Below are 72,089 nucleotides of genomic sequence, written 5' to 3'. Positions count from 1 at the left end.
TGAGGATGGTTATCATTTTATAGTATTCACTAAGATCTAAGCTTCAATGCATAAGAAGTATGAGCATTTTTGAGGTGAGGAAAAGAAATCAAATCATCCTCGATCACCCAATTCCCTATTCCTTCTTATCATCTCTAGCTATAATTTCTTTTGCTAATTAAATATTTGCACCATTAACCACAAATATGCTATCTGGTCAATAATATGTCACACTAAAGCTACCTATAGTTATTCCTTGGTAAGCCTGGAAAGCAAGATGTTCTACCTCCTCAAACCAGCTTTGTCATCAATCCTGACCTACCCATGAACAACCTCACCTGCTTGTGTGCACATGAACGGTGATCAAGAAAAAAAAATAGTGTTAAATATCCGCAAAGCATGGCAAATGAGTTTTTCTATTCACAATTATATGTCAGTGTCCAAATGATAAAATGAGACATATCTAAAAGGATTTATTTACCTATAAAACTATTATCTTGTAAGTATGCTTTATGTGATCAAAAACATTATTATCTTATTATCAATGAATGAACCTAAAGAAGATATTTGTCAAAGGGATTCATGATACACACATTTATAATTTTGACAGAGTCATGAGGTATGGCTCACATATGATGTTGTAAATGGCACTAGTTATCTCTATAACTGAACCTAATGTGCTTCTGTCCAAATCTACAAAGTAACTGTCACTACAATGCTACAGGATAATTTCAATAATGTTGCAAGCATGTTTATAGCCCATGCCAATAATGGCCACTATATGCTAACACGCTAAAACCCCAAAGAAAAACCATTAGAAGTGCATCATGGCCATTGCAGTGCCATTGATTGTGTTTGTATTTGTATAAGTGAAAATAACCAAAGTATTTGTATTCGATGATGGATGGTATTTGTATGAATGAAATAGACTTGTTTGTATGAGATATGTAAATATACATGCATACATACATACGTTTGTATATGTACCCAAACACATGCTCACACATACATGCATAGACTTGTTCCTTATAATACCTTCTGAGTGCTTTTTCATCATGATATGAAGTCTCTCCTCTTGTGTTCACTTTTTGTCACAAGCAGCAAGTATGCTTAAATGAAACAAAATAATTGATTGGAACAATGGTAACCAAGTTTAAAGAGGTTTCATTTGTTTGATCTATGTTGAACAACAAAACTATGATTTTTTTCCTAATGCTATATAAAGTTTTCCCTAGGCACTTTAGTTTTGGGGTGTCAGCTGCAAGTGTCAGCTCTCGGCATTTTGTTATTTTTTGGGAGTTTCCTTTTAAAAGAAACCTTCCTATAATTGAGGGCACTAGAATTATGAGACTAGGAAGGTTGACAATATAGGCAACTTTGCCCTCAAGATAATTAATGGGAAGTTCATGTTCTTTATGAGCTTGGAGAAAGCTTTGTAATATTGAATGTAGGAAAGGTGATTTTTTGGACTTTAAGGACAAAAAAGCTGTGCACAAACAACAAATTGATATCAACAAAGACATGTATGCTAGGATAGTGATAAGCGTCAGAAATAGTTGTGGGCCTTGTGGATTGGGCCTAAAGCTAAGACAAGGCTTATATATCCCTCATTCCATCAACACTAGTCATAGATTAATTTTAATGTTGATATTCAGGAATAGTGTACCACAATGTACATTATCTGACAATGGTATAGTGTTAGATGTTGAGAGGAGAAGCAACAGAAATGCTAAATTGGAATAGTAAATGAATGTCTGATAGGGTAGGAACCTCAAAGGTAGTAGAATAAGTATGGGAAACATGCTAAAGAAAATGGATATGAGAAAAAGGGCTCAAGTTAGTACTGACAATCAGGAGATACCACAATATAATTTTGGAACTGCTTTACAAGAGGAGGAGGAGATAGATGAAGACTTATCCAGTAGAACTAGATGAGTTGAAGTGGAAGGGCTTCTCGGGTATTATATAACTGATGCATGTAACTACAAAATGCTGAGCAGCAAGAAGAGACAAAACACATAATACAAAATTAGCAAAGATGCGAATGTCAGAATGTAGGCATGAATATGCTGTAGAACTCTGAGGATAAGGTGAAGGAACAAATATCTAGAGGCTAAGAATTAAACTCTAAGCACAGACATGCATATGAGATATTAATATGATATAATGAAGATATACCAAGGCAAATCATGAGACCACCCATCTCACCATGAATGGCCCCCGTCACGTGAAGACTGGTGAAGAAAGGGGAGAAGTGTCAGCATCCAAAGGAAAAACGGCTTTTAGTCATGCTAAAGGAGAATAAAGAGGAAACAAAGGGTTCTGTAGGAAGTCCAAAGAAAGGAAAGGAAAAAGAAATGCACACAAACAGTTTTGTGTATCATGGTCTTTTGCTGCAATGATCCACTACAACCATCGCTTCTTGATTATTCTTCTCTCCCTTTCTTCCCTCTTTTATTAGGTAGGGCACAAGATACTGCGGCACAGGAGAGGATGGAGGCCAGCAGAAATTTGCTTACCATATTGGGTGCAAATGTGGGTATGAAACACAATTAATTAAACCCAGTTAACTACTGGCAGTTTAAAGTATTATGGCATAATTGCAGGAGTTTTTTATCAATACTTAAGTATTCAAACCTCATTCAGTCATAAAGAATTCATGATGCTTATTTTCCATTTGGGACATGCATCTAGGGGTCGTAATCGTGATCCAGACTCGTTTACCCGACCCTATACTCAATCCACCTAACCCAACCCATTGGTTGAGGCCCTTGAGGGTATAGATTTTATAATTTCTAAAAAATATATGTCCAGTGATGGGTGAATATGAACCACTAGATATTTGATTCAATGGCTCATAATCAACAGAAAGATGAGAAGGGCAGTGTCTAACCCCTAGCAGCCTCTCCAGGCCCACTCCTCTCCCAAGTATTCTCTCTCCCCACCCCTCTGAACTCTTCTCTAACTTCTCTCCATCGGGAATCTCGTCGGCTCTTACTGGCCACTCAGTAGCTCTTTTTGAGTTCTCACAGGTATTGCTCTCCATCCTCCAACTTTGCCCCTGCTTTTCCTAGTTCCATATTCTAATTGACAGTTGCCATTGCCACCTACTCTCTTTGCCCTACCTCTTGTTCCACAGCCACCTTCTATCTCTGCCCTCTCTTCCGCCGCCACCATCCCCACTTCTACCTCTCCGCCAAGAAACCAACCACTGCCACCCTCTCTCTCAACCTCTCCACCGAGGTATCAACCACCAGCTCTGGATTGGCTGCGACTTGGGTTGGATCATGCATTCTAAACCCTAGGGGGTTAGGCCCGTAGGGCCTTATATATGAGCTCAACCCAACCCAAACCTGACCCGACCAACCAATTGAAAACCTCTACAACTATCAGGGTTATAACCTATATGTATCAGCATGCGATACATATTGGATGCAGCAATAGCTAGTGAAGAATAAGTGCTTCCTAGGTTACACTATTATCGCAAAGTGTTTCAAACTAATAAAGATGGTACGGTCAAACTCAAAAAGTTAGGGATCACAATAGGAAAACCAAATCTAAAACTAATTGCAATTATGAGGACTCTAGAAAATCTTGCAATACCACCAAACAGAGCTTTTACAAGAGATGGATGGCACGCAAAGGTTCAACATGCCAGCCCATATAGTTGGTTAAACACTTTGGTAATGAGTCTCATCCCAAAATCATGGTGATGAAGCCTACATACTTGTTAAGCCAATGGATCTCCAAGATATGCAGACACTAGGCCATTAGAATGACAACCTAGTGGCTCTAAATCATTAATCACAAAACACTCAATCCACAGTTGCACGAGGTCCTACTTGGCATGATTAAATGTGTCAAAAAACTTTCTCTAAGAATCAACAACTTTGGAACCTCACCAAATACTAAAGAATGCAACAATTTATCTTCTATTTCACTAGTCTATCAACTGATGTGAGATCACCAACCTTTGGGTCTTCAACTTCAGGACTTTTCCTACATAGAACAATCTCTGGTTTGTTAATCTTCAATAGGAGGATCTTTAGTTAAAGGATCACTCGCTACCAAATTGCTCCTTTCCTTTATTTTTGAACCAAAAAGTTTTTCAAACTTATATATCGACTCCATTTGCATCTCCATCATAGAATGCCTTGCATTTTTAAGCAATTCATGTGACACGTGCCGCAATCTGCATTCAATAACTTGACAACAAATCTTAAACTCCTAATGCCAAATCTTTATGGTTCCATATCAGATTAATGAAAATCTTGACAATCAAATCTCAAGGTGAAGTTCTAGATCCGGTTTCTTTCAATCAAATCTAAAAATAAAGTTACATCATGATCAAGTCAACAATGGAACTACTAGAAAACACCAAGATTCACCATGTTCTATATAAAAGGAGAAATTAATGGAAAACTATAGTTCATTCTTCAAAACTAGAAAATTTATTGCAGAGCATCACAACCTCATCAAAATGCTTGCGAACAATCAAGATCACCCCAACCATTTCCATTAAAAAATAGGATTTCATTCTTCTCTGTTCCATCCAGCTCCAATTCCTTCCATTCTCTAATTTGCTTGGTAGGAGACCTCACTTATAGCATCTAAACTCTCATAAGATCTTTCTATATCCACAAGCTACTAAATTTTCTAAGGAAAATTATTACAAAAAAGCAACACAAAAAAAAACAAAAGCTGCTAAAGATATTAAGAAGATATAATATCAAGGATGCACTCAATCCATAGCCCAAAATAAAGTTAAGTATGCTGACGACTCTCCGAAAAGCAGCCTAATATTCATCCTTTAATGATGACAAAGACATAAAAATAACAAAGGCAATCTTACTTTTTCAATGGGTTTTGAATTTATAAACATGTAAGAGCAAAATGCTGGTGAATATAAAACCTAAGAATTTCAGGATAAAACTATCTCCACTTTCCAACCAACCAAAATATATAATTAGTGCACTTCCATTAAGTGATTAGAAACCAAAGGGTAGTCCAAAATGCCAATTGCCAATTTACCTAAAACAATTGTTCAAAAGACTGGAATATTTTGACAACCAAATCAAGAACAATCAAAATTTATTTCCAAATGACAAGATTAACACCACCTACAGCATAATATATTAAGGGCATGGATTTTGCCACCTATGTTATATTTCATTTTTTAGGCGAACTGATTTGGACCATTAGTTAATCGGGGGCATTATGGGAAACTACTATAAAATTGATTGGCAACCAATTGTTTTTCCCCTTCCTCTCTCCACCTGTAGGTTGCGGGATGACTACCAAAGTCTGGCCATCCTCAACCTCTGCTGGCCGGGAGTCATACAAGCTCCCAATCTCTATATGATATCCATGAAGAAGTCGGAGTGCCTCAAAGGTGGCACCAAGTTCCAGGCAAGGACCTAAACTACTAAGAGCATCCACCACACGACCTTGTTAGCCTCATAATTCTTGCTCCGATGACCCTACCACCTCTTGGACTACAAGTCCATCGGTGCACTTAAGAGACTATGTTGTTGGGCACCATTGAGATAGGCAGCACAGTTCGGCTGATAGATGCTCTCATCAAAAGATTCCTACATAAAGACCGTGTAGTATGATGCATTGATCTTTGCAGAGGCGGTCCCAAGTGGCTCAAGATGGTGGGGTTGGACTGGTTGGACACAAAAACATTGTTATGCAAGTTGTCACCAAATGCTAGTACCTTAACGCATCTATCAGCCATATGGGCTCTTTCTCTTTACATCAAAAACCAAAGAGGAATGGATGTTGATTTTATCCAAGAGTGTGCATGGATTAGTTCTTTTTTACATTTCTGGCTCTTCTCATGGCCCGATGACGAATGACTATGGTGATGAATAGAGAGAAGAAGAAAATGAGAGGAGTTTGGAATAGGATACGGTCTTTTGGAAAATTAAAACAATCCTACACTTTTGACGTGCATTTCCAATTACCCAGTAACCTATATAAAGAGTTCATTTTTAAATATATGGCTGAAAACACTTACTATACGAATCTTGAAAGAGTACCATTGCAAAACCCTAAAGGCATACATATTTTCTCCTTACAAGAAATATAAAAAATAATGTACTAAGATTTCTAGTGGGGCATAAAACAAAAAATATATTGGAACCTATGAAATTAAAGTGCTATTGATATGTCTATTGGAGCAACAATAGGTTTTAAGGCAGGGAGTTTTTCATGGTAATACAGCCACAATAAGAGCTGGCAGGAAAACCTTACCTGATAAACAATGAAGCGATGATATGTTGGAGGAAAAGAGTTTTCCATGGTAATACACCAACAATAATAGAAGGCAGGCTTGGGTACAATAGTAAGGCTGCTCCATTGTGATCTCGATGTCATGGGTTCAAAACACAGAAACAACCTCTACATATAGAGAAAGGCCGCATACATTTGACCCTCCCTAGGCCCTACAATAGTGGGAGCCTCGTGCAATAGGACACCCTTTAATACCCCTTAAAATAGGAGTGGGCATAAAAACCTAACCATCATGTATATGCTAGATATTCTTTGATAGTTGATATTCAAGTTCACCCATAGGTGTAAAAATATGCTTAAGACATAAAGCAAGATAATAAGAGTTGACAACAATGAATAAAAGAATAAATTAAGTCTGACGGAGAATCAAATCAAGATAATACAAGAGTGCAACTTTAGTTAGAAAATTTGTAGAGCAAAAGAGTGAAAAATAAATTGAGATGCAAAGAGAATGATAGGTTGATCGATGAGAATGTCCCATGAGGAATTGATTCTTACAACGAGAAAACATACATGATAATGATAAGGCTAGTTATATTGTAGGCTTAGAATGGTAGGAAGTGAAAGGGCACATGGCTACTAAATGAGAATAAATTAAGTTCCCAGCTGACTAGTGGTATAATAAGAAAAGAGAGAATTTCTAATGATTTGGGCATATGCAGCAAAGGTTTCATGGATGCAGATGAGATACAGGAATCGAACTAATGACTATAGAACCAGCAATTTAGATTTCAATTTCCAAATTTCAAAGGTCCTTCTTCTATATCATCCCTCTAATATGTCATAAAACCCAAGCAGCAACCAAAATCTTAATCCCTCACTTACCTAACGACAGTTCCTATTATTTTCAATCACGCAAATAGCATGGAGTGGATCGTAGACTCTGGTGCTTTAAGGCACAAATTCGATTAAAAACCGGACCTTTTGTCCCTCTCCAAGATCAAAGATGAACAAAACCCAACTCCAAGCAACCAAATTGGCCCGCACCCAGATCATAAAAACTCAAGACACAGGTCTCGGAATTTACCACAAATCTTGATGGGCGCCTCGAGCTCCAGGAGGTTGGGCTGCTGCATAAAGATCTCCTTGGACACGAGGCACAGCTGGCGGATCTCCGCCTCCGAGAGCTGCACCTGCTTTCCCGGCCTTGTCCCTCTCACCTCCAGAAGCCGATGTATGATACCATCCAACACCGCCGGATCCATCCCCTCCTTTCCCCTCCCCGCAACTGATCAAAAAAACCCCTCCCAAATCGGAACCAAATAAGAACAAAAATCTTACCTTTCTCCTCGCTCCCACCGCCCAAAAGCTCTACGATTCCAAGGGGGAAGGGGACGAAAGAAGCCGGCCTCTTTGCGTCGCCGAGATAAAGACTTTTTCGCACATTCCACTCGATGTTTCTCTCTCTCTATCTACAGACTCTAGCTCGCTCGCTCGATCGATCGATTAGGGTTTCTTTCGCTCAGATTCCCCTTTTGGAGAGGAAAAGAAGATTCTCTCCCTTCCTCTCCGCTCTTTCTGCGCGCAGAGAGCGAGCAGCCGAGAGAAAGAATTTTTTTTTCCCGATGGGAATCGGCCGTGACAGAGAGAGGGGAAGAGAAGGGAAGAATACGAGCGAGGTTGCTAACCTAAGTGAGAATGGGAAACACGGATTGGAGGGCTGAGATTGGATCTCGTGACGGCGTAGTCACAGAGAATCATTTATCTGTGACCGTTTCATCGTTGATTGGATAGGAATGGTTGGGCATTTAGGTTGGTCCATCTGGAGGGGTCCACAGTGCAGCGATTGGGCGATACGGAGCGGGGAGCCGCGAGTGGGTGGTGGGGCCCGGACTGTTTGGGAGGGCGGACTGGTTCTGGCTTGTTGCACAGGAAATGTTGCGGGATTTGGTGTCAGTGTGGGTCAGCTCGTTGGTGGATAAAAAACAGTCCCCGGATAGAGATCCCTAGAAATGGAATATAATAAAAAATAACCACCCCCACACCCACCCCCAAGAAAAAAAAAAAAGTAAAAAAAAAAAAACAAAGTATCTTACACTCAAAGTACACCCACCGATGGGATAAGAATAAATTATTTTTCAAGTAAAACAGTTAGCTAGTAATATTTGTAATGAAAAATCTTCAATAAAAAAGAACGATCATCAAAAACTATTACTTAACCACCGTCATGGAGATGAGTGCAGTTGTTGCCCTATTATATTTATTTCTCTCCTTCCTCTTCCAATTCACAAGCACCACTACCATATCTAAGCCTGCTTGATCCCTATTACCAACCTCCTCCTCATTCTCTACCCATTGACCATTAGAACTCCAGTTTTTTCTCTCCTATTTTTCATTTCTTCCTCTCCTATACAATGTCGCCGCTATTCTAGATTTCTTCATTGTTAAGTGCACTGCCACTTCACTCCTTTCTCTCGATTTGTGATCGTGAACGTTGTGCCTCGCTTGTACCCCTCATTGCCACTACTCTCACTTCACATTCCACCAATTAGTCATCAGAGCACCAACTTTCTTCCTATTTGTTCCATCCTTATCATTCCTTGTTTCAAACACAGCCTTTCTCTTAACATCCCCATCTGTTCTTCTATTAATTTCTATAATTCCCTCTAATACCCTCATCTAATAGGTAAACTTCCATCTTAACCCTAAACAACCCTCTTCTATTTAATAATTTCTATTTATTTCTAATATAGTTAGTTTAATTTCATGTAGAGGAATGGTTGTCCATGAAAGAAGATTAGCATATGGGGTTTTACACTAATCACTTGTTTGAGATCAAACCTTAGCCTTCTTATTTAATTTCAATAGTTAACTTGGCATAGGGTTAGGTTAAGGAGATACGTAGGACTATCATTAATTTTGGCGATAAAAATATTAAAAAAATTAGAATTTAAAATTTTATAATTAATTAATTAAATTAATTATGCATGTGAAGCAATTGATTGTTAATGAGTTAGTTTTCTTATTTTATGAGGAAAATCAATTCGTGTAATTATGATGAATACTAATATTAAATTAATTGGATAATGTTGGATGTAGGATTGACCAGCATATCTCGTTTGGATTTTGGTTGTCAATAGAGGTAAGAATTTTCTTTACATGCTTCCTTGTATGATTCTATATTTTGGTATGCATGTGTTTGATATATAGGATGAACTTGATTACATTCTGCATACCATAGTGTAAGCACAATGAGTATATGAAGTTGATGTGACTTGCAAAATTTGATGATTGATGGTGGTAATATTTGATAATATTTTATATGATATAGTTTAAGCATGATAGAAGCATGAAATTGATATAAATGAGAATTGTATAGTTTGATGGCCGGTGATGGTGGATCGGATAATATTCGTTCGGATCTATTTTCATATTCGAATATATCTAGATATAAATAGATATTTAAATATCAGACAAATATCTATATTTTGTATCTATATCAATCAAAAAAATAGATATGGATATGGATAGTGAACTATCCGATCCGTATCTGAATATTCGATTCCATTTATAATCCTATTTAATTTTATATAGTATTTATAGACTTTTAAAAAAATAAATAACCATATTAATATGTTATGAACTTGATTTATTATACATTTAGTAATATCTTTAATTATGTGATCATAAAGTTTAATTATCTTATATATATCCATACTTTTGATATCCAATTTGTATCCATATCTGCTTGAAATAATATAGATATGATTTTTTACATCCGACTAACATTCGTATATACATATATATATTCGTCAAATAAAATAAATATAGATATAGATATGCTAGTATCCGATCTGATTTCAACCCTAGTTATATTTATTACTGCCCTGTCACAGAAAGAAAATGTGTCATTATCGTTGCCCCATCATAGGCTAGAAATATGGTATTATGGTTACCTGGTCATCAGTTGGAAATGTGATTGTGGATAGTTCAAAGCCAAAACTAATTTAAAATACTTGATATGCACTCTTGGTATGAATGGATGAGTGTGGACTATGGGCTAAGCTTGTCATTGGATGAAAATAGACTATTATCGTTGCCTCATTTAAAGCTAAAAATATGGCATTATCATTGCTCTGTTATAGGCTGAAAATATGGCACTATCATTGCCCCATCATGAGTTGGAAATGTGGCTATGATTAGTCCAAAGCTGAATTCAAACTAAATTATATTTGTTAACTAATATCTACTGAATGGATCTTAATAAGAATTATAAATATGAATGAACAATTTAATGAATATAAAGTAACTAATTTTCTTGATTGTTATTGATTATCGTTCTATGTTGTGGAAGATAAATGAATTCAAACACTGGTTATTTTGCATTTTTCATATGTTGATCTCTTTATCTAATTCTAATTGTTGCACTTATTATTAAATAATTTATTTTATTCGTTATTTAATATGTGTCTATGGGGGTGGGGGATTCTTACTAAGCTATTATCTCAGTACATGCTTTTATTTCTCTTTTCAGAGCCATTGGATGTTTAGATCTCAGCTAAATTTGGGGTATCAAGTGAAAGGTTGAATAATTAAATCACCTCTAATACTACTCGAGTATTTGGAACTCGCAATTGGATATTTCTATTATTTGTTAGTGATGAAAACAATTTATCTTATTTAAAAGTAACGAACATGCATTATATACTCTTTTAAACTTTGCCTTAGGGATTGTACATCCATATTGTATGGTTGACCGGAGTGATGGGTTCAGGGCATGACAACATATATGTTGGAATACTTAGTTGGTAGCAAAGGATATCTCAAAGCATATAAAAGTTAAATGTTATGAGCTACCTACCAAGCTTCAATTTTTTTTAAATTAATATTAGGTTTTCGTCTTCAAGGATGAATTTTCTGTAAGAACCACACAATGCAGTACTGATAAGTTTATATTTGAACATGCTACATTTTTCTAATGAATCAACAATATATATATATATATATATATACACACCGAATAATATACAACTCAACTTTGTAGCATGCATTCAGCTTGTTCCTCTTATTGTAAGAATTGAATTAAGTATAATGTTATTATCGGAGATGTAAAGAATTTGATACTTATTTATCTATAGAGCTGTGAACATCACAAATTAAAAATATTCACTTGCACTAAACATATTGTTATTACATGATATTAACATTCTACTGATATTTACATGTAATAGTGCCTATGTAACATTTATTGATGTTGATATTAGTTTAAACTTAACATATGTATTTGATATTATAATGTAAAGGGTTTCCTTTTTATATCTTGTTGCCTGACATTTTAAGCTTAGTAATCACATGCACCACACATGCCATTATTTAGTAATATTAATGCTCTATTTCGTGCTACATGTAAAAATATTTTTGTTAAGTTGCCGATGAGGGTTAATGAGTTGGTTTAACCTAAAATAGCAGCATTTACCCAGTTTGCCTGGTCAATTAATGGAATCATGGTATATTTCGTATTTGCACGGCTTCACGACAACCTAACCCGATCTATCCTTATCCTACCCCAACTAATTGCCTATCAAACTTACGAATCCTATTCCGAGTCGGACTGGTAGGGATAACAGCGCACTTATATATTCGGAATAAGATCCCTGCGGCGCTCTAAGCTAATTCCGATCTTTACAATTCCCGAATTCCGGTCCCGGCGCAAACGTCCCTGCTTTGTTCTCAGCGCCAAAACCCACCCCAGAGAGATGAGAGGTTTCGCCGGCGCCAGCGGCGGCCGCGGGAGGGGCGGAGGGGAGAAGTACCGGAATCCCTGCCTCACGATGCACCAGCCGTGGGCCTCGCTCTTGGTCCATGGAATCAAGCGCATCGAGGGGAGATCATGGCCGGCTCCTCTCACGGGTACGAAGCTTAATCTTTTTCCTCTTTGATCTCCGCTTCTATTTTCCAGTCTTGCCTGTGATCGTAGTTAGTGTACTTGATGCATTCTAAATCAACAAAAAAGATTTATTCTTGTTCGAATTCAAGAATCCCCATGGGCCCATTCAATACTCATCTCGTAAATTTTACTGTTTTCTTGATTCTCGCAGACCTATGCTTTAATTGATGTGAATTTGTGGTTTTCTCCTATTCTTGGACTTTTTTTTTTGGCTCTGTGTCGTCGTTGAATTGGCTGTTGATTGCGGGGAATAACTGATGCATTTATTCTTTTGAAGGTCGACTTTGGATTCATGCTGCGTCGAAAGTTCCGGATCCAGAAACTATCAAAGCAATGGAGGAGTTCTACAGGGAAATATATGCCATTAATGGGATCACTGATATCAAGTTTCCGGAGCACTATCCGGTCTCGCGACTTCTAGGTATGTAACGGATGCCTCGTTTCCTTATTGTTTTACCAATTTTTAGATATCCAAGAGTAAAAAAGAGAAATAAAAAGAGCAACTTTTGGAAATCCTTTGCTGCACTTCTGTACATACTTTATATACTGGACAAATTTATTCAGTTATTCTCTTCGATGAAATTTAAGAACTGAGATGGTCTGCAGTTTTCAGCTGTGATGTAAATTATCTGGATGAGGGATCACAGCATATGAGATATACACCATATTATAATTTTTAAAACCCCTTGAATATACTTGGGAGTAGGGCTCCAACATATCAATGGTTTTTGTTGATTACAATGTCAAAAAATCTGTCTTGCAATATGCTTAAAACATCTGAACTTAAGTATGTTGGAGTTTTAACTTAAATGTGTTGGTTTTTTCTTCTTATCCACTATTTGGTCACCGACAATCCCAACCCTATGATGAGTGCTCTTATCAGTGACCAAAATATATATTGAAAAAGGTTGAGTTAGTCCAAGATAGAAAATCTGCAGGGTATTAGGTCATAAATATCCTTGAAGGACTTACCTATGTGAGAAATGTCGTATAAGCCGTGACTAAGGGTTTGGACTAACCCTAATAAACTTCTCATGAAAAATCACCGCATAAAGGCTTAATTGATCCATACTGTGTGTGTGATAAGTAGAAGTCTGAGTCAAAGGACCTAGTTCAAGGTTTAATTTTCTATGGTTTCTTCAGATAAATACTATCAACACTAAGTGAGGTTCAAGTTCATGGGATTATACCTAAGAAGAATAAAACAAGTTAGCCTGTGATGTTTGGTTTGAGTTGAATCTTTCTATGGTTTCTTTAAGAGATGTTTGAAACATCATTATTACATTCCTCTCAGATCTTTCTCGCAGAGAAACCTTGGCTATAGGTTGGCAAGTCATCTCAAAAGTGTTGCATATATGTAGGTTCTTGCTTATTCGCTTATAATTCTAAGTTGTTTCAGCTATATAGCAGCTTATGTCCTTCGACTATATAACAGCTTCTATCCTATGGTTTAGAAGATACATCTATTAGAACTTTTTACTAGGTTTCGCTAATTACACCTAACTGAGAATTCCCATTTATTTGCAGCTTTTTTCATTTATAATTTATTCTGATAGCCATCTTCTAGATCAAACTAAAAATCTGACAATGTAAAAAGAAAAGGTGATCGCACAATTGGCTTCTTGTTGAAAATAAGAAAGAAATACTATTTAATGCTTTCAATGGTAAATTTGATCTTTCAATTCAATCCTTTTCTGTGGGCTGTCCCATCTCTTTCAACTACTCTTCTCCCCACATGTACTTAAAATAAGAATGCTTATCGGAAGACTTTATCAGGCTAATAAGACCTTTTGGTATCCAAATACACTCTTAGTCTATTCATATAATTTATATCGAAAAAGTATGTTTTTTTTGGGAACCATGTGATGTCGGAATTCCTACCGCATCATCTTCCAATTTTCTTGTTCCTTACAATTCAAGCTTCAAACTCATCTGTGTGTGTGTGTGTTGGGGGGGGGGGGGGGGGGTTCACTCATATATATATCATAAATATGTTAAGTGTATTAGTGATGCCTATACTTAAACTTTTTCCACCATTTGAGGATGTCAATTTAAAATGCATATTTATATTGCTTAGCTATATATAACAAGATGGCCCTTGTGAGTAGGAGGGTGCATACGAGTAAGATAACTTCAATGAAGTTTCTGTGGAAGGATCCAAATATGCTTGATTCTTTCATAGACCTAGCAGTTGATGATGGTACAGTGGATTTTAGGGTATTTTGGACTTCGGTGTTTTGATGATGGTATTAGTAGCAAAAGTAGTATAGCAATAGGAAGTGTGCTTTTGTTTTACTTTGTGCTTGTGGTTTGTCTTTATTGGTTAAATGATTTATTCTTGCCTTTTTTCTTTGCTTATTATACAATACAATTTGTTGATCAATTTATGTAGACTAGTTATAACACCACGTGCTTATGCATGTGATTCCGATAACTAATAATCGATAATATATGCTAACAGCAAAGTATATTAGTTGAAATAAATTGGTAGATATAGTTGCAATAAATTGGTAGATATAGTTGCAAAAAAGAAAAACTTTTAATGAGGATTTAAAACCATAATTTAAAAATATGGAAATATATAGAGATTATTGTAGAATAGTATTTGATCTATTACACCATTTTGAGTAAGATGACTTCTGGTCGTAAAAAGAAAATTTAAAACCATAATCTCCATTAGCCTCAAAAAAGATATTTCTAAGTATAAGGCAATCAATAAAATCCATAATTAGTAAGAATATCATGTGAATCCCTGTTGCCATATACTATTATCTCTTGTGGATGGCCAAGATGCAACAATTTAGAAAAAGAGATGTATGATGCATAGAAATTCATGTCAAACACCATATACACTAAATGGCCAATAGAGTGCTTTATGGATACTCAATCCATATAATTCTGTAGATGCTATAGTCTTTCAAGGTTAATATTATGTCATAATTCATATGCCATGTTAGACATCTTGCATGTGTAACTTTGTAGTTCTAACTTTCAGATTACTTATCAGTGTATCAGATATTCTATAATAAATATTAGGTCCATGTCCATGTCGGTATCTGGTTGTCCTAGGATAAGTCTCTCACTCTCTCTCTCTCTCTCTCTCTGTGTGTCTGTCTTCTCATTTCAATGCGTGCAAAAACTCTCACCAGAAAAGGACATCAATTTTGGGATGTCTAGCTTACCTCAAGAATCCAAACCTTTGCATGTCCCTGGTCTCATTCTCATGATGACTAATATCTCCAACTAATTCTACCTTTGACCAACAGCTGTTAGTTTAGCTGGTTGCTATTTTCCTCTCCAAGTGAGGGGCCTCGGGTGCAAACATTAGTAGTGGTGTAACCACCATATTCTCAAAAAACAACAAATGTACCTATTTTTTAATAAACTCACAAGGCCAATGATGCGAAGTGTGATTAGTGTAACCAAGCAAAACACTGTCCGAACTTGTGAAGATCTTTTCTTGAATCGGTGAGAAGTTGGGGGGGGGGGGGGGGGGTGTGTTGGAGGGAGTTTCGTGATGCACTCAAAATCTGGTTGAATATCACAACTTCATATGGATAAATTTAGAATGCATCCTGTTTGTCAAGAGTTCTAATTGGTATAACCAGTGACAAAAATTAAAGTTAACAACGCTATTACATCCCACTTGTAAGGGTTTCAACCAGTGACAAAAACCAAAGTAGGGTAATTTACTTGGGGCCCGGCTAGAGATGGTTAGAAGGGATCCATCTATTGAGAATAGAACATTATAAAGGTATTTTGACAGGAAATATATATGTCTTAGTTATCATAGGGGTATCTGGGAGAGGTGTATTTTGGGAATGCGATGGTTAAAAGGGATCCCATTGGTCGAGACTAAAATATTCTAAGCGTATTTTGGGAGGAAATATATATTTTAGTTATCATAGGGGAATTCTAGGAGGGGTATATATTGGGAATGGGAAAGCTTTCACATAAGACACTAGAACACATATATAGATTTTAGGATTTAGTGAGACTCTCCTTACCATTTTAAATAACTCAAGGACGTTGGGCATATTTCAAGTGTGAGATATGATGTTAGATGCACTTGGTTGCAAAGTGCTGCTCAAATTTTTTATGGATCATTCTCATTTTAGAAATGTTCTTTGCCAAAATTTCATCTTGCTATAAATATTTTTTTCTGAAAAAATGAGAGAAACACCAAACTTTAAAAGCGATCAGTATGTAAGATCAAGTGGGAAAAAAAGCAAGTAAATCTACTCATTGATTTCTCATAGGTGATGAGGTTTTTCATTCTAGCAGCATGAAAGATATTCTACACTAAGTTCCAGCAGTAACTGTATATATTTATTTCATTGACCTAATAAAGTTTATTTAATCTTCTTTTTTGGAAAAATATGGCAGGGATGCTAGGTGTGGAACAATAAACTTCCTTTGGAGAGTTTTTTTTTTTTTTTGTGGGGGGGGGGGGGGGGGGTGGGTGGGGGGGGCAAGATATGCATGCTCTCAAAGACAAAAACTATCTACTAAAACTCTGTATTTATTTTGATTAAAATTATATTTAATTTTCTTTCGGAAGAAATATATCTAACTATTAGAGCTGTATTGTTGTAGATTATCCTATCTATCTACCTCTAAAATAATTAAACAAAAATAAATCATAGACTTGCTTATCAATATAAACAAATAAGGGTTTGTTTTTGATAGATTATGAATCACTTATCTGGTAGATGGACTCCTCTTTGGTCTTTTCTTTCCCTACATAATACGTGTAGAAGAATGCCATAATAAGAGCACAACTAATAGAAAGATCACGTGAATGGAACAATTTATTATCTCTTTTTATATGAATGATTCAGAAGTATATGATGGCCATCTCAAAGATGATTAAACAAAGTAAATAGTGATTTACAAAATTTTAAAAGAATATAAATTTAATTATGATAATAATTAAGTGCACAAACGAAAATCAATTTGAAAGGCTAAGGAAAAGCTATAATAAGCATCTAAAAATATATATAGTGTTTTAAAATGTAGTGCATGAGGCTGCATTTGCAGCCACATATGCAGTGTAGTACCCTAGCTGCACCGCATTTTATGTGGTCACTATATGTGGTCATACTGTATATCAGCTGAAAAGCCCCTTAGCCATATGCAGCCATGTATGTGGCTCAATTAGTATAGTACGACTGCATATGTGGCCTGCTAAGCATTATGGGGTGAAGTACGTGGATCACTTTTATGTTCGTATGTGTAGATGGAGCATGTTCAAGTTGATGATTAGACTGGATGTAGGTTTTAATTATATTATCATAATTGTTATTAATATCAAGTCCACAAATCTTTTAACTTGAACATAACAAGGAAATTAGTGAATATGGAGGGGTGCTGTGATATCTGGCATGCTAGAAGCTGAAAACTTATTGTATACCATTCCCATATCTCAAATTGGTCATACACACATGCATATGTGGTATATATACACATACATACATGAAGATGTAGATACATATGTAGGTTCATACATAAATACACATTTACATGCCATGTACAAATTACAAAGCGCATATATGGATTTTCTTTTTCTAAAACCTCCAGATATGGTTATGGATGTTAATGCACTATCTGAATGGTGATCTAGATATTCATTGTCTTTAAACAGATTCTGCTATCTGGATAAGAACAGGAGTATCCACATAAAATATGGTTGTTTATCAATCTTTATAATGTATTTAATTTTTAATTTTTGCATATGTTTTTCTGCTTATTTTAAATGCTGGTTTGTTAATATACTTTCTTGATTTTTCCCTTCAAATTTATTATACATTAGACTCATATATGTCTATGCTTGAAGCAATATGATATTCGGATATTAGTTATTTGAAAACCGATCTGGATATTATCAAAATCCAAACTGTAACTGTATTTGTTAAAAGCAGTTGCGGGCTTATATTTTATTTTCTGATTGATATCCTCCTCCATTTTTAAAGCTGCCGAATAAAACCAACTAATTGATGTGGATATGGAAAAGTTGTCACATAAGCAATCCATTTTCATCCCAATAGTGTGCATGTTTTATGAAACAAAGCAATTGATTTGATATGCTCTATAACTTGGAAATGTATTGCTGTTTAAAAATCTCTGTGAAAATCTTGTGCAACTAATTGACTATGTTTCTCATTACAGGTTGTGTTGAAGTGGTAGGCTGTCTTAAAAAGGAAGAGCTGGTGTGTTGGGAGGCATTACCTGAATCGGTGGGATCTCAGTTTTATTATCTCTCTTTCTGAAATTGTCTTTGTATGGTCATATTTAATTTGAGAAGAAACTACTTTGTTTTGGTTTTGGTCTAACCAATGTGACTGTTGGTCACAGGTAAGGCTAGAAGGCCAGACAGACTTCTGCTGGCTCTGTCAGAACCCACAGGTACATTTGCGCATCATTCAGTAAACTTTTCTTCTATAGATCAGAGAGCTTTAATACTTGAAAGGGTTCTTTTGCCCTTCAAAAATAACAGCCAATCATGTTCATTTTTTAAATGATGAAAATTACCTTTACATTACACAACCTTTCAGACTTTAAGAGCTTGATACGATAAGATTTTTGTTCAACTAACTTTCTGTTACTCAATGCAGACATTGTTAGTTCCATTTGAAATGCGAGGTTATCAGGGTGTTTATAACCTGGAAAAAAAGGTACCCTACTAAGTCTGCTGTTTATTTTAAGGAAAAATTTTCCTTGCATATTTTTCTATGCCTTTATTCTAGCTGGGTGCTGTAACAGTTGCATCTACCTCTTGCCTTTTTGGAATAGATCTATGAGGCAGCAGTAAGAGGTCTTTGCCCTGTGCAATGCCCTCAACCAGTGAAGTTTCCACTGCCAGATCCCCAAGATCCTTTGTCACTGAGGCCAGGATCTCTTGCCTCATACTTCAGCAGCTCTAAAACATCCACAGTGGAGACACCATCTAGTGTTAGTGCTGCAATAGCTGGTGCAAGGGCTGCTGCTGCACAGTTTTCAAAGAAAGATCAGGGCAAAGCAACCAGTAGTAATCAAACCGGTGTAATTCAAAAAAGTGAGCATAGATCCACTGGAATCAGTCTCAGGCTAACTACGGAGGGCAGAAGGTTGTCTAGGTTCCCAAATGGAAGGTCACATCAGGGCTATCAGGCCCATAACCATGAGGAACAGGAGACCACTGCAGAAAACAGAGAACATAGAAGAGGTCTCACTAAGGAAGTTGGCAGAGATCTTATTTTACAGCCTCGAGCTTCTAGTAAGGTCAGTAATATATCTTAAACTGTTGTGATTATTCCACTGAATCACTGCATGATTAAAGGTTATGATGTCAGGCCACTTCCGAGCTTTCCACTGTTTTTTATTTCTGATTAATCTTTCAAAATGACCAACACGTTCTTTTTAATGATTAAAATGGAAGGGGTGGTCCCACCCAACTCATTGAGATAATGAATCAAAAGCTACAGACTATGTACAAAGACTTCAAAGTACACAATAAAGAAACGTCAGATAAGAACCTAGTACAAAGAGTCAAAAACATCCTTTACACAATGTCAGAATGAACCTTTGATGCATTCTGATGGATACTAAGACTCCAACCACTTCAATATTATTTTGATAGCTTGTAGAGAATTCAATGCCTAGAAATATATGCCATGGATATGAACATTGACAATCTGAAAGTGCACTTGTGTGGGCGTGTGTACATGTATATATGTACATACAATGGTTTGTTACCCACAAACGTATTCTGCATTCATACACTCATATTTCAGTATGATGGGTATATACACAGATATAATTTTAGGTATTTCACTATAAGGTGTATATCAAATAGAGTGCAAGTTTGAAACATACATACATTTCTTTTATATTTGTTACCCAAACATACATATATTTTACATATTTCAGAATAATGGGTACGTTAATGCAGACATATTATACGTATTTCAGTATAATGGGTATATAGAATAGAATTCAAGTTTGAGACACAAATATTTTACATATTTCAGTATTATGGGTATATTGAATAGAATGCAGACTTGAAACACACATACATATTCTTGTATATTTGTTAACTGAACATACATTATATTTTACATATTTCAGCATAATGGGTACGTGAACACAGACATATAATCAGTATAATGGGTATATTGAAGAGAATGCAAGTTTGAGTGGCACATATTTAACATATTTCAGTATAATAGGTTTATCGAATAGAATGCAAATTTGAAAGACACGCACGTACATACACATTTTACGTATTTCAATATAATGGATATATTGAATAGAATGCAAGTTTGAAATGTACTATTATAATGCAAACTTCTCGAGTCTCTGTCCATGGCCCTGGAGCCCTCTGTTATGTTGAAAGCAGGCTGCCATCTGTCCGCTATGAGATGCTCCATGATACCTCTATTTAATAAAGTTCATCCATGTTAGTTCATCTCTTGTTTGATTAAGACACTATTGTATGTTCGATGGTATGAAAATATGTGATTTATTTGCCTGCAATACTGTTGGTTTGTCAATTGGGAACTATATGTATTTGCTCCAAGAAAAACTTATGGGCATAAATATAAGTAGGTTTGAATATGAAACTACCTTTTATTTGTTTATTTATTTATTTTGAACAATGGTTGCATGGCCACTACTCATTTCATTAGAGGGAATGAAATGGGTAAAAAAGAGTCACAGGATGACAGAGCAGCCTACAGCTGAGAAAAGAGAGAGAAAAAGGGAAGAAACAAAAACAAGAGAATCTATAGGGTACTACCCACCATTACAAAAAAGTCTACTCGCTACAAACCTGACACCAAATAGCACCCAAAGCACACCCATAAATAGCCCATTACACAAACCTCCTGCAGGCCCTCAACCAAGATGGAGAAAATTTGCATCGTAGCTATAACCTCCCCAAACAAGGCCCCCCCACCCATGCTATGCTGTGGGCTGTTTACTTATAATTGGTACACCTGTTTGATGTCCACCCTACCTCTTCTCACTTCTCCCTGTCGGTAGTCTCCAAGAACATACCCGACAAATCCACTTTGTTGCATAATTCAACAATTAGAGAGAACGTGTCATTCTGGGTACTTGGTCTTCCAGTAGGCTATCAATCAACCCAACAAATCGGTCACCCTCAGTACCCTTACCTTGGAGGCATTCGGAGTCATTTGTCCTTGTTCCACCCAACCATTGTACCATAACCATAAAATGATGAACCACCTTGTTTTCTTGTAGTCTAATGATGTAAGATTTGAGAGGGCTGATGAGTATGGCACTCTCTCATCCTCCACAGGCAAGTCTGCCTAAGTCTTTCAGGTTCTCTTATTTTAGATAAAGCAGTGATTTAAAAGGGGCCTCCTTTTTAAATATGGAACTCTAGAGGCAGGAGATCTTTTCCATGCAATTCACTTGTACACTTTTTGACTTTAGAATGCTTTAGAAGAGCATGGCCTAGAGAATATGAGGTAATAAATCATTACAACGGTTCTTTGACCTTGTACATGTTCTTCTTCTTTGTTTACACAATCTACCTAAACAATCATTTGGATATATAAATCAGATGCCACTGCATTAAACTTTCATCTTTGCTCATCATCATCATCATCATTCAATTATGTGCAGCTACTTGAACATTTTTTGGCTTTCATTTCATTTTATTGACTTTCTGAGTTCTTAGCTTTTTGCAGCAGCATTAGAAGGATTAAAGTTCAATTAACTTATCTGGCTTGCTGTTAAAAGCTTTGGGAACTGACAGAGTAGAGCATCCTTTTTTTCGAACCAGTGGATCATGTGAAGTTGCTCGCGTGGGTATTGCTGCACTCTGAAAGGATTTTCAAATGGCTTTTGAGTTATTCCAATACTGCTGTATATTTTCTTGCCTTTATCGTTTATCAGTATTTGGTCTATGTTTTAAATTAGAGCATTTAATTCTGTTCATAGTGTAGGTTCCCTGGCATAATTGGGATAAAAAAAAATGGTGGGAGGTAGCAACATGCCACGGAATTATGATGTAATTTGATGTACATGCTGTCTTGAAATTATTAGGAATCCAAAATTTGTTTGATCCAGGTATGCTGATGCGGAGATTTTTCTTCTCTTATCGATTATTGGTCAAAATTAGGCAAGGTAGAGTTTTATGCAACTACTTTGGAAAAAATAAGCAAATACTAAGAAAAGCTCAATGGCCATGCGCAGCTGTCTTGGTTAGTGTTGAATTTGTTGCATGGGGAGTCATTGGCAGAGAGCAGTCGTCCAATTTGAGCTGGGGCGCAACATGGTGACTTCAAATTTGTCAAATCTATGGACGGATGATGCCACAAATTTCCTTTTAATGATGTATCCAATTTGAAGTCAGATTCCTTTATAGCATGAGTCAATGATTTTTTTGGGATCATGTCGAAGCTTGCCGCCGATAGTTTCTTCATTAAAAAAATGACCATGGTTTTGAATTTTGATAATATAATTAATATTGACCATGCCAGAAATCATGCCATATTTGTGTGCTTGTAAGCACATCTCAGAGCTTCACAAGAGCAATCACAGTCGAAAGAGCAAACTGATTCAACAATCGCTATTCTTTTTCACATGAAAGCATGAACAAGCTAATGGATGCAACCCCCTGCAATTGGAGACTAAGCAATATGGTGTGCTATGAGAAGCTTCAAATCCTTGATGATAATCTAGATGACAACGATAAGATTGAGACCTTGGCACCTAGGCTTTGAATTGGACACAAATTACTGTTGCTTAATTGAGGGTGCCTACACCAACTTCTTTGAGTAGCTCCGGGCACCTCAAACCCCTCTAAACTTGACCTAGATTGGATTGCCAGCTTCCCAATGTAGGTTAAGTTTAGAGGGGTTTGAAGCCAGGATCGTATCGCTTTCTTGTCCCTTTTTTTTACAAAGCCCCTGATTCATAGAAAAAATTTCAAAAAAAGGCTCTAAGCACCCATCCCATGTTAAATTCATTACAAAGATACTAGCCAAGGCACTTGCTCATTTCCTTCCCTCTTAATTATGTACTGGTGTCTATATGTCCATGAGATTATCTCCTACTTCCACCAAAAGAAGGAAGGTGTTTTATGCAAGTTGGATTTCGAGAAGGCTTTTCACAATGTCGACTGAGGCTTTCTTCTAACCCTTCTCCAAAAGTGGGGTTTTTATGGTGGATTAGATGGATATGGAGAACACTGACTTTGGGCAAAACTACACTGCTAATCAATGGAAAACTTGGTTGTCAGATTCAATGCACAAAAGGTCTCAGACAAGGAGATCCATCTCACCCTTCTTCTTTATCCTAGTGTCCAATATTCTCAACAAAAATCTGGGTCTAGCAGGTTTTTCTTTTTTTTTTTTGGTGAAAGTCTAGCAGGTTTAAAAGGACTCCTATATGGGTTGGAACTTGAATCCAAATTGGAAAGTATTAGAGAGTTACAATATGCTGACGATACCCTTATCTTCTCTCAAGCCTACCCAAGATAACTCCAGCACCTCATATCATAATCAGTTTTGAATTGGCCATGGAACTAAAACTTAACGTCTTAAAATGTTATTCAATTATTTATTTTGGCGTTTGCATGAGAAGGAGATTTTTATTGAGCTGTCAACTTATACCACTCCATTACTTCTTTTTTGAAAAGAATTGCAGGATGCGTAGTATTCGGTTATGATCTCGGATTACTGATGAGAAAAGAAAAAAATTCAAGCATCACTGATACCAGTTAAATAATTAAAATTTATAATTAGATAACTTTATTACTTTTAATAATGGAATTATTTTATTTTATTTTGAATTGTATATATTGTACAGTAATGCTGAGATTGTATTTAATCTATAGATTTTGTATATTCTCTCGAGTCTTGCCCTAGAAAATATGTAGTTGCATTAGTTGCCCAACTTGAGTGATAGGCTCGGGACGTAATATCAGACAAGTTATGATCTCTTTCAGTTCTGCTTAGAGACTCAGGAAGATGCCACTGCACCGTGCTAAGATAGCTTTAGACTACCGGAGAAGACTACTTCACCTCTGCTGCTTAAGAAGGCTTAGGATTCTCTTGTCCTTGCTGCTTGTTGGACCCTTTGGAAGGCAGCAACCGCATCTTTCTGGACAAGCAATTCTCTTGGCAGCTACTGCTTGGCTTATCAAATCCTGTGAACTTCTTGTTACCTCAAAGAATACTCCTTGGTTCCACATGTTGGCTATGAAATTGTCTATTATGTTTTCTTAGCTCTTCTTTCTCTCCCTCATCCATCCCTCATCCATGTAATTGCTTCTGCCTTTCCTATGGTGGCTTTCAATGGACCGGTTTTTGTACTTTTGCTTCATCCTCTTGATGAAGTCGGGCTCTGCTCCTTTTCTGAAACAAGAACTTCTAATTTTATATGCTCTTTTTAGTGAAAATACTAAATTTTTTAAATTTATTTTGGCTAATATTTGATTTGATAACATCATTTAAAAATTTATTTGCATATAAAAAGGAAAAACTACCCTCCACTTTTATTGTAAGAATAGAACTATTTCTACGTAAGTCTGCATAAACTACAAGGTTTACAATCTACGGTACCTTTACCAAGTGATGAAATCATATTTGGAAGTTGTATAAATGGGAAACTAATTTATAGGTATTGTTGTGAATTTGGCGATTCCTCAATGTTTACAAGGCCTTAGGTTCGAGTTTTCGCTAGTGCATCACTTATTAGTTTGGTTTGGGTAAGTTAATTTGGTGAGACTTTTCTCTCTCCCTCCCTCTCCCATGCTGCACTTTTCTCAAGGTAGCCCTGTGTCTTCGATGGGTCATTATATGACAATTACTCATCTTGATGGAGAAAGTTGGTTGCAAGATTAATGCTTCCCATATTTCTTGGAAGCTTTGATGTATACATAAGTCTACATCCCTGAGCAGAGGAATTTTCTAAGCCTAGAAATGTGGTAATTGAGGTGATTGCTTTAGGATGCTGATGTCAGTATCTAATGCATCTAACCCCCTTTGGATGTGGAAGTTGCACTGTTAATAGATGGGCCAGCACAAGTAGCATTTGGCTTGTATTTGGATGCTAGAAAACTACTCCAATCAAAGGTCTCTTTCTCTCTCTCTCTCTCACATCATCATCTCATCTTTGTTGTCATTATCATCGTTATTATTAAAATTTTTGGACATAAGAAAAGGCCTACATACACCACCTCTGGCCCTGCAAAAATGTAGCCACTAACAATGCAATGTATTGGTATCTCAAATATATTTGGCCTACTAGATTAAGATAAGCAGCCTATCTTAGCTATTTTTTCTAGAATATTTTCTTTTCGATTTTTTATCTCGAGCTCTATCAGAAAATTCCCTTTGCTGAGTGCATATTTGGTTCAGATTCCCCTTATAGTTGGGGTTGTTTATAAATAATCTACATGAATATCTTCATAATAATATCCAGGAATTGAACTGTGGATCTCCAGGGTAAGCCCTTAAGGGAGGGTGTCAACCAACTCAAGCAACAGTTGTTGGCATGTAATCTGTACCGTTTGCAAGGTAAAGATCAACAAAAGGAGGCAGTATTTGGGATGTCAATGGACTGGGTCTGAGCAAAGCTAACCCTATATTTTAAATGAGCTTGATTTGATGACCTGGCTAGAAACAATATAAAAGATCATTCTATAAAGTCGGCTGAATCTAACTTTTTCTTGTAAAATTTCCATATATTATTTACCATTAAATTCTGAATATTAATTTGAGTCATCTGGTGTAGTTGTCCATCTCATGGTGCTCAAAATTTTAGTTTGTATTCTACCAATAATATGTGCATCAATCCCTTCAAAGGGCTGGGATGTGCTCAACCACACATTCTCTTTCTAATGTGATTGAGTCAAACAAAATAATCCAGAATCTATCAGTAGAAACTCTTCACTTTACATTAAAAACAGCTAATTGATTGGATTAGGAAGAAGTAAGATCCCAAAATCTCTTACTATTACAATCTTGCCATCCAGAGAGTCAAAAAGAAAAGAAAGCTCCCCTAGATTGAACAATTTTAAGAAGGAAACAAGAAGGGGAGTTTTCTACCCCATTTTCCCTTCAAAAAAAAAAACAGAGAGAGAAAAAAAAGGAAGGAAAGAAAGAAGGAAGAAAACAAGAAAGGAATTAAAAACAAAGAGAACAAAGTCATGAGAATTGAAGTGGTTCATGCTTCACCAAGGGCCGGCGACCTCTGACTGCTTTAAGAGCTCCTCCAAGTACTCTGCCCCCAAGTCCTCCAACTCCACCACACTCTCTATCCTCACCTCCCTCCCCTTCCCCTTCCTCCCCGTCGACTTCCTCCTCATGGAGTGTCTCCTCTTCAGCGCCACCACCGGCGACACCCCGTCCTCCTCCCCGTACTTCATCCCCCGCAGCGACTCCCGGACTCGCTCCACCGGAAAATTCAATACCGCCATCGACCCCCTCATCGAGAACGCAGCCTGGTCGTAGGCCAAGGCCGCAGCTTCCGCGCTATCGAAGGTTCCCAGCCACACCCGGATGCCATGCCGAGTCGAGTCGCGAATCTCCGCAGCGAATTTCCCCCACGGCCTCCGCCTCACCCCTCTGTAGCTCTGCTCTTTGGCGCCATGCCCTGCCTTGCTCTTCGAGTCCACCTCCTCTTCCTTGGGCTGGATCGAGTTCGAGTCGCTGGCATCCGACGACGACGAGGCCTTGGCAGGGGCCTTCGCGAGCATGTCGAGCAGGAGCATCTCCTCGGAGTCATTCACATCGAAAGGGAGGGCCTCTTGCTCAGAGTAGAAGAGCCTGTGGCCCCACGGGAAGCACTCCGGCGAACCCGCGGAGGATTCCGGCGAGCGTTGAGAGCTTAGGGGGTAAAAGAAGGAGGAATCCATTGTGGGGAAGAGCCAAGGGCGGTTCTTCTTGTGCTTCTACCACTACTAGTTTAAAGCTAGTTTGGAACTCTCCGTTCCCTAGTGGAGATGTCCGATGCCCGGCCCATCTTATACTCGAACGAGGGAGGGTTTTGGAGGGGAATGGAGACAAAGGGGTGACGTAGCGTTCGGTTGGAGGGAGGGTGTTGGCGTGGGCCCCAGGCGGGCTGGGAAATGGGCCCCCATGGATGGCTAAAAAAGCACGTGCGTCAATCTAAGACGGCGGCCAGGTCAGAGGCATGCGGTGGGCGCTGATATCAAGAGCTTTTGGGGCTTTCGGCTCAACTGAAGAGCCACGTAGGGAGACAAACGGAGCTGTAAATTAAGTGATTTTTTTTATCGCAGACCATTCAGAAAATCATTTATAGATGAAAAAAAACAGAAATATCTAGTGCTTTTGGTGATATACTATTTTTTAACTTTTTTAACTGTATTTATATATGTATCATATTTTTATCAGAGTGGATGCTTTGGTACGCAACAAGGATCAAGAAAGGCATTCTCCACACTGTGGTGTGGTGTTTTGGAAGACCGGTGTAGGCTTAATGACAGTGCAAATTAAAGGAAGTAGCTTTTTTATGGGCTGGTATGTTTGGCCGAGTATGTTGAGTTTCATTTACATTATTAATTTTTTTAAAGTAAAACAGCTAAATTAAACCAATTGGAGATATATGCATATATGGAAATAGGAAAACAAAATGTTCAAAAATTTAGTTGGAAGATCTGCTATAGAGTCCCATAATATAGTGCTGAAAAAATTGATTTATGTTTTCAAAAGTTTAAGCTCGGATGGTTAGAAAATGAGTTTGACGGTATACATTGGGCTCGACAACTAAACTGTTTTATTTATGATGCATCTTTATACATCGGGTGTTTGGTTCTTGGTGGAACACTCAACAAGTTTGCCATTGGACATATAGCTGTTTTAGTTGTTTATTTTGCTAGACAAACATCAATTACTTATGTGCGTGCGAGTAATAGTTGTTTATTACTTAGGACCTTTCAAGTTTCAAACCTAGAACCTTTTTCATCGTTCGCCTTAAGCCTAGTTCACCAAAAATCACATGAGAAAAAATTGTTTTATACTCAAATTTTAGAGTAAATTACAAAAGTCTCTTTGAAATTTACATTTATTACACTTACATTCAATAGTTTGTAAAACCTATACTTTCATCTAGTTAATTAACTATGCTAGTAAAATCGTTTACCTCATGTACAAGGTTGAATTTTTAACTTGGGAGAATGATACATACATTTTTTTTATATCATTAGGTGGTTGTTATATTACTTAAGGTTATTTTGGTTATCTTTAAAATTTTTCTATGGCATTTGGGTCCCATTTAAAGTTTTTATTAAATTATAGGCTAAAGTGTCGGATAAAAATAAATCTCAGGAGGACAAACAAAGATTTTTGAAAATATTGGGTATAACTACAATTTATCTTTAGTCTCAGAAGGATTTTTGGAATTTACTCAAAATTTTATTTTTGAAAACTTTTCCATACTTGGTGGGAGTTCTAAAATTGATGGTGCGTGAAATCAAGCAATATGATTATGCGTCCTACGTCAAAAGTAGGGAAGCTACATTTGTTTACCTAAACACATAGCTTGGAGTGGGTGAAAAAAATGATCTGGATGCCAATTAACCATTAGTGATTTGAACCTAATTGGTCGGCTAGACCTCCAATGTTCGTATTACTGGTAGACATTCTTCCGGAGAAAAAAATTGACAAGATTCCAGCAATCCTGCTGGGGAAATCTGAACACGATTCTAGCATAGGAATATATATCAAGCTTATTTGGCAGCATATTGCATGTCCCTTTCATTAATTCCTGCAAGAAACCATAGCTTTTCTTTGTTGAGAAGGCTAAGTATGCAAGCAAATTCCAAATTCAGATGCCATAGCTTTAATAGAAGGGACAAAAAAACAAAAAATCACAAATCTCCCAAATCCAACCATCATTATTACAACAATGGTAGAATTAGGCCAGATACAGATCCCCTTGACATAGAAGAATGGAAAGGTGGAACAGGAAGTCTTCCACAAAATGGGTCCTGCTCGCTCTTGACCTTCTCTAGTGTTAGTGAAGCTGATTGGGGTATCTCCATTGTTTCCTTAGAATTCCTATATGACTGCCAATCAAATGTCTATTTTTTCCATCTTGTTCCTTCATGCTCATTGATCTAGTTGTCTCTATCGCAACACAATAAAATTATCATTCAGTTGAAAAAACCAACTTATTTTTTTCATCACCTTTCGGTTTGAAAGAAGAGCATCAAGCAAAATGCGAATAGCTTCCTAACTTCTACGAACCTTCGCTATAATGATATAAACAATATCTACAACTGTAGAATGATCTGGATAGACATCCAAATATGATCTCCACTATCACTGTATCTATAAAAATTATTCTAGGTAAAACTCATAATCGAAAAAAATAGGTTGGGATTTGACACTGATGCTAATGAGGAATAGAAGTTCTCTTTAATTAGTATGTTTATTAGAGAAGTTGGTTGATATGAGATAAAAGTTGGACCCGGAATCAGACCAATGTCATTTACTTTGGACACATTTTGATCACTCTATGGTAATAAAAGGATAGCATTAGAGAAGGTTCGCTCCCCTTGTATCATTTTTGTCACGTGATATTTGCAACTTTATAATGCTTGCACTATTAAGCTTGACGACTATAAAAAAGAATAGGAACAAGAAAAAGCTCCTTGTCACAATCCATAAACGTGGCTGCAAGTGGTCCAAGTATTTCTTACTACCTCTTGGGTAAAGGTTGACACACAACTTATATTGTGAGCAACAATCTGAATCACTGTACAAGAGAACTTAAGGGGCGTAAATTGGCTGAATTCAAGGCTTGACCATCCTAATGAACTGGAAACTAGGTAGCCAAAACTAATCTAAGCATGTCATTCGCACCTTTAATATAGTTGAGTCATGTAAGGATCACTTTTAATTTTATTTTGATCTTATCCTACTTCTCCATTTCATAACTATGAACCTAGATCCAAGCTAGCATTATCAAAATCAGAATCATTCTGCTAGGGTCCACCTATTTCACCATAAAAAAAAAAAGACCGAAATTGGACTTGGGCCGAACAAGATCGACCTAAAGGTTGGGCAATGCAGCTTAAAGCTATCGATTTTAGTAGGCACAAACCTTATAGCCAATGAAGGACTCGTATAGGAGGTGGTTTCCTTAATCCAAAATCATTAGCATGGCAATATTTTTGATAAGAAGGTTTTTTAGGAATGGTAATGGGTTGGGTATGGGTTGGATAGGCTATTACCCACACTCACCCTGTACTTGCCACACACGGGGTTGGTAGTCTCGAGGCAGGCCAGGGCAGGTAAAATTAAACAGAACGGGTTGAACAGAGCGGATTAGATAAAATTATAAAAAATTATATTTTTATATATAAATCATTTTTTTTTTTTTTTGTCTTTGGGAGGAGATTTATGAAGATAGATATATTCAGGTTAAATTCGGGTAGATTTTTACCATCATCCATATCTGCCCTAGATCTATTATGGATGGGAAAAACCTACTTCATTCGGGTTGGATACCCATGAGATGTGCCATCTCTTGGTTCTTTGATGTTAGGCAGCAAGCCTACCTGCCCTTTGATGTGCAGCAGATTCAGAGAACAAGGACAGGTTTTCATAACCTGGGCTTAGGCTCCTCCTCACATCATGGGACCCATAGGCCCTGTATGCCATCTAAATGCATAGGTAGGTAGGGTGAGGTGGTCCTTTGGACCATCTGGAAGCGTTGGACTTCTAACTTCTGAGGAAGGACTATAGGAAGCTTCCCAATGAATTAAGAGCCTCATGAATTATCCAAAGGAACTTACAAACATAAGCCCGTGCGGAGGGGGTCCCACCATCCAAGGACCGGTGGAGGCTACAAGTTGTGGGTAGTTTGAAGGTGATTTTTCCTTTCCTTCTTTAATCTGTACTTGCATGAGAACAATTAAAGTATATCAACAACAACAAAAAAAGAAATGAACAATAAAGGATTGGATTGGATGGTAGACATTGCTTGATCATTGGGGATTATGTTGACCGTGAGCATTGAGTTGAACAATCAATAGACCAAATTATATGATTAGTTGCATTATATATAAAGTTTGCTACGATGTAAAAAACTGTTTATAGAGCCTATGCTTGAATAAAAAAAGAAAATAAATATTCATATTGTTTATCACGTAGGTATGAAGTAATATCTCAACATTTTTTATAAGTTGCATGAGGATTCTCTTCCTCCCTCTCTCTCTCTCTCTCTCTCTCTCTCTCTCTCTCTCTCTCTCTCTTTCTCTGACCATGCTGGTGGGAGAAGAAATGAGCGTCGTTGTGATCATTCACTAATTCTAGAAAAATGGATTTCTCAAAAAAAATCTAATTAAAGATAATGGAAAGATGATCTCCAGCAAACACATAGTGGTTTCTTTGTTAATTAATAGAAATGGTTGTTTAGTGCGGTATTTACTGATGAATGCACAATTGAAGTTATCATGAAGATCTTGCAGAATGGATGTTCATATTGATTATTGAGTAACAATGCATTTAAGGTATCAGAAAAAAAAAGCTAAAAGTTTCCAATCCCCCCATAAAAAAAAGGAGCTTACATACAAAAGATAGGAGCATGAGGATGAATTTTCACCAGCCAAGTCAACGATTGAAGAGGTTATCATATTTGCTTAATTTGGTGGTCAATTGTTCCTTATTTGGGCACTCCAATTGGGGATATATATACACATTGATAGTGATGGAGAGGACCATATATTTTCCTTTTATAGCCATAGTTTAATGAAATCGTGCATGGAAACAATCAAGAGATTGAATTGGATGGGAGGCATTTATTTTCAATAAAAAATATATTGACGACGAGGTTTGAATTGGTAAGTCAATTCCCTAAATCATATAGTACTGCATATATTGTTCATTACTTTAGGCTCTAGGATTAAACAAAGCAAGTTATTTATACCATATCTTACAATGAAAGGGGATGTAAATATTCATAGTGTTTGTCTGTTTTTTATGAGTAATATTTATATTGTTTATCATGTAGGGATGTATAGTAACAATGGATTTGTTGCTACCCATAAGAATGATTTTTCTGGCTCGTGAATTTCCTGGCTTGAAGGGTTTTTTTTTTTTCTTGGAAAATTTGCCAATGGTCGAACGAATGAACTTATGTAATTGCACCTTGCCATTGGTTTGCCTGATAGTTTTGTGCGCGCGCGCGTGCATGTATGTATTGGTGGGTGGGAGAATGAATGGATAATGCCAGGAGCGGCTCAATATATTTGGAGGTCTAAGGTCATTTTGCTTTAGAGATCTTTTCTGCAGTGGGTCGGACTAAGGCAAACTCACAAGAAGATTTTTTTTCTTTCCATTTTGTTTTTAAGGCCTTTTCTGCGGTGGGCCTTCTTTGGGCTGGAGCCTTAGGCGATCGCCTAAGTCGCCTGAGGATTGGGCAGCCCTGGATAATGTCTAATAATAATAGATAGAACTGGATGCATCGTGGCTTCCAACATATATATATATATACACACACTAACTCAAAGTATCTCGAGGTTAATTTGTCAAAACAATTGCGATCAGTATTCTGGAAGGTGGTAGTGTAGGCCCTTATAAGCTACTCACCATCTTTCTTGGTGCAAAAGTCTTGTACAGTTGTTCTTGTTATCATCGTTCATGTCATCATTGTTGTTGTTTAGTGTCGTTGTTGTTATTACCATTATAATTTATTTGGTCTTTATAATGCTTGACCTCCTAGCAGCATTTAGGTGTTCACTGGGCTAGGTTGATCAAGAAGAGTTTGGTCAAGTCAGGCATTTACATATGGAGAGTGTTGGATGAAAAGGTTAAGCTAAGCTAAGCTATTGAGTTTCCATAAAACCATACACTCATCTTATTTACATAATTATATCAAAGCAGAGGAGTCTTTTTTTTAATTTTATTTTTGAACTAAAGAACCAAAAGCAATGAAATTGCTGAAATTGTTTCCATGCAAGCAATAGTATTTGGTCTATCTCTTTATTTTAGCTTCGAAAAACAAGAGAGGCACTTTCTAGGAATTACTTATCTAGACAACATGGAAGGAAACACTTTCTAATGTTTGAAGGCTGAAACTTTTAGGGTGAGTGCAACAATTATGCTATAACTCAATCTATAATACTTTCTCTTAAAAATTATTCTTTTTGCAACTGTTCTAATGAATAGACAATTGTTGTCTTTACAGGAAAGTCAAAACATTAGAAGTCTTCTTTGGGAGGAGAACTAATAGTTATTGGATTCTACTACTTGAAAATGGATTAAAAAAATGTTTGGTTTTTTATATAGATTTCCACGTGCAACTTTTGATGATTAGCGTACTATAATTGACACTATGATTAAATAGATAAAATACTTGACATGAGATTGACCTAGAATAGTATTTTCCACTAATTTGATGAAAATAACATTATATAAATTCTCTATTAAAAGACCCTAAGATCCTGTGTCTTTACTGCAATTTAGAGGCAACTAGCTAGGTGCATCAATCCTATAGCAATTACTATAATGGTATAATGATCGATTTTTTTTTAAAAAAACTATACATTCTAAATAATAGAGTTTTATATATTATACAACAGAAAATCCTAATGCTCAACGTGTTCGAATTGGATTTCGAAGCCTCTCATATTGCATTTTTAAATGAAAAAAGAGGAATGGGAGGCAAGTGCATGCTGGATCTGAAGCCCTTCACTTAAAACCAATACATCTATCATTATATTATTTTTATTATGTAACAGCAAATAAAAGTTTTGTGAGATTGCATTTCGGCTTGGCCAAGCTCCTCTCATGCACACTGCGCATGCAAAGATTAATCCAATGATGCATAAATGGAGGATCATTAGCTTTAGTACATGAAAAATAACTATACGAAGATATTAATGAATGAAAAAAGAGATAAAGCTAATTGAAGATCTTACAAAGAAGACGACAAGTTAGACACTTCCATGGCAAACCGGGCACGCAAGGAAGCTCGTGGGGACACCAAGCACGTGTCGCAAAAAGGAAAGAGACGAGAAGGTGATGGGATAGCGACACGTGCGCTCCTATACGTTACTTCCCCCGGGACGATGCATGAATCCATGCTGTGGATTATAACTACTTTGTACGTTACCCCAATGATGTGGAAGCTTGGTCATAACTCATGTCTCACAGGAGAATAGGAAATGGTGGCCAAGGATTTGAAGGTGGGCAAGAAAATGGCAGACAATGCTCTCAAAAGAATCTTGTAGTGCTGGTGGTCACGCTTGGACCAGGCTGTGAGCTAACCAAGCTAAGATTGGATCATAGATCATGGTAAACAAGAAAATGAAACCCACAAGTTAAATAGAGTTGAGAATCAATTGAAGTCCGATCCTGATCAACAATATATTAGCTCTAATTAATTGTAACTTTCTCAAGAAAGAGGTCAGTTATCCATAAGCAAAACTAACTCGAAAACAATTAGGTTAGGTTGGGTTGGACCGGGTTTTGGTAGGGTTGCATTTGGAATAGGATTTTGAGCATAAGTCTACATTTTTCTTTGAGATAGGTTTATGAATTGAGCAATGTTATAAGATTTGAACTTCGATTTGGATTGGGTTGAGTTAGCCAAGCTTCTAACTTAAAAATACAGTTCACCCTAGACTGATCCAATTTGGTTTAGATGTTGGGCCAACCAAACTCAAACTATTGGTGAGAAACAAAATGAAGTCATTGCTCAATTTGTTTGTGATATCACAAGATTCAATTTACTTTTCTAGCTATTATGTTCTCTTTTGAGCAAAAGTAGCAGGATCTCAAATTTTTCGACCATGAAAGCAATTAAGTTAGGTTAGATTGGATTGGGCTTGATAGGATTGCATTTGAATAGGATTCTGATCACGAATCTACACCATGCTTTGACCTAGGTTTATGAATTGGAAGCTTATTGTGGAAATACATGTGATGTTATAAGATTTGGACTTATGTTTGCATTGGATTAGCTTGCCCAAGCTAGAAGCAAAGTTCACCGTAGACCGGTCCAATTTAGTTTACATATTGGACCAACCAAACTCAAACTATTGGTAAGCAACCATATGAAGTCATTGATTAATTTGTTTTTCACATCACAAGATTCATTTTATTTTTCTAGGTAATATGTTCTCTTTTATTTATTTATTTATTTCTTTATTTTTGTTGGACGGGGTGTACTGATGGCTGTAAATGACATATATTAATCTAATGAATTCATCTACCTATGGTCCAATTCTGAAGCACTGCAGGTGCAAAACATGGCCAAGACAATTGTAGAATTGTAGTTGTTCGCCTTCTGTAGATAGAAGAGGTCCGAAAGGAGCTATACCTTCTCGCTAGTCTTCGAATATCGTTGAGCAGTGATTGTCCGCCCATCTCGCTGTGCTAGCCTCGAACTCTCTCGTTCACCGTGGTTGAGTCTCCTTCGAGGTGAATATATACCACACCCAGAGTATAAAGAGAGCAATTGCTTCAAAACAACCAACTAAATCCAGATAAAAGAGACCAATCATAGGAACACGAGGGCCCCCACTTTGATGTCACCTTCACCTATTAGACCATGTTCTTTGTCAAAATGGTCCCTCCCGGGATGTTGATAACAATGCTTGGTACATAATTGATCATGTTTCATGGAATAGGATTCGAAGAATGGAAAATCAATTGAAATTCGATAACTTGACAAACAAGGCGCAAAGAGAAACTTGGATCTTGAAAGAAGGGAAAAAACCTAATAATGTCAAGGTTTGGGATTTGAAGTCTAATTTAAGCTTAATATAACATGTGCTTTTTCCTCCAAGGAAACTTCTGGGTTCTTTCCCTTGGGATGAGAAGTAGAAGAAGGTGGTATGGGCTAGCGAACAAAAAGCTGATACCAACATTAAATGGGAGAAAAAGGAGGCTTACTATAACATGTGTTCTTCCTCCAAGGAAACTTCTGGGTTCTTCCCTTGGGATAAGAAGTAAAAGGTGTTATGGGCTAGCGAACAAAAAGCTAGGTGTTATGGACTTCCCTTGGAAGTCCCTTTTTACCAGCCTAAATGATCGGGTGGGCTAGCCATTGAAGTGGTGTGAGAAGGGTGATGGTGGTTGGCGAACGTCTTAGAAGATAATAAGAAGAGTCAAAATTAGTTGAGAATTGCACATAGAAAGAGTCTAAATTTTAATGCAATATTCTAGGATTTAAGTTACAAAAGAAAGAGTATTGCAATAAGTGATTGCTAAACCAATGATTAGATTTTCTACCAAGGGATGAGAGACCATGAGGCAATTGAATATATGCATCAATTCTTAAATTACCAAGCCCTTGGTACAGTTCACAGTGTTGGAGTAGAACCTCCAATTAGGAATGGAGAGAGGACACAATACGGCTGATTGCATGAGAATTTAATATGGACTGCGGACACCAAATTATTTTTCTTCAGCATCATCTGAGTGATTCACTCTAAATGTAGTCGATTAACAAGGATGAGAAAACTTTGCTATTTGGGTAGAGAAACCAAGTCTTCTGATTAAAATACAGGAAGACCTGTTATAAAATCAAGTTTTCACATGATATAACAGCCAGCAACTTCTTAGTCAACCGTAATCACATAACTTGTGTCTCTGATGAACTCCCAAAGTCATCCACAGAAATCAGCAAACGATAACAAAGCTTCATTTAGTTTGTTACAATGGGAAATTTTAAGAAGCAACATGGAGACTAATACATAATTAACCCCTGTAAAGCAACACTGCAAACAAGAGTAAAAAAATTACATAGCCTTAAAATCTGTATTATAGAAAGATTATATCTAGTTTGATTTCAGAAGGATAAGAAATATGAGTACACCACCACAGGCTCTCTTGGAAACACCAGCACCAGTCAGAACCTGCAGGTAAGTGACTGTTCAACCACATGGGGGTGTCTTGAGTTGGAGAAGCACAGAGCTCCAGACATAAGAAACTCTTATTTGTATCCACTCCAGTGCCTTGGATGACAGAGGAGGTAACTCATCCATGAACATCACCTGCACATTGCTAAATCCATGAGATGCACCTCCCTTAGGGATTCCTATTCATGAACCAATCTCTTGAACCTTTCTTCTGAGTAATAAATTAAATTAACAAGAAACTTACAAATGGACATATATATCATTCTCATAATACACCTTTTCCCAGTCTCTATAGTCCATCGATTCTTCAATATGTCCACTTCGGCATTGAAGCCGAGTTGGATGGAGTTCAGGTTTCAGACGCATGTTGGGTATTGGCTGGCATCACATCTGCTCAAGAAAGCCGGGTGTTGGCGCCTATTGGGCACCATCTCCACCTGTCAATAAAATCCTTCTTACTAATAATTTATATAATTGATATTCGTGGTTTTCTCTTAGTCACTCTTCAAATAAATCATACCAAAGAGATCCATCCCAATCGTCCCTTAAAATGGTGTCATGCTCTTTAGTTGTAAACCTAGAACCAACCGTCACCTATTAGTAATCTCTCTAAATACAAATATAGCAAAGACTGACATCATTTAAAGGAAGTTCAACCACCAAGACTAATGGGTAATAGCATGACATACCCCCTGCTTTGTGAGACTAATTTCAATTTAGTGGCCGCCGGCCTATGGGTAGCAATAATATGTACATCATTCTCAATGAAATTGGGTAAAAGTTTTGTTTGCATATAAATGTTATTATTCAAGACGATAATGCCAAGTGTTCTTAACAAGCTTCCTTTCTCGTTTTTTAGTCAGAAAATTCAGCGAGCAATTTGGATGCTCAGCTTATACCAGGTGCAGAGTCTGCACCATAAAATATAGCCGTGAAGTGTCAACTACAAACTGTTGGACCCCCCACACTAGCTGACAACCGCCCATGCCTAACAACCACACCAATTCATGGTCGAGAGGACATACAGTAAAGACATCTAAAATACAGATCCTAATAACATTTAAGGATTATAAAGAAGAAGACAATAGTATGGTTTAGTTATCATTTTCTGGCAGAACTTAGCCACTAGCTCTAAGGCTCTAACAAAAATACAAGGGACTTCCAAAATTGAATTTTTTTCATCCTATGTATATGGCATGGGTGAATTCTCTAAACTGTTCCACTACAAGAACACTTATCAGTTATCATGTAAAGTTTCTGGTTGGAACATGAAAAAGGAAAGAATGGCTAAATGAACTGTCAGGTTTTCAATAATTAACGAATTTGTATTTGCAGAAACAGAAACACAAATATCACACAGGCATTGAAACCACCAATTCTTCAAAACATACAAAACATACCTTACAATAAGGTTGCACAAGTTTGAAATGTATAATATCACTTTTGTGGAGGCAGCGGGAGAGTGTTTGCAGGAAAAACAGCGGATGGTGATCCCTGGGCCTTTTTTTTCAGCTGCTCAAGAAGCCGGTGAGCCTCTCTCAGTTCATCTCTAGCACCCGGCCCATGGTTTTCCCATGCATCTGCAACTTGTTGTTGGAACTCCATTGCAAGAGAAAAGCTGCACTTTGAAGTAGATGATGTTATCAACCATATTATTTATCCCAAATGTAAAAGAGAAATGACCTGCATAACGAGTGTAACATTTTAGACATACAGTTACTGTCAAGTGCTTCTTTAGACAAAGAAAACAAAATTCTTTTGTACCATAAAGCTATGAATTCACAAAACGCTTTTGAGACAATTCTCAGCAGTTTGCAAAATGGAAGAATCAATTTAATTCGAAATTAATAGGATAGCCTTTCATGGGAAACTAGAGATTAATAAACAAAAGATTTTGTATCTCTTTAAATTTAAGATGTTGTCTTGATTTACAAGAGGGAAAGAAAATCTATGTGGATCCCATACAGTGCTTGAAAGTATCGGTGGCCTTTCATGAAGCTAGAGAACAAAAAAAAGTTTGACAGTTAATCTCCTCTAGAATAGCAGCTTTCTATGAGATCAAAAATACTTTGCAATCTAGAGACATGAGATATCAAAGAGATGTCTGTTGATATTGTAGCTAAAAGATTTCTAAGTAACATATACTGACTTCAAGGTAAGAAATAATTTTATTGCTTTCCATATGCGTATGAATCTTCAAAGGAATGGCTGTCAACTCCAGTCATGCATTAACCTATTGTTTGTAATATGCCAAAAACATTTGACAAAAAAAATACAGCTCATCAAGTTCCATGAGTATCATAACTTCTAGTCAGGAAAACCCTCGAATTTGTTTGCAATATGGAAACTTCAGGGAGAAGGAAAACAAAAAAATGGAGGTCAAAATAAGGGTTCATTTGAAATACTCCATATCATGATCTATTTTTTCTTTTTTTCAAATTACACGCTATAATTTTATACAAGTAGGTGTTTGGTTGCATAGTGAAAATTCAGATAATCCATGAAACACGGGATTTACAATTTCCACCTGAGTAGAAGATTCCAGGTTCATGACTTCTGCCTACCTTTCACCTTATAGATCTCCATTTTTGAACTTTCTCTTTGTCATAAGCAAACATTTACTATAATATCTTCAATCTCAAAATTCAAAGTTTCGAACCAAAGATATAATAATGATTTGGAAAAAATAAAAACTTGTAATTGTAGCCTAAACAATGGGCAGCATAAACCTAGTTGAAGAATCTTTCTTTTTCTTTTAATGAAAAGTATCAGATCACCCCGTTTCAATTCACGAACTGTAAAAAATGGCAAATAAGCCACATGCTAATAGATTTTATATGCAAACAGAAGTAGGAAAATTTCTGTTGTTATAAAGGTAGGCAATACAAAGAAAAGGAATATGGAAGTACAAATATGTCAATAGGCATAATTCACCACACTTCAGCCATTTTCATTTCTTCATGTTTCTCAACAGTCAAAATTAGTTTTACTTTATGAAGATTATGAATAAATAGCACCAAAATTGTGGTCCAGTTTCGGCGCAGACGGAAATCAGTAGTGACATAACCAAGTATATATTAATACAAGCTAGTGTACTGCCAATATAATTGATTCCCATTACACTACATCACCAAAACTTAGAGTTTGCAAAGCAACTTCGATTAGCAATTTGCAAAAGCCGCTAGAAATTTATACATCATACTAACATAATTGCCTACCTCGTAAATAAAGAGGGAGTTTTTGAAACTAAATAAAACAAGCTAGCATATACTTACGATTCTTTTATTGAAACTAAATAAAACATGATGAGTTCATGTTTGACAGTTTTGACCCCACCCTCTGAACCACTAATGGTATTTGATATGTTCCTTTTTATTGTACCAAGGATAGATTACGCAAAATGCATTCATGACTCCAGCTAGTCTTGTTGGATCCAAAACCACCTTTTAGTCATATGAAAATTTTTTAAGCGTTACAAGTTTAGTTAAATAATAAATAATTATCAAGCTATTATTGAAGATTTATAAAACTGGAGAAGGCTCAAACTTAAACTACCATTCCATTAACATAGTCAAGAAATAACAACAAAGAAACAATACCCCACTTCAAGAAATGAATGCACGAACAGCATGCAACATGTCTACACATGTGCGAGCACATACTGTGTGTGCATGCAAACACACACATGCACACACAGCATGTGCTTGCATGTGTGGAGAGAGAGATTGCTTAGTCACAAGGATCTGAGAAAGAGAATATGATAAGGAGGTCTGCACAAACCACATTGAGCTTAACCAAGGAGCAGCATCTGGGTATTGAACAACTAGTCTAAATATAAATCTCTTCATCCTCAGCCTTTGTGAACAATTCCATTATGCACCATTGTCAATATAAAATTAACAAGAAAATCATTATGCATTGAACAGAAAAATTTAATATAATCAATGATGCTCCTACATAGCCAGCAAGCCAAGTCCAACTCCAGAACCTGCTTTTCAAATTTTCAAAAGCAAAAATTTCAAAAAGAGGTTATATCCTCCATGAGTGCTCATGCTTTTGGATCCTTTATCATTCCTAGGTAACTCTCTCTTCTCTATCCCCTTCCTCTCTCAGAGGGCATTCATCATCTTTACCCATATCATGTCAACCAGCAGTCATTTACTTGATCCTCTACTACCTAATGCTCAAGCTATTTATAAAAACTGTCTTGAAGTTTCCCACAAATCCACCTGAAATCATAGCTTGCCTTCTTCCCTCTATTCTATCCAAAAACAGAGAGACCTTGGAGGGTCACACTTGACCGTTTGAGCTTGAACCGTGTAACCTATATGCCTGTAAGGTACCCTACTCAGCCTTTTAGTTCTCCAAGCCTCTCATTTGCCAAAAGTTTCCTTTGCCAATTATTTGGCCCTATAAGGTTAAGGGATGCCATCTGGATGAGAATTAGTCATATACTGCCTTAATGGATGATACCTTGATTCATAAAGATAGCCCTACATAAATGGAATGAAGTTGATTAGCCAAGGTTAACCACATCAAAAGTCACCACCGCGATAAGAACTATCGATTCACTTACATGTATTTACTGTTTTCTCTTTTTTTTTTTCCCAACTAATACAAAATTTTCAACTATGTTATTGCCTTACAAAATATTCCATTAAGTACATAGAGATCATCAAGATTCCAAAAGCATATATACACATCATCCACCCACCTTTTTTACTATATAATCAATCCCTTCAATTTTATTCTACTGCATTGTATCAACCACTTGATGTTGACTCATGTGCAAAAAAGAAAGTTTATATAAGACATTTTTTTGAGGTATTAGGGTATCTTCATAACCCCCTAGTAGCCAGACTGATTAATGTAGTAAGCACATGAGTTGGCAATAGCCAATCACACATAAGTATTACAGAGGAAGTCATCCAAACTTTCAAATTAATCAACATGGATATAATCGCCATCCTTGAAAGTTTATCCACAAAAAGGAAGAATGATGCCTGCTCTCGTTTGTTGGGAAAATGTTGGACATGATCATTTTGAAGATTTAGCCATGTTATGCGAGATACTTATACAGCAACCTGTTTGTTTAATAGCTTTTACGCTGATAAAGTTTGGCCAACAGATAAATGGAGCTTAGATGTTAAACTTACAGAAGTTGATAAACCACATCCAAGAAACAAGTAGTGGATCTCAGAAACAAACTAGATGGATTAGAATGAGAAATTTATTAGTGAACCACTAGGTTGAAGATATGTTCAGTCTATAAAATAATTCTTGAGGCAAATGTAATCACAAAGAATGTTGAACATTGCAGTTGCACATGAATCTACGTTCATGTCAATCTTAAAGAATACTTCAGATGATACAGCCATAAGAGACCTAGCCTCCGGCTAATGGCTTGAGTTTTGGTATAGCAATTTTATTTGCCCATTATTAAGTAAGCCAAGCCAACAATAACAAAGGTCATGAATGAAGAACTCAATATACAACAAAAGAGGCCTGGTTTGCATAAAAATAGTAGGCAGTTTGATAGTTTTGCAACAGCAACATCTTGGAAGATCAGTGTCCAATAAGGGGCATCAGTTCTGTTGAGAACACAAGTACTTTTTGCATATTTTCATATGAAATTGTATGAAAATCCAAATTTTGCAGCTTTATGAAGTCTTCTGCTATGGAAAGTCTGGGCTTAAGTAAATAATTGGAACAGAACTGAGTTCAGAACTAGAGGATACTTTCTTCTTGCAAGCTTCATATAGACAAAAGGTTCTAAGAGTTTTAACTTTTCTTCTCATTTGAAGTCTTGAGTTGATGAGACGCCAAGCAACTCTTCGGTGGAGCAAATCCATTGTACTATTGTGAATAAGAATGAGCTTAGCTGGTTTCCAAGAACCAGCTATTATTTTCAATTTGGACTTTAGCTGGTTTCCTACAGGCTTAAATCTGTAATTGAGAAAAGAGGTTTTGGAGATTTGCAAATTGATCACCTTATTATCAATTTGTGAATCCCAATAAAGATTTTCAGCACCAAAGCAATTCCCTTCCTATGGAAAAACGAAAAATTACTGAAGAAACGGCCTTCGTTTTCTTGACATATGATTATGCCATGGACCATCCAATGATGACAACATAGGTGAGTTCAATCCAAGCATCACTACTAGGCTCAACGAGACAAATCACAAAATATTAAGCATTGAGAATAAAAATCTAATACTAGAAAAGGAAAGATAAAAAAATACCAAAAAAAGATGTAAGTTAAGGGGCAAAAACAAGAGCAGCAGTATTTTGTCCATTGAAACCTTAGGCAGCTCAAGTGTTATATGAGCCCTGTATTGGGTTATGGATATGACAAAATGCTTCCAATGGTTGTTCATGTGCACGGACATTAGCCACAGAAACCTTTAGTAGCTCAAATCATGTATTGGCTACAGTAAGGGTAAAAGAAATACTGAGTTCACATGACCTCTTTATGGGTGGAAACTGGTTCCAAATTCCAGATGTTCAAAGAATGATTCCTGTGATGATGAGGTCAGAGCATAGGTATCAAACATCACATATGAAACCTTCACCAACATGGTCTCCATATAGTAATTCTAAGCATGAGGTAGAGTATATGGACAGTTGATGTTGGTAGATGGTGATTCAATCACCAAAGCAAAATGGCTGGGTTGATATATGGACCAACGAGTGATAGCTCCAAGAATGTGTGCTTTGAAGTTTCCGATTTTTACAACAAACTGAAATTCATAACATATCCAGATTCAATTATGGCCTATGGAGATTAGTACAATTGGTGCAATTGATAGAAGAGGAAAAACGTCAAATTTTTGAAGGCCAAAACAAAGGGATCAGCATCTCTATAGTGGTACAATATGGCAATTGGTTGCATAGAAAAAGATCAAAATTGGGCATCTGCAACAAGATGAAAATCAATATGAACAAACAGTTTCTTCCAGCTAACTAAACTTCAAAATGGAAAAAGAAAAGTTGATTGGAGGACCACAAAGAACTCTACAAGTTGACTTTTCGTAATTTTGTACATTAGACTGCAGCTTCCAAAGTGATGGTTTTGCAATGCTAGTCTATGGGCAAAAACATCCAAAAGGTATCACAATGTCGAAGCATTATTTAAAGAAATATATCAATTCACTCTCAGAATTGAGAATTATTTGCATAATTAAGCTTCTAGGAAAGAACATTTCAAGGTGCATACCAAACTGCTCAACCTTCGCCAACTATTCCATGTAGCTCTTTTTATGATGATATCTCATGCATGAGTAGAAAGGACAGCAATCATAAGAATTCTAACTTGCTACTCATGATCTAATGAAAGAGAATAACATCATCTTTGTACTTCAAAATGGACATGAAAAGACTTACATGTTTCATGTGCAGAGGTGTGTGGTGGTTTGTCCTAGTAGAAATAGCAACTCTCTGAAAAAGGAGCAAGAACAAGAATCTGAAAAGAAAACATATCGCTGACCGGAGTGGGAGAAGAAAATTCATGTTTCTTTAGAAAGAGGGTGTATTATGGTGGGAGATCACCACAGATATTATTGATGGGAGCAAACCCTTGACCCTGACCACAAAGCATCATATAATCTATATCAGCTTAGCCCCATCATAAACACTAAAAAAAGGTTGAAAACTACCATTACAACTGAATATCTTGCATTACAACTGAACATTTTTTTTCTTCTACCACATCATTAACCTAAAGCTGCATGGTGTTTTGAGGCCTATAAGCACCAGTAATAAGTTCTTATCTAGTTTGTCATGGCCGCAGTAAAGAACATATATAGGAGGTCAGATACAAATATTTGTCAAACGAGTACACAAACAAATTTTATGGTTGAAGTTAACCATCAAGGATTCCATATGTACCTTTAAGACAATTGACTTTGATGTATCTAGATACCCCAAAGTCAATCATAGACCTTAGTATCAAAACTATAATAAGTTATGGCTACTACGAAATTACCATAAAATCTAAAAAACAAAAGTGTTTAAGTCGAACAATGAGATGAACATGTACCTTCCCATGGCTCCATATGCATTTGCAAGGCATTGACATGTATCTATTGAATCCTCATGGTATGGCCCAAATGAGAAATCAATGATGTCCTTTGCAAGTGCTAGCATCTTCACAGCCGACTGCGGCTGGTCCATCTCCAGGTATGCCTGTCCCAAATGCTTATAGACAAAACCCAACCCAAAATGCTTTGGACCAAAGCAGTTCTTCAGCTTCTCTATTGCACTTTCCAAATATGGAACAGCCTGGGGCACTCTTTTTGTCACAAGAAGCAACCACCCCATCCTTGCCATGATGCTCCCCTCAAGGTGCTGCTCCTGTGGAAGCTTCTCAAGCATTGCAAGGGTCCGTTTCATTAAAGATAGAGCGGTCTCAAATTCATTCATTGTCTCATACAACATAGCTATATCTGCATATGCCTCAGCAACCTTTGCAGGAGAGGCTGAATCTTTCGTGTCGAGAATACCACAAGCAATCTCCAAACACCTCCTCGAGTCCCCAAACTTCTCTTGGCAACACAAGGCTTTTGCCATAGAGACAAAAACGAATGCCCGAGTCTCACTCTCCTTTTCAGACCGCTGAATCGCTCTTTTAAGAGTGTTCATTGCCTCATCCACCCTACCCAATGCAATTTGAATATTAGCCACGTTGATTTCCACCTCAAGCAATTCAGTATCCAATCCTGAACTCTCCAAGACTCTCCTTGAGAGCTCGTTCTGCTTCAACGCTTCCTCATTCTTCCCCAAACTAGTATATATAATCCCAAGAAGCTGCCGAACCTGGACCACCTCTGCAGAATCCACCCCAAATTGGGCCTCATAAATCTCCAACGCCTTCCAACACAACGGCAAGGCCTCCTTAAAATCCAACACTACCGTGCAAGCCTCCGCCAAATGCTTATAGGCAGTGCCCAATTCCAGACTACTATGCTCCAAGATCGATTTTTTAAGCTCTAGAGACTTTCGGAGGTTGAGCAAAGCCTCCCTTCTTCGGCCCATTGCCGTCTTCGTACTCGCAAGCTGGAGCTGGACGGCGATGCTCACCAACCAAACTTCAGAATCACTGCAACTTCCAAATTGCAGCCTTTCAAGAATCTCATCAGCCGCGTTCAATGACTCCAAGCTATCGTCGAACCGCTCGAGCTTGCAAGCGATCGAGCCCATCAAACGAAGGGCTTTCACGATCGAGAGCGACCATCCCCCATCCCTCTTCTCGAAAATCTTCAGAGCTCTAAGGGCAAAGTCGAGAGCTTTATCGGCTTCCTCGAAGCCTGGGGATTCTAGGCGCTCGCCCACCATCAGGCAGGCCGCACCGAGCCTCTCGTCGCTCTCGTCAAGAGAGGATTCCATGTTTTTGAAGGCAGCGAGGAGTTCCTCTGAGGTGGTGGCGGATTCGAGGGCTTCTCGGAGCCTGGATGCTCCGAGCTCTGAATGGCGATTGGGGAGAGGAGTGGAGATTAGGGAAAGGGTTTGGTTGGCGCGATGCGGGGGAAATTTCGAGAACGGATGGGGGTTGGGGAGGAGAGGGTAGGAATTCGAGGTGGGGTTGAGATGGGGAGGAGAGAGAAGGGATTGGCGTCGGGGAGAGAGGTGAGAGAAGAGATTTGCGAGGAGATTTCGAGAAGAGAGGTTGGATTCGGTGATGGCGGATAGGAGAGAGGAAGAAGCCCTCCTCATGGCTCGGAGGAGGGAGGAGGGAGGAGGGAGGAGGGCTATTCTGCGACGAGACTCCGAAGCGCAAAACCCTTTACAAACCCAAGAGGGACGGGGTCGTAGGGTCGATGGTTTGCAAGTCTAACAGGACCGGGTCCGGACCGGAACAGGCGTCCAAAAAATTACTTATTTTTTTAATCTGCATTATTTTCAAATTACTTATTTTTAAAATATAAAAAAATATAAATTTTTATTCTTATTTTATTTTCATTTTTTAAAAAAATATAAATATATTTAATATAGTTAGTTATTTTAAAAATATAAAAATATTGATAGCGGCCAAAATAGCAATAGTAGCGGCAAAAATAGTGGAAGCTATGGAGGTGACTGTGGTGGCTGTGATGTATGGGGTATTGATGATATGGTGGTGGCGGTAATGATGGCAGTGTAGGCGGGTTGTAGAGTTGACAGTAGCAATAGTTGTACCGGTGCTGGCAATGATGATTACAATATAGGTGATGGAGACAATTAGTGACAATGGTCATGAAAATGCAAACTATAGTAGTAATGATAGAGAGCTAGTAGTGGTAGCAATAGTAGTTGTGGAGACAGTGATAGTAATTACAGCAATGGCAACAATGATAGTGGTAGTGTCGATAATGGCGGTGAAAAACATAAGTTTCTTATTTTTTAAAATAGTTGAATGGGAGGTAGTTAAATGGTACTAATGTTCGTAAATGTTTTTGAGTTCATCGCTTATGCCCCAAATAATCTTTCGTGTTTTCGCGTATTGCACCTTGGAACTTATGAATATCACAAATAAAATTATCCCTTATCACTTTGTATAAATCAATCTAAAATCATCTAAATATATTATAAAGACAACCTTAAGTTAAGCTGTGTTAAGAGAACTTGGTGAAGCTATTACTATAGATATTAGGGAGTGACTATCGTATATTTTACGACAAAAGAACCTTAAAAAAAGGGAGATAATTAATTCCAGGTCCTTCCATGGACTGTGCTAAAATTTTTAATCTCTAATGACCAAAGCTATAACACCCAATCTAATAATTGCAATTTTTATAACTCCAAGTCCCTATCTACTTTCTCTAAGTCTAAAATTACTAATATACTCCTTTCCACTTTATTTCCTCTCCCTCTTCGTATCTTCTTCAACCTTTCCATCCCAACCCATTTACCACACCTACCGCTAAATAAATATATAAAAACAATGCATCATTCGTGGTATATTATGTCACGCCCCGGATCCGGATCCGTGACACGGCCGTGCTATTGCCGACTACCGCCCACAATAGCACGCAGCCTCATACCTGGGAAATAGGGTAGTCAAACCAACCAAATCTTTTATTATTATTCATCTAGTACAACATGCTGGTCAGTACCCAAATACAGAGCTTCTACGTAGTTTATATACACAAAAGTATATACTTGCTTTACCCCAAAAGAAAGAAGCGCTAATACCAAATTAACGTGTCTCTGGCAGCTATCAGTGGTGAGGATCTGAAAGAAAAAAAGTAAATAAACGGATATGAGCTACACGGCTCAGTAAGTAATCCTGCATAATCCTACCGGATCAACCAGTAGGCTAAACATGTAAATCAGGGTTTGAGAAGCTGACATGCATGTTTATCTAATAATCATCATGGCATAATATGTATGCAATTTAAACAAAGCAGTAGTGCAAATCACAAAATTTTCATAATATATGCATATGAAACCGTGCCCCCGGCATGCCGTGGTCCTTTTTCTCTCGGATGCTACTGCGAAGTCAGACTCGACCACTGGCGGGGCCAGCTCAGTTACTATTCAGCCACTGGCGGGGCAGCTCAGTTACTATTCAGCCACTGGCGGGGCAAGCTCAGTTACTATTCAGCCACTGGCGGCTCAGTCATTCTCAGTAGCATCTTTGAGCACATTATAGTGCCTCTGGGCTAGCTAAGACTTTATAAACTTACATGCATGATTAAAATATCAGTATCATCATGTCGCATACATAGCCATAACTTCTGGAATCATGCAAGTTACTTATGCATTGTAACATATCATGCATGAAACATATATACTTAAAATAAATGCTTGGGAAACATTAATAACATGACATGATCCATAACAGGATTTGGACAGGTTACTTACATTCTTCACTAATCATGCATACAATTCAAATTGTATGAAAAACACTGGTTCATCTTATAAAATGTAATACAAGATCTACGATAGGATTAAGACAGATTACTTACTTCAATTCGCTTTCCAAATTGCTCAAGTCCAGGTGACAAATCCTTAATCACCTAAAACAACATCATAGGGTTTACATTATTCCCCATTTATTTATTATAAAATCTCTTAGTTCATCATACTATGAACTTACTTGCTTGGGTCCTATCCAAGGATTTAGCCCAAGTCCAATTTGAAGCCTTTGGGGTTCGATTTAAAACCAGATTGGGTCTGCTGGAACTAACTCAATTTAATTGGGTTCGGACCCAAATCAATTTGGGCTTAATTCGGTTCGGATTTGACCCAATTTGCAGTTTGGGCTCGTCCAGACTTAGCCCAAATTTAATTAGGCTCGGGTTCAGGTTCAATTGGCTAAATCAATTTCTTATTATTGGGCTTAACGGGTTTCGGACCCGAACCCGATTCCGGCCCGTTAACCCACTCTTTTCTTTTCTCTTCTCTTTTTCTTTCTTTTCTTTTTTTTTTTCCTTTTTCTTTTCTTCTCTTCTCTTCTCCTTTTCCTTTTCTTCTCCTTCCCGAAGCTTCCTCCCCTCCTCCTCTCTTTCCTTCCTTCTCTCCCGATCTCCCCCTTCCTCTCTTCTCCGACGATGGCAGGACGGCGAGCGGAGGGGAGGATGGCGAGCGGAGGGAGACGGCCCACGACCGGCGGCGTCCGCGGCCAAGCCCCGCGGCATCCCCGGCCGAGCCCGCGGCCGAGCTCTCGGCTTCCCCGGCCGAGCCCGCGGCCGAGCTCTCGGCTTCCCCGGCCGAGCCCGCACCGGCGACGCTCACGGCCGTACACGGCAAGTCCCCTCCTCCTCTCCTTTCTCTCTCTCTCCTTGGTTCCGATCGGAAGCCCTAGCCATTTCGGCCGGTCCTCCGGTCTTCTTCTTCTCCTCCGGCCGGATCTACGGCCTCTTCCTCCTCTCTCTTTCTTTCTTTCTTTCTTTTCTTTGGTCCTTCCCCTCCGGCACCACCCCATATTCTCTCTCTCTCTTACTCCCAAACCCTCTCTCTTCCTCTCTCCATTTTCCCCTGTGAAGGAAGAAGGGGGTTTGGGAGGGCCGAGCCACAGTCGGCGGTGCCACGGCCGAGCTCGCGGCGTCCACAGCCGCGCCTGCGGCTGAGCCCACGGCCGCGCCTGCGGCGGCCTTCTCTTCTCCCACGGGGAAGAGATGCCGGGAGAAGCCGGCGGCACTGCGGGATGCCCGCGGCCGCTCCCTTGGTCTGCCAGCAGTCCCCTTCCTCCCTTCTTTCTTTGTTTCTTTGTTGTCTTGCACAAAACAGGGGGAGAGAAGGCAGGAGGCTTACCTGGCTTTTTGCTGGTTACCGTTGGGCAGTTCTTCCCCCTGGTAGTCCCTCCTTCCTCTTGGAGCTTCAGGGCTCCTTCGCCTTCGGCTCCAGGGCTTCGGCTCTCTCTCTCGTTCAGTGTTCTTGGGGGTCTGTGATTTGGGGTTGCCGGCAGAGGCTTAAATATTTGTTTAGAGGATGAGACCCCCCTCTGAGAGGTCCCATCCGCTCCATTCCTCCCCTCTCCGGGACTGGCCGCCGCCCCCCTGTCTCCGGTGCGCCGGCATCGGCTGCCAGCAGGGGTGAGGGTCACCCTTCCCTGTCGGTCTTATCCCTTCGTTTTTATTATTTTTTATTTCAATCCTTATACAGCACTGCCCACAGTGGAATTTGGGCCCAACCCTTAACTGGGCCCATTTCTTATTGGGCCTAGTAGGTTCTGGGCCCGGACATTACATCCTACCCCCCTTAAAATAAATTTCGTCCTCGAAATCAAACATACCTTAGGTTCTGGTTTTCAAAAGTAGTCAACCATTGAGTCATCCTCGAGATCTCAGTTAGTCTCTCTTAAAATGCTTGCTGATAAGATTTTGGCAAATTCATGGCACCTCAAAACTTGATCCCTTCTATTTATGATATAGGAGTTCTTTTGATCTCTTCCAAAAGAAGACTAATCTTCCCACCTTAGATGCTATAATCCTTGGCCCGAGAAATTAATTGCTTTCGATTAAGTCCACACAACGGTCGTAATCGGGTTAATAGAAATAGGTGAGAGCATTAGCATCAAATACTTTTCATAATCTATAATCCTCTTTCTTCTCTTAACCCTGCCTACAATTTTATGATCAACTTTTATCCTAGCAAAACTTCAAACCCCTTTTAGATAGGTAGATCGAAGATGTCATGGCTAGGAGTAGGGAACATTTCAGGTCTAAGCCCAACCAAGGCACCATCCATCCGTTAATACTAAATTTAAGATGCCAAGATTCTCCCGGGAGTTGCCAATAATAGAAAAACTCACTGGTGAAATTATATAGCTGTCTCCAGACTATTCAGAGAATCAACAACACTTTTCTCCATTAGAATTCTAATTCAAATTTTTCAATAATTCTATTCATCAATACAGTTTCATTATTAGATCTTATCAAAAGAATAAGGTCTAACATTTTCAGATTTGATTCTTTTGGTAGGTGATCTAAATCAAACTTTTCTCTTATACACAAAAATCTACATCTCAATTCTGAATAAGAACTTCGAGTTTTTTTGTCAAAGTATCAACTGCTCTCGATTACCCGATCTATCACAAGATTAGATCATAAACAACTTCAATCCACCCTTGATAGATATTCATCAAAGTCAATTGACAACTTTAATTTCTTTCAATCGAATAAAGGATGGATATTAATTAAAAAAAAAAATTCAAGCTTCAAATTTAGGAGGGAGAAGGTTCATACCAACATATTCTAGATCCAAGATCAAAATCAATGATCTATTAATTCATGTCAAAAGATGCTAGGAAGTTTCTTAGCATGACATAAAACTGGAGAATCTAGGATAGCACCGTGCTATCCAAAATCAGAACATTCTCTTTTTATTTATCAAGAAAAATCCTACTACTCAAGAAAACATATTAAAACTTTCCGAATTAAAAGAATAATACTTCTGGCCAACTTAGATAAATAATTCAGATCACTATGTTTTCGCTGCGTACTCTAATTCAAAACATCACAATCCTTTGAATTCACTAATAACTTTTGATCAACATACTATTTGCCTACCAACAGAACTATTTAATCCTTCATGTGTATTTGCACTGCAAATCTTTCCTCCATCTTGATCGAGTTTTACTTAGATAGAACTTCTTTTTACTTTTCCATGAGCGAGCAAAGAAAGGGTATCCCAACATAAGATCCCCTTAAACAAGTGACAAACGCTTTAAATGAATTTTACATTTCCAGCAACTTCAGCCATATAAATGAGCCTTCTTTTCTAATAAGAGATGAACTCTCAAGTCATCTTAGAACATTTTAAGCTCAGAATTATGTAAACTTCTAGAAATTGTTTCTCAATATCCTAATCTTATATTAGGTATCTTTAAATTGTATGAACAATAATCTGTCCTACTTTAGCATTGCTAGAAGGTGATTCTGGATCTCACATCTCCGTTAAAAGAAAAGGATGTATACTTTTGTTGTAAGATCTCTATTTAAAAATCTTCTTCTTTTGTACTCTTTCCACTAGACGATGATATGTGGAATTATCATCCATAACTGTCACCTTCCTCATGAAACAATTTAAACTTGCTTCTTAGTGATAAACGAAAGCATTTAATAATTGCCCCTCTATTAGAGATAAAATAATTTATTTCAAATCTTACAAGCATGATCACTAAATACAAACTCCTGCAACATCATGTGCTATTGGGCATGTTCCCGTATCAACTCTATTGCTGATTCCACTCGCATTTCCTAATGACCCCATGTCATCATCATTCTCTCTTTTTTTTTTCTGTCAAAACATCAACTAATATTCGTTTAATTGATTTATCACAGGATCACAAACTACTGCACTTTATCCATAGTAGAACATTTGAGCCTAAAATATTCTTCAAGATTGAAAATTATCTCAGAATTTACTAAATGACTTCCAATCAAAATACCAATCTTGCATTGTAATTTGAAAAGATCTAATATTTCACATTCCAAGTAAACAAAGGAGAAACTCTTAAATCTCATCCTCAAATATATTTTCTTCTTATATAACAGTTTCATGCATAATTGTCATACAGATTTCGAAAATTCATCTTCGAAGAATAAAAATATCTTTCCTTGTCCAAGCCTTAAACAACTTATGAATGAACACTATCTTGGTATCAAAATAATCAACTTCAAACTAGAAATAATATCCACAGTACTCAGTATCAAGTTAAACTTCCAAAATCACATATATACTGATACGCAATGTACTTTAATACTCCACTTAATATTCGTCAAAATATACTTTAATCATAATCCAAATACAAATTACTCCATCGAGAAATCTCCAAACTAGCTTATTCTTATTTTGGCATGGCTTGCTAGCATTCTGATTCAAAACACCAAAATCCTTAGTAGTCTTAAATCTTAAACTCTGATATCATACCTGTCACAATCATGCCCCGAGAATGATTTTGTATTAGCCTTAACTTCTTTCTTTTTTGTTGCTCATTGTCGTCTATCAAAATATTTATGTCAAGAAATTTTCGTGATTGACTGATGATACGACTAATAAAATCTTTTCTTTCTTTCCAATTATGCGGAATCTCACCGAATGAGACTTAACTACCCATTCCCTTATTAAAACTTAAAATTTTTACTCATGGTTAACCTATTGCTCTGATACCACTAGAATGTCACGCCCCGGATCCGGATCCGTGACACGGCCGTGCTATTGCCGACTACCGCCCACAATAGCACGCAGCCTCATACCTGGGAAATAGGGTAGTCAAACCAACCAAATCTTTTATTATTATTCATCTAGTACAACATGCTGGTCAGTACCCAAATACAGAGCTTCTACGTAGTTTATATACACAAAAGTATATACTTGCTTTACCCCAAAAGAAAGAAGCGCTAATACCAAATTAACGTGTCTCTGGCAGCTATCAGTGGTGAGGATCTGAAAGAAAAAAAGTAAATAAACGGATATGAGCTACACGGCTCAGTAAGTAATCCTGCATAATCCTACCGGATCAACCAGTAGGCTAAACATGTAAATCAGGGTTTGAGAAGCTGACATGCATGTTTATCTAATAATCATCATGGCATAATATGTATGCAATTTAAACAAAGCAGTAGTGCAAATCACAAAATTTTCATAATATATGCATATGAAACCGTGCCCCCGGCATGCCGTGGTCCTTTTTCTCTCGGATGCTACTGCGAAGTCAGACTCGACCACTGGCGGGGCCAGCTCAGTTACTATTCAGCCACTGGCGGGGCAGCTCAGTTACTATTCAGCCACTGGCGGGGCAAGCTCAGTTACTATTCAGCCACTGGCGGCTCAGTCATTCTCAGTAGCATCTTTGAGCACATTATAGTGCCTCTGGGCTAGCTAAGACTTTATAAACTTACATGCATGATTAAAATATCAGTATCATCATGTCGCATATATAGCCATAACTTCTGGAATCATGCAAGTTACTTATGCATTGTAACATATCATGCATGAAACATATATACTTAAAATAAATGCTTGGGAAACATTAATAACATGACATGATCCATAACAGGATTTGGACAGGTTACTTACATTCTTCACTAATCATGCATACAATTCAAATTGTATGAAAAACACTGGTTCATCTTATAAAATGTAATACAAGATCTACGATAGGATTAAAACAGATTACTTACTTCAATTCGCTTTCCAAATTGCTCAAGTCCAGGTGACAAATCCTTAATCACCTAAAACAACATCATAGGGTTTACATTATTCCCCATTTATTTATTATAAAATCTCTTAGTTCATCATACTATGAACTTACTTGCTTGGGTCCTATCCAAGGATTTAGCCCAAGTCCAATTTGAAGCCTTTGGGGTTCGATTTAAAACCAGATTGGGTCTGCTGGAACTAACTCAATTTAATTGGGTTCGGACCCAAATCAATTTGGGCTTAATTCGGTTCGGATTTGACCCAATTTGCAGTTTGGGCTCGTCCAGACTTAGCCCAAATTTAATTAGGCTCGGGTTCAGGTTCAATTGGCTAAATCAATTTCTTATTATTGGGCTTAACGGGTTTCGGACCCGAACCCGATTCCGGCCCGTTAACCCACTCTTTTCTTTTCTCTTCTCTTTTTCTTTCTTTTCTTTTTTTTTTTCCTTTTTCTTTTCTTCTCTTCTCTTCTCCTTTTTCTTTTCTTCTCCTTCCCGAAGCTTCCTCCCCTCCTCCTCTCTTTCCTTCCTTCTCTCCCGATCTCCCCCTTCCTCTCTTCTCCGACGATGGCCGGACGGCGAGCGGAGGGGAGGATGGCGAGCGGAGGGAGACGGCCCACGACCGGCGGCGTCCGCGGCCAAGCCCCGCGGCATCCCCGGCCGAGCCCGCGGCCGAGCTCTCGGCTTCCCCGGCCGAGCCCGCGGCCGAGCTCTCGGCTTCCCCGGCCGAGCCCGCACCGGCGACGCTCACGGCCGTACACGGCAAGTCCCCTCCTCCTCTCCTTTCTCTCTCTCTCCTTGGTTCCGATCGGAAGCCCTAGCCATTTCGGCCGGTCCTCCGGTCTTCTTCTTCTCCTCCGGCCGGATCTACGGCCTCTTCCTCCTCTCTCTTTCTTTCTTTCTTTCTTTTCTTTGGTCCTTCCCCTCCGGCACCACCCCATATTCTCTCTCTCTCTTACTCCCAAACCCTCTCTCTTCCTCTCTCCATTTTCCCCTGTGAAGGAAGAAGGGGGGTTTGGGAGGGCCGAGCCACAGTCGGCGGTGCCACGGCCGAGCTCGCGGCGTCCACAGCCGCGCCTGCGGCTGAGCCCACGGCCGCGCCTGCGGCGGCCTTCTCTTCTCCCACGGGGAAGAGATGCCGGGAGAAGCCGGCGGCACTGCGGGATGCCCGCGGCCGCTCCCTTGGTCTGCCAGCAGTCCCCTTCCTCCCTTCTTTCTTTGTTTCTTTGTTGTCTTGCACAAAACAGGGGGAGAGAAGGCAGGAGGCTTACCTGGCTTTTTGCTGGTTACCGTTGGGCAGTTCTTCCCCCTGGTAGTCCCTCCTTCCTCTTGGAGCTTCAGGGCTCCTTCGCCTTCGGCTCCAGGGCTTCGGCTCTCTCTCTCGTTCAGTGTTCTTGGGGGTCTGAGATTTGGGGTTGCCGGCAGAGGCTTAAATATTTGTTTAGAGGATGAGACCCCCCTCTGAGAGGTCCCATCCGCTCCATTCCTCCCCTCTCCGGGACTGGCCGCCGCCCCCCTGTCTCCGGTGCGCCGGCATCGGCTGCCAGCAGGGGTGAGGGTCACCCTTCCCTGTCGGTCTTATCCCTTCGTTTTTATTATTTTTTATTTCAATCCTTATACAACACTGCCCACAGTGGAATTTGGGCCCAACCCTTAACTGGGCCCATTTCTTATTGGGCCTAGTAGGTTCTGGGCCCGGACATTACATATTAAGTGTACACACGTATCTAGTAATTGTTTATTGTATTATCTTAACTATACATTATGGTGTATTAACTGTGTATTGTGATATATTAAGTGTGTACAATGACATATTAAGTGTATACATGTATCTAATAACTGTGTACTATGGATATTAGTGTGTACTGTCTTATATTAATTATGTACCATGGTATATTAAATGTGTATTGTAGTATATTAAGTATGTATTGTGGTATATTAACTATGTATTGTGATATATTAAGTGTGTACATGTATCTAGTAACTGTATACATGGGGATAGTAACTGTGTACTGTGGTATATTAAGTGCATACATATGTGTAGTAACTATGTAAATGTAATATGTTATGTTCACTATGTACTTTAGTATATTAAATGTGTAATGTGGCAATAATAACTATATATATGTGGTATGTTAAGTGTGTACTGAAAATTATACTTACATTGTTTGCGCTATGCTGCAATGATGTTCTCCTATTCTTTAAGCTACAGTTATTGGCTCAACTCTGCTAACTATTGCTTCCAAATAATTGCATTGTGTCATGTCTTCACACGTTTAATATTTTGTGGTATATCATAGCTAATTTATTCTAGGGTTTATATATGAATAAGATACAATCCGGTCCTCAATAAGATATCTTTTTCCCTATTTGAACTGCACCAGGTACTCTTTTCTCTCCATGATGGCATGATCTCTCTATTCTTCTCCCCTCTCTTCATGCTAGTGAACAAAGCGAGGCTTGACCACGGTTTGGCTTAAAGTTGCTTGTTATCTCCAATATTGCAATTAGGGTTTGCCTGTCATAACAAGTGTAGTTCAATACTAGTCAGTGATCTTCGTTTGCTGCATAGAAAATCACATTTTTCAAAAGGAAATTAAATAATTAATCGTCGAAGCTCCGGGAGCATTGATGGCACTACGGGGAATAATTAACCAGATGCGAAGATATTTGATAATGTCTGGTTTTTACTGAGATGAGGTTGGTTGGCCGTCATTGTTTCTTTTGCTAGAAAGCTATGATAATTTATAGCATCAAATTCAAGATGCTCTGATGCCAATAGTTCTTTGATAAAAGATCTGATTGAAGCTTTTGTGTATGTATCCGAGGTTTGTGATTCTTGTTTAGCATCAAAAATTGGTGTTTTTCTTTTATTTTTTCTACCTGAGCAGCGTGCAGGAGCCAACATATATTGAATGTGGCTACTCTGCTCATGTTAAATGAAGGGGTAGAGCTTATTTTATTTTTATTTTTTATTTTTTGTACTACAGCGGCTTATACACAGCGGGGTGGATATACACAGCGAGTGTGGATGCTGCCAACAAAATCAGAAAACAAAGAACTACATAAAAGTCCTATCATAGCCCCACTATCCATCCATACAAAACCTCCAAAATGGTGAACCGCAAAAAAAGCAACAGAGTCAGCAGTACCGTTTGCTTTCCTATAGACATGCATGGCCTGGTGGGAGTCGCACTCCCCTAGTAATCTACGAATCTCGTGAATCAGCGGCCGGTCCTCAGTTATGCATCCTCGATCTCGAATCTACTCGATCACTGTGGCCGAATTCCTCTCAAGAATAATGCGGTTCGTGCCCAGTGTCCACCGCGCATAGGAGTGCCGGAGTTGGGGATGTCAAAAAAAAAAGAAAAAAAATTAGGCCGGAATTGGCTGGGTCGAGCCATATCTCTATCTAACCCTAGCCTGAATATATCTTCAATTTCACGTTTAGATCCGAAAATTTTTCTGGCCATATCGACTCACACTACCAGTCTAGCGACACCCATTCTGGTTGCTTTTCAGCATCCCAGATCACCGTGAGCCCATTACTCTTCTTCTCGGAATATCCGATAGGTAATCGGCACCTGCCACGCAGCCACACCGCTAGCATTTCCCGCCATCCCCCTTCCCGCCAAAATGAAACGTTACGCCGCTCTCCCTCCTCCCTTCCCCTATTTATTATTCCTTCTCCATTCATCCCCCCAATTTCCCATCTCTCCGCCGCTCCAATCCATCGCCCCATCTCTCATTCCTCTCCTTCCCGATCTCCATGGAATCCCTCGCACCATCGGAGTCCTCCATCTCTTGCGATCAGAAGCTCTCCTCCTCTCCTCGCCCTCTGATCAAATCCCGGCCGCCGGCCGCCGCCCCGTCACCCTCCAAGGCCTCCCCCTTCGACCAGATCTGCACGCCGGAGAAGCCGGCCCATCTCCCGCGACGGGCCAGGAACCGGAGCGTCGCCTTCTCGGTGAAGGAGGTGAAGAAGGTCGCCCTCGGCCTGCAGAGATCCGCGGATCGGTCCGATCTCACTCGATCCGATGACGATCTCTTGTCTGTTGAGGAGCAGCTGGGGGCCGGCTCGGGGTCTAGTTCAGTTCACAAGCCATCGAGGGCTAAAACACCTGTCAAGCTCCCAGAAAAGTAAGTCCTCCGCTCTTGAAATCTAGTGTTTGTTGAGATGGGTTGTGCATCAGAGATGAATATATAGCATAAGAAAAGATGCTTCTTTCATTCTATTATTAAGCGTGTTTAAGTGGAAGTTTTGGGATTTGGGATCTCCAATATATAAATTTTGATTTCCTGTCTCTAGAAAAGTTCTGATCGTTTTCCATAATGATCTTTGGCAAAAATCTTTTTTTTCCCAGAGAAAAGGCATAAATTTAAGTAAGTTTCAACTTCTTTGTTTGTTTCTGACATCTTATGACCCCTTTTTACTGTATGATTTGGTGACTTATCGTGTTTTTTGAAGCATTGGTTGGTTATTGTGCTGATCTGTTCTTATTTGTTGGTGATCAGATATGAGATATTGTCTGAGTTCTTCAATTGCATGGAGAGCTCGATTCGTTTGCTCAGATTGAAAGGAACCATGTCAACATTTTCTAATATCTGCACCAGTATTCAGCATTTGACTGAGCGGTACTTATTTCTTTTCTTTAACTTACCATAACCTGTTATCTTTTACCTTCTTTCTCAGTAAGCAAATAAATCGGGTATCTAAGATTTCTTTATTTTATTGATTGAAAATTGTCTTATATCTGTATGCAGGAGGTTTACTTATGGGCATTTAGCGCAACTGAAGTACATGCTGCCTGAAGCCATTTCAATCAAGAAAGTGCTTTCCCATGACGAGACTACTTGCTGTATGAAGCCAGAGCTTCAAGTTACTCTCCAGGTTGAGGCAAGAGCTAACAGTGTGAAGCCAAAAGATGGAAGTGGGTATTTAATCTTGAGAAAAGTTTTCAGAGAAAGGCTTCTGGAGTTCTTCAAAGAACATCCAGAGGTACAAAATTTCTCCATTAGCTATAATTTTGCAATTTTTTCTTGGGCTGACAGCAGAAAAATGTCATGTGTGAAGTTGAATATTTGTAGTATAAGATGCACGACTGTTTTTTCAATTGACTCAGAATTTAAAGTTCTGCCTCTGTCATTATAGTCACATGTAGTTATGATTAATGTTTTAAAGATTTTGATTTGCCAGCTTTATGATCTTTTTTGGACTTTCTAAAACTTGAGGGCTGTAACTTTCTTCTTTATATTCTCTAATCAATTTTGATATTATGTTATTTTTCAATGGTGGAATGGGAATATATCCATATTAACAACTTCATTCACCTACCAGGGAGATGAAATTCCAGAGGAACAACTTCCGCATCCATTCGGTCAAACAAAGTCGACCATACTTCCACAAGTTGCAAGAGTCTCCACCAATTCAACATTGCTGGAACCTTCCTCAGACACACCATCACAGCAGCAATTTGCTGTGCCTTCTCACTTGTCTGGATCTTTTCAGAGGCGGTTCTCTCAGAAAATTCCCATACCTGAGACAGAGAAGACGTCTCTCGCATGTTTTAAGGAACCTTCTCCTAAAGAAGATCCTCCTGTATCTGCTGTTCAATCTCCTATAAAATTCTCTACGAAGTCACCAGTATCTAAGAAGTCCTTGATTAGTTCCCCCATTTTAAAAGCCTCGTCGAGCAACAACAGAACTCACAAAGAGGAGACAAAAAATTTGAAGGCTGACAGTTGTTTTACAAAGGATTTAAATAATATAGAGGGAACTCCTGCCAAACTTATTTCTACTCCTGCCAGGCTGATGACTACTACACCAGAAATTCAAACGTCAAAGAGATCTCGCCCAACCATGGATTATGATACTCCCCCAGCCAAGAAGTCAGCAAAACGGTCAACACGGGCCAAGTTATTTGCAACTCCAACAAAGAGCACAAAAGCATTGAATGAAGATCATAGAAGCCGAAGTTTGTCCACAGATGATGATGTCCTCCATTTTCTTCCAGAGAGTCTACTGCAATCTGTAAGCCTTGCTCTATCATTACAAGCAAGTCTATATATTTAATGCTTAAAAATTACTTGGAAGAAATTCATTTGCATGGAATGCACCAATATACTTAGTAGACCATGATCTTTATGATCTTGTTCTCAATTATTTTCATATTATGTAGTATCATATTGTGTAATCTTTTTCTTTAGATTATTTTTTTCTCCTTTTACACTTTGCACTCCTTTGAAATGCACTTGATTCATGCATTATATATTGTTAGTGCTGCTTCGGTCAAAGTCCTTCCTTCAATTGCTATTTCCGCATTGCATTTGGAGACACAGTTTTCTGTATGCCTATTCCTTTAACTGATAATGGAAGTTTTCAGGTAAAATTTGTTGAATGGCCTAACTTATTTTTTCTTTCTTTCTTTTCCTTAATTTCGAGCAGTAGTACTGTGTTTCATAGGTATATGCAGGTGAATCGATTCAGATATATCTCTTTGCATTGTTCCATAAAACATAGGAAATTATATTTATTTAAGCACATGTATATGCGATCTGTGTCTTAATTTGCTAATTTCTTCTGGACTATCTTAGCCTATGAACTTATATTAAATGCACCATTCTTAAATTAGGATGAAAGTTTAACCCAATATCTCTTTACAGGTAAGAGGGAAGGAGAAGAAAGCACTAGAAGAGAAACAGGCTGGAGCTGCCAATGCAATGAGACGACAAAAGTTGATAGCATGCTTACCCAGTACTTTTGACATGATTTTGCTTATATTTCAGTCAGCTAAGCGATCTGTAATGACGAAGCACGAGCTTATTTACAAGATAATTGCAAGTCATTGCAAAATAGTGGACAGAGGTATTGCCGATTAAGATTGGTTAAATATCCCACGTGCAGCAATCTATCTAATTTAAAACTGAAAATATAAAGTTTTGAATTTGCAGGTGAAGTTGAAGAACAGTTGAAATTGTTACTAGAAATAGTTCCAGATTGGATCTCCGAAAAGACAGCATCCAGTGGAGACAGCCTTTGTTGGTAAGTTCAAGAACGCGTGTTTGTGTTTATGTTCATATTTCTTGCTCTTCGCTATGTGCGTTGTAGTGTAAGGATCCACTTTTTACAGACTAGGCGACCCATTTTGCAATTAGTATGAATTTTGTCGAGGATATCAAAATTGATGACCAAGTTCAGATGACCTACCAAAAGAATTTGCTTCTCTTCATTAAAGACGGTTTTAAAAGTAACTTGGCTAAAGATCATCATCACAATGACATTTGGTACATGATGAATCATATTATAAATTATCTAGTAATTATCATTAAGCAGAATAAGTCCATACCGAAGTGATTAGTATGAACTTATCCTTCATAACAAAGTAATCGTCCTGAACCTGTGCAGTGATATTTTCTCTATGGAAACAAATTATACTTTTTTTGGAACCTGTTCTATGCATAAATCTCCTTTTGTACTTTTGTTTTATGACCTTAATCAAGTGCATTGGGCCTTGCCCAATCTTTTTCTCACAAAAAGGCAAAAAGAAGAGAATATGTTATTCCAAGCCAATGCTAATTTACATCATTGATTTGTTTTCTTCAGTGTTGACAAGGTATCAAGTCCAGAAGAGATCCGACAAAGACTAGCAGAAGCTCAGTAAGAAAATGCACCTGAAATCAGGTAGCTCATGAGGCCATTGTTAGCATAGACAACTTTGCTTCAAACATGGCTGCAAGGAGTGGAAGTACTGGGGAAAGAGCTTCCAGACATATACTACTTGAAAAATTCATGCAGTGGTTACTAACAAGGATGCTGATATGGACCTTCTCCCCCATTAAATTGGGGTTATGTATTTTTCTTTTTTTCTTTTTTTTTTTTTTTGTTTTGGGGGTGGGGAGGGGGTTGCTGATTATAATGCTGCAAGCAAGCTTTAGAGAAAGCTTGCTTGGTACTAGTGCTTAAATGGATGTAAAAATATTCTCTTCTACTGTTACCTCTTCACTGGTGTTTTGTAAAGAGGTCCTGCTTCTATGGAAAATTATTTATGGAAATTTTTGTTTCATGGGAAGATTAACTATACTGTTGTATATATGATCCTATCTTTTCATTCCAATATAATCATATAAGTGGTAAATGGATTATTAACCTTTGAAACCAATTTTTCATTGTCATGTATTCAAACAACACATCTCTTTCCGTATGGTTTCAGTTCTACATGTCATTCATGCTGATATCTCTTAGTTGTGGAACACTCTGCCTCCTTTTGAAGAATTTATTTCACTATCATGGTTCAGTTCCAGGTAACTTTGTGTCCAACACTTGTGGTGGCATGGTGCCTTTCTTAGCAGTTCAGTTTCAATATCTTCTATCTGCATATTGGCTTTCAATATCATCTCTGCATGTTGGTATACTTGAAATTTCAGACCTTAGATGATTCATAGTTTTCTCCACTTATGGCTTTTATTATGTTTCTTTTCTTTTAGGAGAAAGAAATGTCCAACTCCTTAGGGTGTTAACTTATAGTCCATGACCTTGTTTGTTGATATATATATATATATATATATATATATATAATGGATTTCATCATCATCATCCCAAGAGACATATAGAAATATGAGCGGAAAACCTTCATTCCTATTCATTTATATCACTCTTGAAGAAAACAAGCAGCACATGCAGATGGATCTGGGATGGTTCTAGCATTTTGGCCCGATTGTCTGACACTAAAATATCCTAAATGGTGCGACATATGTTTCCACCATAAGAACCCCATGGTTTGAGCTTTGCACTAGTAATTGGTGGCAGTAATTATAATTTTGAAGCTTCCCAAACTAGAACAGCAATAATCCTAGTTCTACTCAGCATTCTCCAGCTTTCATATTATTAATTAAATTCTTGAGGCCATCAATGTTGTGGGTCCAAAATTTCATGGTGTTTTTTCTGAGAGAAAACAATTCTTATTGCTGGATATATTGTTTGTTCAGGAATCCTATGTTCTGTTCAGCTGGATGATAATGATCCAGTTTCAAAGAAAGTTCTAACAATATAAAATGTTAAGTTTTCTGTAGCCAAAGAAGATCTTTATATGTTCAACAAGACAAGATTTTTATGTGAGAGAGGCCTTTGGCTTGGATCTGTCTCGTGTAAAGCCATCAAACTAGTGACCAAAATTCAAGACGGTGACACGATGGTTGGAAATGGAATGCTTCAGGAACCTTTCGGTTAAGTCGTTCTATCATTTGCTGAATTTTGGTGGTGTTAGGGTAGTTGGCATGAAGGATACATGCAAAGCTTGTGCTCTGAAGAAGGCTAAAATTCTTTCATGTTTGGTTGTCCAAAAAAAGAATTCTGGCTGCTAATAATCTTCAGAAATGACATTGGCCACATAATCCAGTTTGTGTTATGTGTGATGCTGAAAATGAGACTGAATTCCATTTGTTTTTGGAGTCCAATTTTTCAAGAATATTCTGGAGTCTTATTTGAGTAGGCTGGATACTAATGCAAGATGGTCTTCTAGTTGATCTCTGGACAGGTTGGAAATACCAAATCTGGTGAAAAGAATGAGAGCTGGATGGTTATCTCCTTATAATTGCATATTGCATTGCATTGCAGCAGAAAATATGGCTTGAAAGGAATAGAAGAATACTTCATGGAGTCAGAACTAGCAGAGAGCATGTAGACATAGATGTTGTCTTCACATGGTTGGAATGGTCTGCTTGTGCTTTGTTTTAATTTGCAGATGATTTAGCCATTCTCAAGTATGCTTGTATGATTTAAGTCTGTACCGAATGGTCCAGCATCACCTCCTATAAAGTTCAACAGAGACTCTTTCCCATGAGAGCTGTCTGGTTTATGAAATTGTAGGACATAGACTTCATCAAGCATATTGGAAAATATTGTGCTCAAAGGAAGAAGTTGCATATTTGTTTGGATAGTCTCAGATCCATTTTGTAGCTCTCAAGGTATGAAGTATAGAATGATGGTTCTTCTGAAAAAAAGTATTGGGGGATCCTGGTTTTGGAGTTTAGTTATGGTGGCTGTATCAGTGCCGTTGCAGTAACTTGTCAATTCTGCTTTGTGAAGCATGAAGGACTGCAGGGCTGCCTCATGGATGTTGATTTTTGGGCTGGCTATATTTCTCTTATTAATTTTCATTTTATCTTTCTATCCTTGCTTCTTTGGATAATCTACTACTAAGATTTGCCATACCGATGCATACTATCCCATACCAGATGCACCGTATCGTATCGGTACCAAACTGAGACTCAATATGGAGGATGTAATAAATCTCGGTACGCCAAATAGATCCCTGTACTAAGTGTATCAACATTTTACTAAGATGGTACTAGTATGGGATCCGGATCCAGTACCAAGACGGCGAACCTTACCTGCTACTATCTAAGCTCTTTATTCTCTCATGAAATGAATTGATACCCAATCCCATTCTTTTCTAAAAGAAAATTGACTAATGACCAAAATAAGTTTTATTTCGTCCTTCTGTTATTTTCTTTAAAGATTTTTCTGACTTGTTTTAGAGTTTATTCTTGACAATTGCAGTTGCTTTGTTTTGGTTCCTTCTTTAGCCCTTTACTTCCATATTTTAGTTAAGATAGAGAATAATTTCTTTTAATCTTTATTCTATCATAGAAACACTTTACTAGATCACTCAAGCATATATATCTTGACACATCCATCCGACCAAGACTTTGGAGGTACGGGAAGGAATTTATTCAACAGAAAATATCAAAATTCATAGCTAACTATTTCCAAAGCAAGATAGTCTACCTATTGATCTGCAATATGTGAAAGGCCAATTGTTTTTCCAACAACCACCTGATAGTGATAACCAATAGTTTATGTTACTCCATAGCAGAGTTTAATCAAGTCATCAAAAATGAGTTTCAGAGTGTTCAAGGGATGAGGGTTTCGAAGTGAATCAGATGGTTTAATAGAAGACTATAAAGGGAGAGGAGAATCACTATGGTCTTGATATCACTGAATACTATTTACTAATACATAGTATATCCTCTAGAATTCGGTTAGCTGGGAGTGACATCACCTCTACATGGTTCAATTTCCATAAATATGGATTCCATTAAAACTTGTCCTTTTAATAGTCTCTTTATAGTCATAGCCTTGAGATTTAATTTGGAATTAGGAAATAAAGTTGGAGCGGCTAAACGAAGCTTCTGCTTGAACAGTGTTAATGCGAAGGAAAAGTGGACTGGAAGTTCTTACAAGAGGAATGAATTTACACATGAACTTGATCCTCTGTAGAAGATGCTAAGGAGTGAGCTAAGTTATAGCTTAGTGGCAGCACCCTCTTGCATAAGTTGTCTAGGATTCAACCCAGTTCTCCCCTAAAATAATGCTTAGATCTTAAATCCCCTTAAATGGGGTAAGCAGGATGAGTCTGTAACACCCTAAAATCTCATCCAAAATGGCTCGCCGGAAGGTATTTTTTGAGTTCCTTAGTTCTGTATAAGTACCCAAGATCTTTTTGGTAAATAATTGATGTAGGACTAAACACACACCCGCACAGATCCTCATATACTCCTCTCGTTTAAGCCATGGCGTTCTTGTCAAACTAAAGATTCAAACGCATTCGAATCTAATCATAAGCACTATGATCGGCCTGTAATCAACCTTAATGAGCCCGTACAGCAGTGTTCACTAGTCCACATAGGCTATAGACCGGATTCGCTCTATACCATTTGTAACATATGAGGACCTCACCTAAAATGGCTAGCTGGAAAGTATTTTTTGGATTTCTTAGTCCTGCATAAGTACCCAAAATTTCTGGTAAATAACCGACGTGGAACTGAACACACGCTCGCACGGATGCTCACAAAGTCCCCCGCACCTCTCCCCCTTTCTCTCCCCCCACCCGAAAGCTACATTGTACTTGCCCATCACCATAAGTCTTTCTCATTTTCCCTTGCATGGAATTGACTTTAAAATAGCATTGTTCACCACCCTTAATATGGACCTTAATTTTTTGTGCTAATCCACTTGAAGCCAATGACCACTTTTGCAAACCAACAAGAAGCTTTTTTTTTTACTTCCAACTTGTGCTAGAATTTATAGGGAGACCTATCATACCCTCCAAATCTTGCTCTACTATATTCAGGTCATTGATATAATCTCTCCCCTATTAATTCTCCATAAGGGATGACCTCCACCAAACTACCTTTTTAGAGCAAGTGATCCATATCATCCCTTATTTTGAAACAATTTGCATACTGTTTGGTTTCCTATCTATTTCTATATTTTCTTTTAAAATAATAAATTATGCTCATTTTTTCTTATCTAAGTCATGATTTTTTGAGATATACCATTCAGAACTTTTAATTGCTATACTGAGGGGTGTGACTATTAGGGTAAGCCCTAATTCACTTTATGTATTACTGAATTTTATGCATATATTCTTATAAATATGGATTATTATGTATTTACTTAATGAAAATCACTATTTTTATATATATATATATCCCCCACCCTTTGTTTTTTTGACTAACTGCACTAAGTCTAATGCAGAGCTATATTTTGGCATAATTTTTTTAAGAATATTAATGGACAATGGCTACACCTAAAATAGTTATATATTAACGTCAAATATTACAGAGGCGTATCGAAAAAGAAAGATTTGAGGGTTATATATAAATAAAAATTAATATATAGTAAGCCATATTTTTAAAGGTGTATATATAAAAATCTTATATTATTTTTTTATCAATTGGAAAGATATGTGCATGATATGACCTATGAGAATTCACATCCAAGAAGCACCAGAACCATTACAAATATATTTGACATGATGAAATGACTTACTATCATTGGAATAATATTTATGTTTTAAGAGTCAGATTAATACTATAAATTTTAAATGGTAGGAAAATATAGATGCATGATTTTTCCTATAATGATTGTAATAATTTGTATATTAAATATATAGTTGTTGCCCAGGATGACAAGCCAAGAGGGGGGGGGGGGTGAATTGGTTTCTTTTAATTTTAACTATCTTGCTTGTGTCAAATGAATGATTAGTAAGCTAAAACAGATCACAATACAAACAACACAAAGTATAGTAGTTCGGTGCTCTCCTTAGCACCTACGTTCACTCCCCAAGCGACCCCTTGGGAATTCACTATAATCCCGCGGATTACAGTTGGATTGTTTTCCGGGCTCACAATCCAAAAACCTTTACACTTTGGTTTTCCGGGTTCACCAAAAATCTAAGTTGGTTTTACGGGCTCACCAACGAACCTTTGTTGGTTTTACGGGCTCACCAACGAACCTTTACAATTGGTTTTCTGGGTTCACCAATCAACCTATTCCGTTGGTTTTGCGGGCTAACCAACCAACCTTTACAAGTAGTTTAACAAATAAAGAAGGAAGATTTAAACTCCTAGATGAGCAAATAAAACAATATAATCAACAAAGAAGAGTTTAGAAAGTATTTATCGCTTGTAGTGACTTCTCTCTTCTTTGTCAAGGATGCTTCACTCTTCAAGGGAGGATGGAGCTCTTGATGACTCTTTGAATCTGCTCAACCCCTTTCTTTGATTCTTGAATGAAGCACTTGGATGAAGAAGATTAGGGCACTTTCTCTTTCTTGTGTACTCTTTGATATTCTTTTGAAAAAAAGCTGTTCTATCTGATGAATAGTGCCCCTTTAAATAGTTTCCTACCTTCATTGGACAAGCCCCAATGGTCAGAATTCAAAAACTAGCCGTTACTCACTGTTGGAAGGACAAAAAGTACATCTGCAGAACTAGCCGTTATGCTTCTGCCCGTGTTTGAGTCGGCTCAACCTGTCCTTGGGTCGACCCAACTTTCACTTGGGTCGACTCAAACATTCCTTGGGTCGACCCTCTCAGAATCCGCAGAAACTTGAAATTCAGCCTTCCTTCACTTGGGTCGACCCAACCTTTCTTTGGGTCGACTAAAGGTTCAGTTGGGTCGACTCAACTTCTTCTTGGGTCGACCCTAACAGGATTTCCAGAGAACCTTTTCTGTCTTCTGTTCTGTCTTGCCTTTGGGTCGACCCTCTCAGGGTTTGGGTCGACTCAAGCTTGGGTCGACTCAACTATATCTTGGGTCGACCCTCTCAGTAAATCCAGAGAACCATTTTCTGTCTTCTGTTTGAGGATCTTGATGTTTGGGTCGACTCATGCTTTCCTTGGGTCGACCCAACTCACTGTTCATTTGTGCCATTTTTGCAGAAGTCTGCCAAATGCTTTCTAGATGTGCCGGGGTCGACCCAATCATCCTTTGGGTCGACTCAATCCACACTTTGCTGCATCTCAAGGTTAGATTCATTCAAATAAACAATAAAATGTATCTATATCAATTTATCCAAATATACTGAGAGTAATAGACTTATAAATGAAGTATCGATTTAACTTATAACATACTCTAGATAATTGCTTGTTAATCATCAAAATAACACTATCATCCTCAATCTCCCCCTTTTAATGATTATAAAATAAAGAGTATGAACCTTTTGATACTTATTTTAAAATCAGTTTTTGAAAGGGCTTAACTTGCTGAATTTCAGCTTTTCATATATGAGAGTGAAGTCTCCCCCTATATCATTCAAATGTTGCCAATTTGACTTTTTTTGAATTGCTCCCCCTTTCATTTATAATTCATTAAAGATGAAACTCCAAAAATTTGAGATAAAACATGAGTTTCAGGTTATGTATCGAGGTGTGAAAGGTGCGTGCCAAATTCTAAAATTCTATGTGCCAAATTTTGAAATTTGATAGAAATTTTTGACTTGATCATTTTCATTGTTGCAAATTGCTCCCCCTTGGATGCATATGCTTTCCTATATGATTTTCAAGTTGTTTTACAAGTTATTTCGTTATTTCTCCTTCTTTCTTTACTTCTCTTATCACTCTGTCTTTACTTCTCCCCCTATTACATTACTCTTTCTTTACTTCTCCCCCTTTTTGTTATCATCAAATAGATGCATGGGAAAAGACACAATAAATAACAAGCATTCAAACTTCATTGATCAAAATAGGAACATTTTAGTACATTCATGCCCAACAACAAAAACAGATACAATGTTCCTTAATCAAAGTTTAAACATATATGATAAAAGCAAAATACATATGAGAACTAGATATCTAGCCTAGGCTCTAACCAGAAATGCTAATATCTGCCTAGGGAGTATCTAATGGCTGGGATCTAGTCCTCATCCTCCTAGTGTACGTGGCGAGGGGAGGTCGAGCCTGGTGAGACTGTGTCTGGCGTGGAGCACGACGAGCTGGATGACTCTGTGCCGATATCTCTGACTCAGCAGCCTGTGGCACAGAAGGTCCATGGGTCTCTCTCTCTCTCCGGAGTGCTCCTACCTGCTGCCTCAGATCACTGATCTTCGCAGTCATGATGTCCAGTCGGCTCGTCAGCCCATCAGTGACAGTCCTCGCTTGAGCTGACATAATATCCAATCTGCTTGTCAGCCCGTCAGTGATGGTCCTGGTCTAAACTGTCATAATATTAGTCAGCCTACTCCAGAACTCATCTGTATCTCGGAGGAGCAGATGACAATGGTCCAGCCTCGGAAGGTACAGTAGGATGATCCATATGCTCCTCATCCTCAGGGATAGGGTCTCCAATATCTGGTGCATCATCCTCTGCCTCACCCTCTGGTGCCTCACCCTGAATCCCTGCTCCAGTATGAATCCACTGCCCGTTCACTTTCTCATAACCCATACGTATAAGTGTCCGTGCAGTGTATGTGTCAGTATGAAGCAGATGCCTGGATACCTCCCCCTCGACAGATATGCCGTGCTGTCGAAAAACCAAAGTGAGTATCATACCATAAGGTAGGGATACTCTGGAGTTGCAGATCACTTTCCTCATCTGCTTCAGTATCATGGCCGGGAGATTCAGGGGAATACCCTGAATAATATACTCCATCACTACTAAATCTCGCTCTGTGATGCGATCGAATCTCCTGCTTTTTGGAAATAAAATTCTATTTATGATACTAAGCAATAATCTCATTTCAGCAGATAAAGAGCTTGCTATTACCTTTTATGAGAAGTCAAAGCCCTCATTTTCCATAATCAACTGCAGAGCTCTCATCTTGTTTTCTGGTTTTTCCGGAGTGGCTCCTTCGCAGGGTAGATGAAGTAGCTCACTCAAACTTTTCTCGGAAACTCGAACCCTAACTCCTCGAACTTCCGAAACAAGCCCTCCCATTCCAGTTTTAAGGAAGGCATAGAACTCCCGAACTAATCCGGGGTAGATCATCACATCTAGGGAGCAAAGATACTCCCAACCTTGCCTTTGGATCCATTCCCTCAACCTAAACCCTTCTTGATCAAAGAACTCGGAATGGATCCTTCTCCCCGTTGTAACCGGTCTCTCCGCAAATCTTGCAAGTATAACTGAGGGGGAAGGAGGAGGAGGTGGCTCCGCACGTGCCTCACGTTGTGGAGACACGGTAGATGGCTCTGTAGGTTGCCTTTCCTCACGTTGGATCCGTGAGACTCTTCCGGATCTCTTGGCTATGGCTCTTTTGGGTCCCATTTCTCCAAGATCTTAAGGTAATCTACTGTTTGGAGGAGTTTGGAGGAGTTTGGAGAGTGGGGATTAGAGTATTCAGAAGAGGACAAGGGCAAACAGTGCCCTAATAGTGCTCTCGGGTCCCCCTTTAACAGTGGGGGTCCCGACGTTGGGTCGACTCAAGAAATTTCTTGGGTCGACTCAACGTTGGGTCGACCCTATTCTGGGTTGGGTCGACCCAAGTGCAGAATTTTTCTTTTCTCTTCCTTTTTGCTTTTAAAAATTTTCTTTACTTCCAATCCTTATAAATTCTTTCTGGGACAATGATACATGAGTAAGGAATCTATAGATAACAAGTTTGACTCATGTTTCATGGGTTTTTAGAAATTGGAGGAATGTATCATGAGACTACTTGCTCCCTTTTATATTTCTTCAATAAAAAGGATCACATATGCCTAATTCCCTCCTTAGCGTGCAGAATCTATCTTCACTCAATGATTTTGTGAATATGTCGGCTAATTGTTTTTCAGTGCATATATGCTCAATACATATGTTTCCATTTTGCACATGATCCCTAATAAAATGATATCGTATTTCTATGTGTTTGGCTTTAGAGTGCTGAACCGGATTTTTAGTAAGATTGATGGCACTAGTATTATCACACTTAATAGGAATATTATCTAGCTTAACTCCATAGTCCTCTAGTTGTTGCTTAAGCCATAGTACTTGAGCACAACAACTACCAGCAGCTATATATTCAGCTTCAGCTGTTGACAGTGCCACTGAATTCTGCTTTTTGCTAAACCATGATACTAAGTTGTTTCCTAAGAATTGACATGTGCCACTTGTGCTTTTCCTATCTAATTTGCATCCAGCAAAATCAGCATCTGAGTATGCAAGCAAATCTAGACAAGAGTCTCTAGAGTA

At 38.1% G+C, this 72,089-nt stretch overlaps 5 protein-coding genes across 14 annotated transcripts in view; 2 read left to right on the top strand and 3 right to left on the bottom strand.

Annotated features, from left to right (window-relative positions):
* LOC103703608 (serine/threonine-protein phosphatase PP1 isozyme 3) overlaps positions 1-7,883 on the bottom strand; it is a 14,255-nt gene extending 6,372 nt beyond the window's left edge. The window contains exon 1 of one of the 2 annotated variants that reach the window (XM_008786519.4): positions 7,304-7,883. In XM_008786519.4, the coding sequence (XP_008784741.1) occupies positions 7,304-7,481 (178 nt within the window). In that variant the 5' untranslated portion in view covers positions 7,482-7,883. The remainder of the gene's footprint in view (positions 1-7,303) is intronic. The other variant, XM_026803385.2, reaches the window with a different exon arrangement.
* Positions 7,884-11,858: 3,975 nt separating this feature from the next.
* LOC103703586 lies at positions 11,859-22,357 on the top strand. Of its 3 annotated transcripts, none has more exons than XM_008786504.4 (7): positions 11,859-12,126; positions 12,441-12,584; positions 18,332-18,399; positions 18,518-18,568; positions 18,778-18,837; positions 18,956-19,423; positions 21,954-22,357. In XM_008786504.4, the coding sequence occupies exons 1-7, from the start codon at positions 11,973-11,975 to the stop codon at positions 21,963-21,965; spliced, it is 957 nt and encodes a 318-aa protein (XP_008784726.2). In that variant the 5' UTR covers positions 11,859-11,972; the 3' UTR covers positions 21,966-22,357. The 3 variants fall into 3 exon arrangements, with proteins under 3 accessions (XP_008784726.2, XP_008784732.2, XP_008784719.2); XM_008786510.4 differs by having other exon boundaries at positions 11,861-12,126; positions 21,859-22,357; XM_008786497.4 differs by having other exon boundaries at positions 11,862-12,126; positions 21,849-22,357.
* A 3,694-nt stretch (positions 22,358-26,051) lies between these two features.
* LOC103703576 (ethylene-response factor C3-like) lies at positions 26,052-27,380 on the bottom strand. The gene has a single exon (XM_008786486.3). The coding sequence runs from the start codon at positions 27,033-27,035 to the stop codon at positions 26,352-26,354; it is 684 nt and encodes a 227-aa protein (XP_008784708.1). The 5' UTR covers positions 27,036-27,380; the 3' UTR covers positions 26,052-26,351.
* Positions 27,381-36,710: 9,330 nt separating this feature from the next.
* LOC103703567 (protein KINESIN LIGHT CHAIN-RELATED 2-like) lies at positions 36,711-46,785 on the bottom strand. Of its 7 annotated transcripts, XR_001879179.3 has the most exons (6): positions 45,052-46,785; positions 44,397-44,595; positions 38,414-38,631; positions 37,534-37,590; positions 37,258-37,450; positions 36,711-37,148 (listed from the first exon to the last, which is right to left on the bottom strand). XR_001879179.3 is itself a non-coding variant. In XM_008786474.4 (3 exons), the coding sequence occupies exons 1-2, from the start codon at positions 46,722-46,724 to the stop codon at positions 38,451-38,453; spliced, it is 1,854 nt and encodes a 617-aa protein (XP_008784696.3). In that variant the 5' UTR covers positions 46,725-46,784; the 3' UTR covers positions 36,711-37,148; positions 38,414-38,450. The 7 variants fall into 7 exon arrangements, 1 of the variants encoding a protein (XP_008784696.3); XR_603461.4 differs by lacking the exon at positions 44,397-44,595 and having other exon boundaries at positions 45,052-46,784; XR_005511981.1 differs by lacking the exon at positions 44,397-44,595 and having other exon boundaries at positions 37,258-37,590; positions 38,414-38,696.
* Positions 46,786-58,115: 11,330 nt separating this feature from the next.
* LOC103705379 (CDT1-like protein a, chloroplastic) lies at positions 58,116-62,704 on the top strand. The gene is made up of 7 exons (XM_008789074.4): positions 58,116-58,777; positions 59,153-59,272; positions 59,402-59,636; positions 59,976-60,668; positions 61,301-61,502; positions 61,589-61,679; positions 62,241-62,704. The coding sequence occupies exons 1-7, from the start codon at positions 58,407-58,409 to the stop codon at positions 62,296-62,298; spliced, it is 1,770 nt and encodes a 589-aa protein (XP_008787296.2). The 5' UTR covers positions 58,116-58,406; the 3' UTR covers positions 62,299-62,704.
* The last annotated feature ends 9,385 nt before the right edge of the window (positions 62,705-72,089 follow it).

Source organism: Phoenix dactylifera, chromosome 5 (assembly GCF_009389715.1).
Source record: "Phoenix dactylifera cultivar Barhee BC4 chromosome 5, palm_55x_up_171113_PBpolish2nd_filt_p, whole genome shotgun sequence".
In the NCBI taxonomy this organism is placed as follows: domain Eukaryota; kingdom Viridiplantae; phylum Streptophyta; class Magnoliopsida; order Arecales; family Arecaceae; genus Phoenix; species Phoenix dactylifera.
Note: the sequence above shows the minus strand (reverse complement) of the source record. Positions and strands in the feature narration are given on the sequence as shown.

Excerpts from the sequence above, each read along its gene's own strand:
- LOC103703586 (XM_008786497.4), top strand. The coding sequence starts at position 11,973 with ATGAGAGGTTTCGCCGGCGCCAGCGGCGGCCGCGGGAGGGGCGGAGGG. Across the intron at positions 12,585-18,331 it reads TCCGGTCTCGCGACTTCTAG|GTTGTGTTGAAGTGGTAGGC; the intron begins GTATGTAACGGA and ends TTCTCATTACAG. Across the intron at positions 18,400-18,517 it reads GGGAGGCATTACCTGAATCG|GTAAGGCTAGAAGGCCAGAC; the intron begins GTGGGATCTCAG and ends TGTTGGTCACAG.
- LOC103703576 (XM_008786486.3), bottom strand. The coding sequence starts at position 27,035 with ATGGATTCCTCCTTCTTTTACCCCCTAAGCTCTCAACGCTCGCCGGAA.
- LOC103703567 (XM_008786474.4), bottom strand. The coding sequence starts at position 46,724 with ATGAGGAGGGCTTCTTCCTCTCTCCTATCCGCCATCACCGAATCCAAC. Across the intron at positions 38,632-45,051 it reads GCATATGGAGCCATGGGAAG|CTTTTCTCTTGCAATGGAGT; the intron begins GTACATGTTCAT and ends TTCAAAGTGCAG.
- LOC103705379 (XM_008789074.4), top strand. The coding sequence starts at position 58,407 with ATGGAATCCCTCGCACCATCGGAGTCCTCCATCTCTTGCGATCAGAAG. Across the intron at positions 59,273-59,401 it reads ATTCAGCATTTGACTGAGCG|GAGGTTTACTTATGGGCATT; the intron begins GTACTTATTTCT and ends ATCTGTATGCAG. Across the intron at positions 61,680-62,240 it reads AGTGGAGACAGCCTTTGTTG|TGTTGACAAGGTATCAAGTC; the intron begins GTAAGTTCAAGA and ends TGTTTTCTTCAG.